This window comes from Meriones unguiculatus, chromosome X, assembly GCF_030254825.1.
Source record: "Meriones unguiculatus strain TT.TT164.6M chromosome X, Bangor_MerUng_6.1, whole genome shotgun sequence".
NCBI lineage: Eukaryota > Metazoa > Chordata > Mammalia > Rodentia > Muridae > Meriones > Meriones unguiculatus.
The window spans coordinates 34,003,498-34,075,586 of NC_083369.1; the positions used below are offsets into that span (position 1 = coordinate 34,003,498).

Here is a 72,089-nt window from a genome sequence, read left to right on the forward strand (position 1 = left end):
TGTACTTGAGCCTCTTTTGGATATATGCCCAGTAGTGGTATGGCTGGATCTTGAGGAAGCGCTATTCCTAGTTGTCTGAGAAAGCGCCAGATTGATTTCCAGATTGCTTGTACAAGTTTACATTCCCACCAGCAGTGGAGAAGGGTTCCCCTTTCTCCACAACCTCTCCAGCATGTGTTGTCACTTGAGTTTTTCATCTTGGCCATTCTGATGAGTGTAAGGTGAAATCTCAGGGTTGTTTTGATTTGCATTTCCCTAATGGCTAATGAAGTTGAGAATTTCTTTAAGTGCTTCTCTGCCATTTGATATTCCTCTATTGAGAATTCTCTGTTTAGCTTTTTTCCCCATTTTTTAAGTGGATTACTTGGTTTGCTGCTTTTCAGCTTCTTTAGTTCTTTATATATACTGGATATGAATCCTTTGTCAGATAAAGGGTTGGTGAAGATTCTTTCCCAATCTGTAGGCGGTTGCTTTGTTTTGATGACGGTGTCCTTTGCTTTGCAGAAGCTTTTCAGTTTCATGAGGTCCCATTTACTGATTGTTGCTCTTAGAGCCTGTGTTGTTGGTGTTCTGTTCAGGAAGTTTTCTCCTGTACCATTGAGTTCTAGGGTATTCCCCACTTTTTTTTTAGCCGATTTAATGTGTCTGGTTTTATATTGAGGTCTTTGATCCACTTGGACTTCAATTTTTTGACAAAATCCAACATCCATTCATGTTTAAAATATTGGAGAGATCAGGGATACAAGGCACATATCTAAACATAGTAAAGGCGATATACAGCAAACCTATAGCCAACATCAAACTGAACAGAGAGAAACTTAAAGCAATCCTACTAAAATCAGGGACAAGACAAGGCTGCCCACTCTCTCCCTATCTCTTCAACATAGTTCTGGAAGTCCTTGCTAGAGCAATAAGACAGTTGAAGGATATCAAGGGGATACAAATTGGAAAGGAAGAAGTCAAATTATCACTATTTGCAGATGATATGATAGTATACATGAGTGACCCCAACACCTCTACCAGGGAACTCCTACAGCTGATAAACACCATCAGCAAAGTGGCAGGATACAAAATTAACTCAAAAAAATCAGTAGCCTTCCTCTATACAAAGACAAAAGGGCTGAGAAAGAAATTAGGGAAACAACATCCTTCACAATAGCCACAAATGACATAAGGTACCTTGGAATAACCCTAACCAAGGAAGTCAAAGACTTGTATGAAAAAAATTTCAAGTCTCTGAAGAAAGAATTAGAAGAAGATATGAGAAGATGGAAAGATCTCCCATGCTCATGGCTTGGCAGGATTAACATAGTAAAAATGGCCATCTTACCAAAAGCAATATACAGATTCAATGCAATTCCCATCAAATTACCAACACAATTCTTTACAGACCTGGAAAGAAAAATTCTCAACTTCATATGGAATAACAAGAAACCCAGAATTGCTAAAACAATCCTCTACAATAAAAGATCTTCTGGAGGTATGTCCATCCCTGATCTTAAGTTGTACTATAGATCAACAGTTTTAAAAACTGCATGGTATTGGCATAGAAACAGAATGGTGGATCAATGGAACCGAACAGAGGACCCAGAAATAAACCCACAGACTTATGGACACCTGATCTTTGACAAAGATGCCAAAACCATACATTAGAAAAAAGATAACATCTTCAACAAATGGTGCTGGTCCAACTGGAAGTGTACATTTAGAAAAATGAAAATAGATCCATAGTTAAAATTACCTCTTTAAAAATGTTTTCTACCAGGGCTGGAGAGATGGTCCATAGGTTAAGAGCACAGGCTGTTCTTTGAGAGTCCTGAGTTCAATTCCCAGCAATCATATGGTGGCTTACAACCATCTATAATGAAATCTGATGTCCTCTTTTGGCATGCATGTATACATGTATAAATAATAAATAAATAAATCTTTAAAAAATGTTTTCTAGCCAGGTGTTGGTGGTGCTCACCTTTAATCCCAGCAGTTAGGATGTACGTGAGGATAGATCTTTGAGTTCAAGGCCAGCTTGTTTTGTCTACAGCGTGAGTCCCAAGACAGCCAAGGCTACACAGGTAAACCCTGTCTTGAAAAACTAAACCAAATCAAAACAAACAAAACAAGACATTACATTAAAGACTCTATTCTGATCAAAATTTCAGTGCTGTATCTTGCTACTTTAAATTCACCCCTAGACCACAAAATTTAAGAAGGTTGACTTTCTCACGTCGTCTGAGAGAACATTCATTTGGAGTTTGAAAATGTTGGCACATACTCATCTTCAATGCTATTGACAATCAATTACCCATAGTAACTTAACTTTTCTCTTACATTTTTATGTTCCCTAACTACTTTTGTAATTAGATTAAAATATTTTAATCATACATATATTTCTAAATGGCAAAATAATACTAGTCTTTGTCTGAATGAAGTTACAAGTGAAAATATCATGCCGTTTCATTTGATCAGGACTTTCCATTGTGTAAACCCCTACCATACGTAAAACTAGGATTTAAAAGATTCCATTGTTTTCATTGTGTGCTTCAGTGTGTGTGTGTGTGTGTGTGTGTGTGTGTGTGTATGCACAATTCAATATAATATGAATCACACACACTAGTTTTGAAATTACACTTTAACTCCATTTATTCTGGGTACAAACACCCAAAGATTGGGTTAACACTTCTCATACAAATTACAGAAAATATGTCAGTCTCTGATAAGAACAACATTCATGATGTTTTATGCCCTCAGAATTGATGTTTCTTCATTTTCTTTTTTTTTTTTTTTTTACCTTCACTCCAAACTGTTTTCTTGATTACTTAGTTTCTTGGTGGATTACTTAAATTAAAGTGGAACATCTGATTATAACATTTGTTATAATCAGATACACAGGATATAAGATAAAAATTGAGATCCAGATCATGATGGTTAAGAGTTTTGCTATGATCCAGGAGTTTCTTTCTTAATGGCCTTTACAGCTATGCCTCTTTTCTAAAGACTGTTATCATTCCTATTAGCCTCTACTACATCAGATTCTAACAATGAGCTTCCTGGCTATAGGAGACATTATAATATTATATAAATAATACCTATCTCCCCTCAAGCACAAACTATGATAATTAGAAAATTGAGAGAGCCTTCGTGTGGTGGTGCACTCCTTTAATCTTAGTACTCAGGGAGGCATAGGCACGCAGATCTCTTTGTTTTCAAGGTCAGCCTGATCTACAAAATGAGTCCAGGACAGATAAGGCTACAAAGAAACCCTGTTTTGAAAAACAAAACCAAAAATATTTGAGAGAACTGTGAACAAAAGCCCCTGAAAAGAAATTGTGTCTATAGAGACTGACTTACTGATTAGAGTATTAGTGCTGTGAAGAGACTGGACCTCCATTTCAGTGATGTGAAGACCCTGGAATGTTGCAGGTCTTCCCTCTACTTACCTTTTTGGGGGTTAGTTGTAGCCTTCCAAAGAAGCCATTCCTTGCCCACCTCTGTGTTTGAACTAACATCTTATAACTGATAGTGAAAACACTACTAGAGTCTATTAACTTAGCAGACTACTACCTTCTACCAACCCATAAGCTATGAATTTAATAAGATAACACTTAGGACTATTTTATTAAGACAAGCTTTTTGCATCTCACTATAACTGACTCTTTGATATACCCACCACTGTATTTTAAATTTGCTTTGATTAATAGCTTTTTTTTTTCTCTGTAATATTATAAAGCTTCATGAAACTGCTTTCACATTGTAACATGAAATTTGGGGGAAATCAAATCTGTGTTCCAAACCCATGGTCAGGATACTCAAAATGACTCCCATATAAACTATCTATGATTCCCTTTAAGGTGAGAGCTGCTTCTTTTGTATTGACATTAGTTGCTATGGTCTTGTTCATTTTGTTAGAACATCAGCCTACACCTTTAGGTCAAGTCCTATAGCTCAAATTGGGCCATTCCCCATTCTCTCTCTCTCTCTCTTTCTCTCTCTCTCTCTCTCAGAGAGTTAAGCAGGAGTCTATGATGTAATTGGAAAGCTCTCCATCTGCTGTGTTTCCTACATGCTCCTTGCTACATATGCTATGCTAAATCATGTGATATAAAATTTTGCACTGTCCCTAAAAGACTGTAAGAAGTATGGCCTTTTCAGTTTTCTATGGATCGGTCTGAGACTCCTCTGGGTGACTGCTTGGGGATTTGGTCCCAAGGTAGACAGGTCTTCTGGTTTTTCTCCACCATCACTTTCATGGCAGCATCTTCATTCTTGTTCTTTCTTTCTGTCATTCCCTTCTTTCCCACTTCTCTCCTTCTCACTCTTACTGAAGCTCTTTTCTAGGCTTTAAAGGGAAGCCTGTCTTCCCATTAGTGTCTAGTAATGGCCTTGGGACCCATTTAAAGATATTTTTTGGTATATGAATTGTTGTTCTCATTATTCAAGTCTTTTAAAAGCAGCTTGTTGAGACTTCATCAGTGTAGCTTCTCTGTCATGTATAGAAGGCAGACTCTCACAGCAGATTTCCTAGTCTTCTGGTTCTTACTTTTTTTTTTAATCTCATCTTCTGTGATGTTTCCTGAGCCTTAGGAAACTTGTTCTCTGCCTTTTCATTAATTATGGTTTCTGTTCAGGTTTCTATTGCTATGAAGAGACACAATGACCATGGCAACTCTTATAAAGGAAAACATTTAATTTTTATCTGACTTAGAGTTTCAGAGATTCAGTCCATTTTCATCCTGGCAGGAAGCACGGCAGTGTGCTTGCAAACTTGTTGCTGGAGGAGCCCAGATTGCTACATCTTTATCTGCAGACAGTAGACACGGACTGTGTACCTTATCTTGAGCATAGTAGACCTCAAAGACTGCTCGAGACCACTTCCTCCAACAAAGCTACACCTATTCCAAGGCAACACCTCCTAATAGTGTGACACCCTGAGTCTGTAGGGTCCAACTGCATTCAAATCACCACATATGGCTTTCTGTAATGATCTCCATCTGCTGGGAAAAAAAATAAAAGAAGGAAGGAAAGAGAAGAAAGAAAGAAAGAAAGAAAGAAAGAAAGAAAGAAAGAAAGAAAGAAAGAAAAGACAAAAAGAAATTACTTTGGAGAGATGGCTCAGAAGTTAAGAACACTGGCTATTCTTCCAAAGGTCCTGAGTTCAATTCCTAAGAACCACATGGTGGCTCATAACCATCTATGGTAAGATCTGGTTCTTGCTTCTGGTGCACAGGCAGAATGCTGTATAAATAATAAAAATAAATAAATACTTTACAAAAAGAAAGAAACTACTTTGAATAGATATGAGAAATAGCTACACTTATGTTTGGTCATAATGTCAAGTATCAAAAATGTAGTTAGAAATTTAAGAAAGCTGTCCCCTGTGCCAATGAGGTCAAGACTCTTCCCCACTTTTTCTTCTAATATGTTTAGTATGTCTGGTTTTATGTTGAGGTCTTTGGTCCACTTAGCTCTTTTCAGGGTGATAAATTTGGATCTATTTGCATTTTTCTACATGTAGACATCCATTTAGACCAGCACCAATTTTTGAGTATGCTATCTTTTTCCCACTGTGTTGTTTTGGCCTTTTTGTCAAAAATCAAGTATCCGTAGGTGTGTGGGTTTATTTCTGGTTCTTCTATTTGATTCCATTGATCCACTATTATATTTCTATGCCAGTCCCATATAGTTTTTATTATTGTTGCTGTATAGTACAGTTTGAGATCAGGGATGGAGAAAAATCTAGCAGATCTGGATATTAGCCATTAGTACAGTAAACATACAAAAATCTACAGTCCTAAAGAAGCGAAACAACAAGGAAGACCCTTAGGAAGATGCTCAATCTTCACTCAGAAGGACAAATGCAATAGACATTAGAAGCAGGAGAAGACAAGGAACAGGACAGGAGCCTACCATAGATGGCCTCTGAAAGACTCTACTGATTGAGGTATCAAAGCAGAGACTGAGAATTGTAGTCAAACTTTGGGCAGAGTGCAGGGAATCTTATGAAAGAAGGGGGAGATAGAAACACTGGTGGGGACAAGCAGCTGCGAAAAGAGACCAACAGAGACATCAAAACTGAGCCCTAGTGTCCCTGAAGAGAATGATACCTCAACTAAGAACAATACATGAAGAAGACATAAAACCCTGGCCCAGATGTAGCCCATAGATTCAGTCTCCAAGTAGGGTCCCTAGTAAAGGGAGCAGGGGCTTTCTCTGGCATGAACTCAGTGTGATCACCTCCCACTGGGGGTGCAGACTTGCCAGGTTACAGAGGAAGACAGTACAGCCAGCTCTGATAGGCAAGGGTCAAATAGAAGGGGAGGAGGACCTCCTTTACTAGTGGACTACAGGAGGGCCATAGGGGAAGAAGAGGGAGTGAGGGTGGGATTAGGAGGAAATGAGGTAAGGTGCCCCAGCCAGTATACAAATTTAATAAATTGTAATAAATGATAATAAAAATATATGTAAAGATAAAAAAGAAATTTAAGAAAACTACATTAGTAAGTTCTCCTCTAAGATCCAGAACCTCACTAGTCTTGGATGGTTTACTTTGTAGTAACAGCCATGATTTCTGTTTTGTAGAGCAGGTTCTAAGTGCAAATCCCACTACCTCACCTGAAGAAATATCTTGCCATGTTGATCATTGTTGTTTATAGGCATTACAGCTAAGTATAGGAATATTTAATGCTTTCCTTTGTTTGCAACTTATGTAATAACTTCAGATATTCTGAGAACTAGTCCTCAGGGAGGAGAGTTTTGGATCAGATCCAGCTTCATTACTCTACGTCTTCTGTCCAAAATGTGTAATATCTTCAGCAATAGGATACTTAGCGTCAAATTCTGGGTGGCAACCAATGTCAACAGCAATAGCTTATATTGTTTTGAGAATCCCTTGGACTTCCTGACCAACAATAAAAAAGGAGGTTTCTCATGCCTGATTCTAAGTTCCCTGACAATTATTTCTGTTGTTCAAAAATTGATAGGCGATAGTCAGTCCATTTTCTAATCTTCTCTGTTTTTTATACTGGTGTTGAGCCTGAACATATGCCCAGTCTCTCAGAGCTGTTTCAAATTTAGTAGCTTTCCTTCTTTTCATGCCAGAAACTTTTACTGATTGCAGTTGTAGACAGGGAAGTCCTCACATTTTTGTGAGAATTCCTAGATTGTACTCCCCTTTAATGGATAATATTATAGATGAAGATATGTCTCATGGGTGCATTTGGATTGGGGAAAATAGCATAGCATTGTAATCTTTTTTTAACTTTTTTATTTTTTATTAATTACACTTTATTCATTTTGTATCCCCCTATAAGCCCCTCCCTCCTCCCCTCCCGATCTCACCCTCCCTCCCCTTTCTGCATGCATGCCCCTCCCCAAGTCCACTGATAGGGGAGGTTCTTCTCTCCTTTCTGATCTTAGTCTATCAGTTCTCATCAAAAGTGGCTGCATTATCCTCTTCTATGGCCTGGTAAGGCTGCTCCCCCCTCAGGGGGAGGTGATCAAAAAGCAGGCCAATCAGATTATGTCAGAGGCAGTCCCACTTCTGAAAGCCAGAAGAAGAAAACAGGAAACAAACTAGGAACCTACCACAGAGGGCCTCTGAAAGCCTCTGCCCTGCAGACTATCAAAGCAGATGCTGAGCCTGATGGCCAACTCTCAGGCAGAGTGAATGGAATTTAATGTAAGAAGTGGGAAATAGTAAGAGCTGGAGAGGACAGGAACTCCACAAGGAGAGCAACAGAACAAGAAAATTTGAACACAGGGAACTTCCCAGAGACTCACACTCCAACCAAGGACTATTCACGGAGATAACCTCCTTTCACAGATGTAGCCCATGGCAGTTCAGTGTCCAAGTGGGTTACCTAACATTGTAATCTTTACAGGTAGAAGACTTGTGCACTTTTAAGAAGGACTAAATAAAGTCATCATCCTGCTAGGTGGGTGGATACATCTATGGATGTCATGCATTTCCCTGGAGTTTGAAAATTCTCTTATTCTACAGCAGCAACTGGTAGATAGTCACCTCTATAGGTTGATGTCTCATGGGATGGTTGCACAGATATATGACATATGAAGTCCTTCTACCAGAAAGCAGAATTTATTAGTGCCATCACTTTCAACAGCTTAATAGGTTTACATACAACAGCTGAGTCCTGAACTCAACAAACTTGAGCCTTCTATATTCTTAAACTCCCCCTTACATTTACATTTTAAATATGCTCTTCTCTCCCTTATGTAATATCTTACTATCTCATTTGGTAGTTTATGTTACAAGGTCATGGCAGAGTCGAGAATGCACACATAGATACTGATTATGCCAAAAAAAATTGCCTTCCCTTTGTTCTAGAAGGGCCCTTGTTATAGGCACACCTTCTGACATCATCCATAGAGCTATCAAACTCCGTGATTATTTTTAGTTGATAAAATGTGTTCCCAGCCACTAAAGATGTGCTGTCATTTCAATGTACATGTTTCTGCCTGATCTGGACTAATATTCCTGCTTACACTTTTTTGGCTTGGTCAGTATGTGGCTCTTTGGCTCTCCACAACTGCTTCTGAGGGCTTTCTCTAAACTTAGGGCTGTGGTACATAAAACTTGGGCTTTGGAATTGTGATTGTTCTCCATTCTTAGAACTTTGGGAAAACTCTTTTATACAGGAGGTACCCTATCAAGATTGGGCCCACTCACAGCCTTTCCATTCATATGAGCAGTGGTTTTCAACCTATGGATCACGACCCCTTTGGAGGTTCAAGCAAACCTTTCACTGGGGTCACACATCAGATTTTTGCTTATCAGATATTTACATTATGATTCATAACAGTAGCAAAATTACAGTTATGAAGTAGCAATGGAAATAATTTTATGGTTGGAGTTACCACGACATGAAGAACGACATTAGAAAGTTTGAGAAACACTGATAAAGAGTGATAAAATGGGAATTCCCCCATTTGTTGACCTCTCTTTGGCAGAAACATTGTTTCATCAAAATCTGTGGGCTTATCCTCAGGGTAGAAATACCAATGTCTTTTCATGAAGACTCCATGGCTTATCTTTTAAATGAGCCTTCTGCTTCCCATTTTAAAGGAATATCCAAACTGATACCTAAAACACAAAAACAGTAGTGTATACTATGTGTTGTTTCAGCACATATGTACACTATAAATCAGGATAAATATATCACATCACACCTATTAATTTTTTGTGATGAAAGCATTCAAAAAATCCTATTCCATTTTTAATTATTTTCCTTAGTGACCTTACTAAGCAATAATACCCCAAATCTTCTTACTCCCAAGTGTAACAGAACCAAATTGATCAACTTCATTCTATTTCTTCCTCACTTCTTGTATTAACTTTTCTTGAGGAGAGGTAAACAAATGCCTGTTCACCCAAGGTTAGCACCAGTGACAGACCAAAGAACAGTTTCACCAAAGTCCAACTTGATGAGACCTATGAGTTTGTTGGGCTTGCTTACAGGATGTAAGGTTTACTTATAGGAACCTGGTTGACTCCAAAAGTGTAATAATGGAAGCTACCAACCCCAGCATGAAAACTGCATCTTGGTGTCCCTGTTTTAACTAACCCTTTGGTCTCTGCAAAGTCTAATATCTTCTAAGATTACTTGCAGCTGAGGGAACACAGTACACAGAAACTATAGCTGGACTCTTTCTCTACTATGAGTGTCAGTAGCTCCATTGCCATTATAGATGTGGCTCTATCATTTATTGTTCTTCTCTGGTTGCCTTGGCCACCGGAGGCAAATTCCAACATGCCATCTTGTTATGTGAGGGAAAGCATTATTCGTTACTCTTACTCTCCACAACCTCTGCTGATGTAGCTAAGAAACAACCTAAGTGTTTATTAATGAATACATGTATAAAATATTCTCAGTGGAGTAATAATTGGCTTTAAAATGCACAAAATATGAAAGCCTGTTAGTTCTGGCAACATAGGTGAAACCATAGGTCATGTGATGTGAAATAAATCAGAAACAAAAAAGAACTAGATCACAATCTTATTCTTTTTTTACTGTAAGATTTATGAGTATTTAATGTGTGGCTGCACATTTACATCACCATGTTTTGCTTTATTTTTTAAATAAACAAAAAATGCATTTTTCCAAAAGTGAAATAAGATGTCCACTTTTTTTAAAAAAAAGCTTGCAAAAAAGTTCCATAGTTAAAAATGTTTTCATATGGTACAATGTGATCTCCAAAGTCCAAAATATTGGAGTGACATCCATGTATGCATCTCGTTTGCTTTTCAATGCAGCAGCAACTTTATTGAAGTGAAATCACAATTTTATTTCTTCATTCAACAAATGGACACAAATGTTTTTCTACACAGTAATTAAAAACACAAGAAGAAGCTGAATGTGTCAAAGTGATTTCTTCAGTCAGATGTCTTAGCATCTTGAAGAAAATTAGAGAAAGGATTTCCTTGGTTGGCTTACATAGCTTGATACACCAAAACCAAAAATGTCCTACAAGAACAAACAGCAACATTTTTGCAACACAATAAATTACCTTTATTTCAGTATGCATCCACATTTTTAACATTTAGTGGTCTTGAACAGAGTGGGGAAAGTGGCAATTAGCCAGGAGGCCAAGCCCACCAATCTGCAAACACAGAAATTCCCCAGGTCCCTGCTAAGGGTCTGAGGAGCAACACTGAAACTGAGTTCATAGGGCCAGGGCCTCTGTCAGGCTCCATATTCAGACCCGATGGCTGACCAGGATGATGAGAGCCCTGTTCAAACTTCTTCATTGTGTAAAAGCAAAGCAATTATGGGAAAAGGAACCACCTCAGAATGGTGTGCACCCAGGACTCTCTGCAAGGCCTTTCTCTAGGCAGAACCACCAATGATCCTGAGCACCAGCCAGTCTGAGTCACCCCATGACTGCTCTGTTCACCTTAAAACCTGAGCTCATGGGTTGATAGTAGCTGAATGGCTGAGGACCCTGCACTCCCTTTCCAGGGTGGTGGCAAGTGAGCATATGGTCCTGAGCTAATTGAAGGAAATCAGGTGCTTCCAACCACATCTGATGGCTTTTGGCTACAGAAAGTGTTGGATGGTGATGGATAACAAGGAAGTTGAAGAGGGGGAAAGCAGCACCCCTTGGCAAAGGTTGGGAGTTGGGAATCCCTGTATTCTTCAACCACAGTCAATTTCAGAGGGTGGGGAAGGTTACAATCTAACCTTTGACCAAGGATGGGAGTAGAGGAGAGGGGATGATGGCTTGGATGGGGTGTCACCTATGACTTAAGAAAACAGGGTGCAGCCAAAGTGCCCCCAAGCCCAGCAGTAGTCCCATGGCCACCACTTGAAGCCTTCCCATCTACTTTAAGGGCCACCATGCAGCTGTGGCGAGAGGGCAGAGGCAGACCCAGGCCATGTGCCAGCAGTAGGTGACTGTGACTTGTCTGTTCACAGTTGCTTTAGCTGTGCTCATTACTCCCAGAGGAAACCTATTTCAACTCACCTTCTTGATCCCAGAAGTTCAATGCAGCAGACAGCGGTTAAACTCAACAGAAGATGTTACACAGTACAACTTAAGTCTTTCAAACGGACATGAAATTAGTATCACAACAGTGTCTCAGGATGAAATCTGAGTGGAGTTTCCTCCCAGTACTTTGAGGTCTATAGATGTATCTAGAAAATTTACTACTGTGGAAAATGAAGACTTAGGTTGGATGGGGAGGGAGGTCAGGGCTTTGGTGACTAATTGCTGTAACACTGTTATTCTGACGGCTGTGGTAGCTTCATGTTCTCTTTTGACGTCATCATGAGTCAAAGTTCCTGCAGGAGAACTTTCATGCTGAGGGAAATCTGCCACTTGGCCAGCACTGCCATAGCTCATGGATCCACCACTCCATTTGAACTATTTACACCACTCATTGACTTTTGTTACAAATCATACAGACAGGGGTGCTTCTGGGTATTTAGGTCCACATTCCATTTTAAGGCTGTATATTTTGTTTTCATAAATTGCTTTTGGAGGCCTAATTATAATTGTTGTCCATCTTGTGAGTGTCATGTCTTCATCCTCCTCTAGACCCCAGCTAGCTGTGCTATCGCCTACTCTTTTCTGGCCATCTTCCAGCTCTTCCAATAGTCGGAAATTTGAAGGGACTTTTACTTCCGAGCCTATCGTGACTGCTATCTTGCCTAGCAGTCCCTGGAAGCAAACAGCAACATTTTAATCTACATGGGAACATAGAGTCCCTTCTTTGTCTCTTCCAACTTGGCTTCTGCCAAGGGCACACACTTAGAATGTATTTAGATGAGAATGATTCTTCCATCCTGAAGTCACTGGGCTCTTGCGGCCAGCCTGCAGCCCCTTTGATTGGTCTGCAGCAACTAGCACTAATTCTTATTGGTGTAGATGCTTATTGGGGATTTCCTTAAGAACATCTCTTTATACTCTTCTTTCCTCTGTTTTTTCTCCTACTTCAGCACTCATCAACGGTGTCTTTGGTGTTCTTTTCATTTTTGTCTGAAATTTTATTCTGAGTGGCAGAATAGATGATGAATGTTTGAAATTTCCAGTCAACCTACTGACAACTAAGGATTTGTTGCTTGAAACCTTTATAGTTTCAGCTATGGGAGTAATCACCTCAACATCTAAATGAAAATGTTGTGAAGTTTTCACCCTTATTCTTGGAGTTCTTCTTGACATTCTTGTAGACTCCCTAGTTAATGCCTACAGGTTTGCCTTTTGAAGATCCACTTGTCCATTCAATCTCAGTTACTCCGGCTTCTGGGTAGCTCTGGCCATGCTCAATTCTTCCATGCTTGAGTGTTACTGGAATGTTTGCTCTGTGCTTTACTGGCTCTCTTTTCTCAAGCTTATGCTCTATTTTAGTGTCTTCGTCATTATCACTGTGTCTGTCAGTCCTTACTTCCATTCTGTCTTGTATTACCTGAAGGAGAAACTATTGGAAGAGGAGTAGAAGATCTTGATTCTGTTCCCTGATCCCTCACTTTCAACAGCTGTTCCCTCATACAGCTTCTGGTTGTTCCCACAATGGATTACGATTCATCACGTATTTCACAAGCTAATCCAGAAGGTCTTCATTAGAGAACTCCGTCACATCTAGATCATTCTTATCTTCTAGTATGAGTTTAACAGTTTTCTCTGTGGCTTTTTATGTTCTTCAACTGGGCCTTTCCAGGCAATTATTGGAGTCTTTCCTCTTGTCTCATGGTTTTTGTTTTGTTTTGTTTTTCTCGATGCAAACTCATCGTGGCATCTTTCTTCCTCTTCTCTTTCAACCCTTCTGCTCACATTCTTATTCTTATGTTGTACATAAAAAAACCCTGATCTCAGAAATTAAGAGTTGTAGTTATTTTAATTTTTTTTGTCCAAATTCCCTTATTTGTTTCATATTGGAGAATGAATGTTTTTAATGCTTGAATTGTCTGTTCAGATTGTGGGTTTTATTGCTTTTTGGTATGGTGTGTGTGTGTGTGTGTGTATTTATGTGTATGTGTGTTCCTGTACTTGTGTCTGTAAGGGAGACATAGTATATTTAGTTTAAGTAATAACTGTGATAATTAGTCTTTTAGTGTTAATATTATGTGTATTTAGCTAAGAGTTGATTAGATTCAACATTTTTTGTTGAAAAGTAGTTGGAAAGGTTTCCATTCCCCCCCAGTATAATTGATTTTCCCTCTTCTTAACTTATGATAATGTTTAAAAGTAATGTGTGTCTTATTGTTAGTCCTTTCAGTATAATTCAATACTTCAAAGTGTTTATTATATTTAAATGTATTCATAGTGTAAGTACATGTGAGTTCTTTCCTGTGTGTGTGTTTGCTTGCTCTCTGCTGTGCATGTGTGCTTGTGTGCATGCTTGTGTGTGTGTGTCTGTGCATGCATATGCATGTATGTATGTATGTATGTATGTATGTATGTATGTACATACTTTCACATGCCATGGAATGAGAGTGAAGGTCTGAAGACAACTTACAGCTTGTGGAAGTTGGTTATCATCTTTACCATGTGAGTCCCAGGGGTAACAGTCAGGTCATCAGACTAGGTGCCTTAAAACTGTAGGAATTTTATCATCAAGAATTCAATTTATCTTGGTGAACATTCTAAGAATTCTTAAAAACTGGTGTGCGTTCTTATGTTCTGGGTAAAATATCCTATAAATTTCAATTACATGTCTTTGGTCTATAGTGTTCCATTGCTCTATAACATTGTTGATTTGTTTCCAGTTAGTAAGTCTAGTTGTTGAAAATGATACTGAAGTTTCCCCACTATGTTTATGAATTAATAATTAGTCCTTCTAGTTCTATCAATTTATTTTCTTCATGTTTTTGAAGTTCTATCCTTTGTGCATATATGCATAGGATTATTTTTTTTTTAGTTCTAAAATAACTTTAATGTTAAAATTTAGGCCTGGAATTGTTGATGGTTCTTGCAAATTCTTGTGAGTGAGTGAGTGAGTGAGTGAAAAGCAGTTCAAAGCTCCTGTATAGTAATTTGGCCAAATATATATATATATATATATATATATATATATATATATATATATATATATATTTTTTTTTTCAATGCAGTTTATTCAGGAACCTTGAACAATCCTCGGACCCTGGGGAAAGCCAGCCCACAGCTTAAATAGCCTCTGGGTAGCCAACCCAGGCGTGCCACGGGGGCAATGCAGATAGGTCCACATACATGGAAGCAAGCCAGATCCTCAGCCTTAGCCAAATGTGGAATTGTTCGTGACAGAGAGCACTCACCATCGGGAAGGTGGAAGGCGGAAACCAGCTCCATTTTTAAGGCACAGCATTTCGCAGCTCTCTACAGTTCCCCCTTTTTGTTTTAGACGCATCAGGCAAGAGTAGAGGTCTGATCTCTGATATTAGAAATAAATTGGGACTTTGTACCGATGTTCATTTAGGTGTCATCCACTCAAAGAGCATCAGACCCGTCCGATACCTTTTTCTCAGAGGCGGGACCTGGGGTATCAACCCGCATGCAATCAGACATGCTCTTCTCTGGGGCCAAAGCGGCTGACCCTGAGTGCAGTGCTTAGCCTCGCATCCTGAGCATAACATTTTAGCTTTTTATGATATCCAACCATGCTTGGGGCGAATGTCCTGCTTCAATGGCTGTAAAGGCCTGAATGATCATGGCTGCATCACACTGTTGTGAGACTCTAATCTTGCATATATACCACAGGCAAACCAAGGAGACCAACACCAGAAGGCCTGCTAACGCTCCCATGCCCGCCCATTCCTTCAGATGATTCAGGGCTGCAGCAATCCATGATGATAATCCTGTGGCTAGTCCTGCGTCCACTCTGGTAGAATTTACTGTGACAATGGCCACTCTCAGCTGCTCCATTGTAGTATCGAATTCTCCAGTCCAATTACCTAAAATATAGCTAGACAATTGTTTAGACAGATTTGCAGCACAGGAAAAATTCTCATGTTATATGCTAGTGACTCAAAGTCCAGCATATTTTCATTGACAGCCAAGTTGAGCGATTTGCCATAAGGTATCAATTTGCTCCTGCACGAGTTCAATCCTCTGATTGAACACCATCAAGCTTCCTTTATTATACCTCATTAATGGGTTTTCCTTCCTTACTTCTAGTAACTTTTACAATGATTTTTTTTTTTTACTATGTAGGAGCCAAGCCACTCCATTTTTTCTTTTGATTGATACATTCATGCTATATGTTTTTATCCTGTTACCTACTCCCTACCTTATTCTTTAAATATCAAATGTGTTTCTCACACACAGCACATAATGTGGTCACTTTAAAATCAATTCTGCTGGCTCTTTCCATTGATCTATTTATAGCATTTTATTAAAAGAAATGATTAATGTGTTATTACTGAAGTTGACATGTTAAAATGTTATTTGGAACTAGACTCATTAGAGAAGTAATAAATGTTGAAGGAGATCTAAGGTTGAGCCTTAATTTGAGAGGATTAGAGTCTTAATGAGAGAATACTGTCTGTCTCCTGTTTCCATCCCGAGGGAGATGTGTGAGAGATCATAGCAACAAAGTGACTGTCTATAAGATAGTGTGGTGGGTTTGAATAAAGATGGCCCCCATAGACCCTTAGGGAATGGCACTATTAGAAGGAAAGCCTTACTGAAGTAGGTGTGGCCTTGTTTGAGGAGTATGGGCAAGCTAAGGTCTAAGACGTTCAAGGTATGCTTAGAGTGGCACAAAGTCTTCTGCTCCTGCCTGTGGATCACAATGTAGAACTCTCTACTCCTTCTTTAGCACCATGTCTGTCTAAACACTTCCATGCTTCCCAAAATGACAATAATGCACCAAACATCTGAAACTGTAAGCCAGCCCCAGTTAAATGTTCTTTACGAGAATTGCAGTGGTCGTGGTGTCCCTTAACAGCAATAGAAACCCTAAGACAAATAGGAAGACAGGGAATTTCATCTTTGAATTAGATCTTCCAGAATGTAAGAATATAATTATCTGTTTCTTAAGACATCCAGTGTATGATAGGTTTATGGAATGTTAAGCCAAGCAATACCATTTGGTATGATTGGTTCTTCCATTTTATTATTTGGTGGTTTTATTGTTCTGGTTTGTACATATTTATGGGACTCAGCATGATAATTTAATCCCTGCATATGTGTAATGATCAAATTGGAATAGTTAACATTTCTATTTTTTTTTATACATTTGAAGTACTTTTTCCATGGTGCTGGTTATGGCACCTAAGGTCTTGTGCTTGCTTGGTAAGGGTTTATCCCTAAGCTATAGTGAGAGCCTCTAAATTTTTAACACATACTAAATATAAATATACAAATGCATTGTATAGTGTGATATTTCAGTATTTCAGTATCTGTATTGTTGATATCTGGCTATGCCCTATTCTAAGTTACTCCATCATGGCTTTTCAGACCTGATCCAGGAAATTTTATTTTACAAGTGACTTTTTACTCCATTTTGAAGGAGAAAGATAACTGCAGACTCTGGGCGGACCCAGAAACTATATCACTGGTCAGACAACCACCCATCCAGAACAGACTGGAAAATAACTTGTGCCTGGGAATAGAAAGGGAGGAACCCATAAAGTTTATTGTGTAGAATTAAGATCAAAAGGGCACATACATATTATTATCAAGGAAGTTGGGACCAAGAACTAATAAGACATGCCAGACCAAGAAATTGTAATTCCCTCATGCAGACTTCATAAAGTGATGGATACCCAATATTGCAATGACATGGATACATACCAACCTATCTCCTGAGACCTACTGTGTATATCAAGGACCATGGATGCCCTAAGTCTTTCTGGACCGTCTTCTTGGCTTTGTCCCCTGCTATTGACACTGACTATTGGACTGCCTGCTTGTTTACCTCTTTGAACCTGGCTCATTTACTGCTCCTGACAAGTTTCCTGTTTCAGGCCAGGTTTGAACTTTTCACTTGAAGCTGAAGTCTGCAGTTTGTGCTCATACTAACTGCTCAGTTGCGCCCTCCTTGCACCTGTCTGGTTCATTATCTTATCAATGCATACTATTCTTCAGTTCACTCTGATGCAGCCTCGTTAATGTCTATTTATTCTTTAACTCATCTGTATGCACACTCACTCACATGCAAGTGCATGCACACACACACACACACACACACTCACTACTGTGTGATGTGTAATATGAGGGCTACTATTAATAGAATCTGCCTCTCACCTTGGTCACACTGCTAAGATAGGCAGATTACATCCAGATTATATAATAAATTGTTGTCATCGAAACTGTTCAACTTTGTGAATTTATTGTTGTTGTTAAACCCTGACTGTGTGTGGAAAGACACAAACATGCTAGTCTATGCTTCTGACATAGCAAGCTCATAATATTTTTGCTTTCTGAAGCTTTACAATGAGGGGGTTCAATGTTGCGTTCTTAGTTCACTCAATCCACATTGCACATGTCTATGTTTTGGGCTATGGTTGTATTTTTTAATTTGTTATTTATTCAGACACTTTAGCTTCCTACTCTTTGAAAACTTCATAAAATACAAGACAGGATGAGAAGAGGGCAGGGAATGAAACTAGTGCTGCTTTCCACCATCATATTCTTTATCCTTGCTGCTGACTTTGATGTTGTTTTCTGCTAGGCCTTGCTGACATTCATATGCATGTGTCAGCACCAGTTCATGTTTTCTGACTCTTCGGAACTGCCACTGTTATCAGTAGAAATTACACTTGTAACAGTTGAGTTTCAAACCAGTGAGGTGCCTATTTAACATCTCAAAGAAGACCTGGCCACTAGGTTCTTCCAGCATTCCTCACTGCCTACCCTTTACAGGGTATGGCTGGCAACAAACAGCCCAGGGGCTGCCCTTCCCCCAGAGTCTCTTCCCTATGTAATCCAGACATTTTGGTTACCCTCCTATTTTTGAACCTTTGGCCTCCTGCTGCTACACCTAGTTCCTTTTTCTCCCTCCTTCACTTTTACTCCCTTCCACCTCACCACCTGATTCAGGGTCATGACTGCCTTGGACTCTCCCAGATGTGCCTGCCTCTGGCTATGCCTCTTCCTTTTATATACAATAAACATTCTCCTCCACCACATCTAGGAGCAGTCGTGTCCTTTCCTTTCCTCTTATTTCTCTTTTTCATTCATTAGTGACCACTACTGAAAGGGGGTAAAGAGGGTGAATGCATATACAATAGCACTATCCCTTCTAATAGTTGTCAGGAGTAGGAAGAAATTCTACTTCAAACTGGGTTTTGCTGACATCACAATTTGGGGGTGGGAGGTATTATAGAAATGGAGTGTCAACCAGCACTGTCTTTAACCACTTATTTTGCCTTATTGTTAGCAAATGTGGGTGGAACTTCAGCTATACAGTGGGCTCCATTGACACTGTGCCAGAGTAGAAAGCAGAATGGAAACTATCAGCAGCTCTCACTGTTTCACTATACTTTTTCAGTGCAGGATCCATATTGCAGAAGTTGAACCCAAGGTTCAGGGAGTTTCTGAAAGATGTCTATGATCTATTTTCAGTGCTACATATCTACTTTATCTGAATGATGTTCTACCTCAAAGTTTCCTTTTCTTTCCTAAGTCCTGCATTCCTCCTCTAGTTAATACTGGTTTTTAGAGACCATTTGTCTTAGGACCTAAAAAGGAAACCCTGAACCTATTTTCTTACATTTATCTTTTTGGCATAACATCACAGTTTTGCCAGAATCTTTATCCTACTGATCTCACAGGATTCTGGGCTTTGTAGTCTAGATTGTTTTGAATCTTGTTCAAAGAAGAACTAGTGTGCTGTCTAGAATATATGGTCCAAACTCTTCTTGCAGCCCAGTTATTTCGTAACAATAATGCTTATGATCCAGATGCTAAGAATGCCATAATTAACAGCAATGCACAGCCACTTTTCTCTCGAAATTAGCATCCTTTCATTCTATGCAGGAAATAAATTAACAAAAGCATGAAATGTATAATGTATGTGTTCACAATTAGCACCAAAAATGAAAGATAAAGGGAAGGTTAATTGATAAAGAATTGAATACGGTAGTGAAAGCCTGTGGCTTTAAGGATCTTGGGAGATTTAGTAGGACTGGGTAAGGGTTTTGGTATGGCAGAGAGCTATTAGGAAGTAATAAAGTGGAATCTATTTACACAAGCAGACTAAGAAGTCTATCAATCTGACAGTGCACCATTTGTATTCCTAGCTGCCTCTGCAGCTGCAGCAACTTTATCAGCAGTGTTACTTCTCTTTCTACACGAACTAAAAAAAAATAGCATTTTGAATGACATTTTCCTTAAAACTTTAAGACAAATCAATAATGTGAAAATAGTGATTCACTACTGAGACAGCCCTCAAAATCAGAAGACAGTCATCTAACGATGCTCTTCAATGTTGGTAGGTAACATATGAGCAAAAAATGGACATGAGCTATACATCAGTTGGTTGTGACTCTGCCTTTTTTCCCAATTTTATTTTTTTCTTTATTAATTACACTTTATTCACTTTGTATCCCCCCGTGGTTCTCTCCCTCCTCCCATCCCTTCCCAATCCCTCCCTTCCTCCACCCTCTGCATGCATGCCCCTCCCCAAGTCCACTGATAGGGGAGGACTTCTTTTCCTTCCTTCGGATCCTAGTCAATTAGGTCTCATCAGGAGTGGCTGCTTTGTCTTCTTCTGTGGCCTGGTAATGCTGCTTCTGCCTTATTTTTTTTTAACATGGTGCACGCTCTTGTTCACTGAGGCTCGGCTGTGAATGAGATGAAAGTATGTGTTATGAAAGTGTACTCATAAATTTTTTTTGGTAGTTTACCTACTAACTTGCAATTCATTACAAAGGGACTCAAAGTATAGAGGCAATTTAAAACCCAATATAGAATAACGTAATGCATATATATTTCTAAGTCTGTTCTATATTTTAGAGACTCGTCAGTGTGTATCTAGAGACCTAAGAAGTCAGGAAAAAATGTACTAAGAAATGAATAAAAACATCGGGAAGCCATATTTTTTAAAACAGGAAAGAAAACAGGCAAATGGTGGAGCATAATTACTGTTACTCTGTAACAAAATAGCTTTGACTGGGGAAAAATACCCTATATGGGTCTTAAGTTTGTTATTTATAAATTAGGATAACACTCTTTACTTTGAAGTCTTCCCTGAGAACTGAAAGAAAGAACACATATGAAGTACTTCATGAACAATTGGGTATAGCTTCTTTCTACCTGTGTGTCTTACCTCTTTTTTTCTCAGAACCTTTCATCTGCAAGAAATAAGATATCATGTCCATGTTAAAGACAAGTTTACTTTCTTATCACCTGGCTCTTTGGAGAGTTGTGTCTTCATGTGGACCAATGCGTGTCTTGTGTTCACAGATTCTTCTGCCTTTTGAATCCATTAAAGCCCCACTTTGATATTTTTAAAAGCCAAATAAGTAATAAAAAGTCTTCATTATATGAATCATGCTAAGTCCCTAAGCTTTCTTCTCTCTCGTAAGCATTCTTTTCCTACTCCTGTGTGTATATACAAAATAGCATCTTAGGGAACATTTTGTCTTAGAACCTTGAAAGGAATCCTGCACCTCTCTTCTGATATATATTCTTTTGTTATATAACAAATACTCCTGTATTTGTTAATGCCTGATTGAGAAGTTTCTCTGGGGAAGGTGTGCCTGAATAGAGGGAGTTGAGAATTTGGCAGGTTCTCTTCAGTGGTATTTTGATACGGAGCTGTCCCTTTCAATAGGAGGAGCTATTTGGTTATTTCCCTCGAGAGATGCTGAATGTGTCTGCTGTCAAATAATCAAGCCAAAATTAGCTGATTTTTTTATTTTGTTTGTTTCATCAGACTGACTGAGGTAGGAGAAATGCAAAGTACTTACTTGTTCAGGAACTAGTTTTATCTGGTTTATTGGATGATCCTAGATCCAGAACATTTTTATCCCTGAATGAGGTCCAATGACTTGGAATACCAATCCTAGACCTGGTATGTGATACCTTGAACTATTCTGAGAAATGGGGATGTTTTCTATGAAAGGATTCTGGGGCTGGGAATAGCTATATTAACATTAGAAACATTAACATTTTAATTTGTGTTTAATTAATATTATTTAACTTCCAAAAAATTTGATTTTAAGGATACCGTGATTTACTTTTTAAAGTGTTAAGTATAGGTCACCTGTAGATGAAGCAAAAGCCACAGGGATGATGCAGTTCACTAAAGTGGTAGAAATGCTGCTTAACATTTTAGTGTATACTGAGAAGAACTGGCATAGTTACTGAGGGACTAGACAAAGAAAAATGAGTTCAATTTTTAGTCACCAGATACTCCACAGTTGCATAATAGAATTTTCATAACACTTGACACACTAATATCACAAGACACAGAGAAAAATAAATTTATAGCAACTTGATTGAAGAATGACTTTTCCTGTCAGTGTCAATGGAAATATTAATTTAAATTTGACAGATAAGCCTACCGCATTTCATTCAGTATAAGGGCAACTCTATTTGAAAAAACCAAGGAAATGAAGCTCTTCCATTGGATGATCTCACAATCTAGTGAGGAGGAAATCACTAACCAAAATGCACAAAGAACTATTTGTGCTGAATTTGAACTTTATACAAACTGAAGTGGCAAAAGAGAAAGGAGACAGCAAAACACATTGAGAATGAGTAGTTAAATCAAAAAAGGAAAGGAAATACAGCCAATTATGAATGGAGAACTGAGCCAGGAATAGTGGTGCATGCCTTTAATCCCAGTACTTGGGAGGCAGAGGCAGGTGGATCTCCTCTATGAGTTTGAGGCTAGCCTGGTCTACAAAGACAGTCCAAGACAGCCAAGGCTACACATAGAAAACCTGTCACAAAAAAAGAATCAACCAAACAAAATGCACCCAAAATAGAGAACTGTGTAAATAGTTTGCACCTGTAAGTAAAGATACACATGTGCATGTGTGGAGGGATCCATGGAGGTTGGAGTAAAACTACTTCAAGTGTCACCCTCAGAAATGCTCCAACATCCTTTGACAGAAGACCTTTAATATATAGGCTTGGAGCTCATCAATTAGACTAGACTGGCTGGTCAGTGTACCCCAGGAATTTTCCTATCTTCACGTCCCTAGTGCTGGGAATACAAGTGTGGGTCACTAGATCAGGAATGGGTTCTAGGGATTTAGCTCAGATCCTCATGCTCTTTTTTTTCCAGCATTTTTTCTTTTTTTATAGTTATTGCAGTTTATTTACTTTGTATCCCAGCTGTAGCCCCTCCCTCATCTTTCCCTTCAAATCCTGCCTCCCTCTCTCTTTTCTTTCCCTGCCCCTGCCCCAGTCCACTGATAGGGGAAGTACTTCTCCCCTTCCATCTGACCCTAGCCTATCAGAACTACCTCATCTCATCAGAACTGGCTGCATTGTCCTCCTCTGTGGCCTAGTAAGGCTGCTCCCCACTCAGGGGGAGGTGATCAAAAAACCAGCCACTGAGTTCATGTCAGAGAAAGTCCCAGTTCTCCTGACCAGGGAACCCACTTGGACACTGAGCTGCCATGGGATACATCTGTGCAGGAGTTCTAGCTTATCTCCATGAGTGGTCCTTGGTTGGAGTATCAGTCTCAGAAAAATCCCACCAGCCCAGATTTTTTGGTTCGGTTGCTCTCCTTGTGGAGCTTCTATCCCCACCCCCCAAATTTTTCTGTCTGCACATCTTTTGTAAGATTTTTGTACTCTGCCCAAAGTTTAGGTATGAGTCTCAGAATCTGCTTTGATACCCTGCAGGGTAAAGTATTTCAGAGTCACTCTGTGGTAGGTTCCTGCCTGTTCCCTTTTTCTCCCTCTTCTGATGTCCATCCCCTTTGCCTTTCTGAATGAGGACTGAGCGTCTTACCCAGGGTCCTTCTTGATTAGCTTCTTTAGGCGTATAGATTTGAGTATGTTTATCTTATTTTATATGTCTAATATCTACTTATAAGTGAGAATAGACCATGTGTGTCTTTCTGCTTCTGGGATACCTGACTCAGGAAGATCTTTTCTAGTTCCCACCATTTGCCTGCAAATTTCATGATTTCTTTGTTTTTAATTGCCGAGTAGAATTCCATTGTGTAAATGTACCACAATTTCTGTATCCATTCCTCAACTGAGGGACATCTGGGTTGTTTTCAGCTTCTAACAATTACAAATAAAGCTGTTATGTTCATGGTTGAACAAATGTCCTTGTTGTGTACTTGAGCATCTTTTGGATATATGCCTAGGAGTGATGTAGCTTGATCTTGAGGTAGCACTATTCCTAATTGTCTGAGAAAGGGTCAGATTGATTTCTAGAGTGGTTGTACAAGTTTACATTCCCACCAGCAATGGAGGATGGTTCTCCTTTCTCCACATCTTCTCCAGCATGTGCTGTCACTTCAGTTTTTGATCTTAGCCATTACAATAGTGTAAGGTGAAATCTCAGGGTTGTTTTGATTTACAATTCCCTGATGATTAAAGATGTTGAGCATTTAAGTGTTTCTCTGCCATTCTATATTCCTCTACAGAGAATTCTCTGTGTAGCTCTGTACCCCATTATTTTAGAACTTACAGTAACTTTATTAAAGAATAAAAGGGTGTTGGCTCTCAGACCAATGGGCAGATCAAGAATAAATAAGGCTAAGAGGAGGGGTGAGTGCAGCAGAGCAGAAGCCTGGTGGAGGCCACAATCATGATGGAGAGTCCTGTGGGAGCATGGAACCAACTGGAACGAAACACAGGGCATCCTGCCATTCAAGTGTCGTGGCCACAGGGCTGGTGCAGACCCAGGTGGGCCCCGAAGGTCGAATTCGGCTAGTGTAGAAGCAAGACATGCTTTGAGGTGCTGCCTCAGAGCCAGGGATCGAGGGGCCAGACTACTGGGGCCTGAATGGCTTGTTGGGGACCTCAAAGCCTGCAGTGAGCAAGAGGGGGACTGGCACAGAGTGGACTTTGTGACGAGAAGGTCAAGCTGGTGGTTTCTGGAGGCCCCTGACTGCAGCAGGCTTGTGGGCTAGACCCTGGGTTCCTAGCTTTCACAGCACAGGCTGCCAATGCTCCCAGCTCTACCCTAGGGCAGTTCTCAGGGGCCCAGACTGTCCCTGGCAACTAGGCAGAAGGGGTCCAGGCAGTGCTGGAAGGCAAGGCTCTGGCGGCTGTGGCCCAGCTCTCCCGCATGGTCCTGGGGTCTTCGGTTCTGTGGAGGAGCAGTCCTGAGCTACCTGAGCCTCTTCCCCAGGGCAGGCCTGCGGCTCTGTATGCTCTTCTGCAAGGAGGAGCTCTGTCACACCAGAGGGTTTTGACAACCCAAGAAGAGACGTTCCAGAGTTGTGTCCTGGAGCACTCAGAGTTCTAAAATTTTCAGCCATCAGGGGCTGAAATTCAGTCAGATCTGGAGCAGAGCAGCCATTCAGAGGGGCACATTTGTCTACTGGTAGCCCCTCTACCTCCTGTCACAAGAGCTGCTTTAGAATGTTGATTCGCTGTATCTTTAGCTCCTTGCTGGTCGGGGATCCTGTTGGGGTGAGGTCCAGAGGTGCTTTCCCAGATCCCTTCTGCAGTGCGATGCAGCTCTTCTGGTCAAACAACCTTATAGCAATCTGCTCCCAGGGCAGGGCAGGCTCTTCAGGAGAAGGCTGAGGGGAGAGGCTACTGAGACGCTGGGTCTGTTGAACTCTGGGTACCGATTGGAGGGGTGTGACCTGGTTTTGGGTTTTTGATCGAAGTGTGAAAACGTTTCAAGGATGAATATGAGGTCCTGGCGTGCGTCAGACTCTGCCTTAATGGTACTCTTTGAGCCAGACCCCGGACGCCTCTTCCTTTTTCATTTGAGTGAGGGACAGCCTCGTGTTCTCCTTCGAGGGGTATGGGAACAGGCTCAACTGGGGTCTCTGGGAGCAGTCCTGAGGCCTGGCTTGCTGGAGTCCTGCTGCCACCCTCCCCCCGCCAACATGTCTCTCTTCTCAACTTCTGTAAACTGGAGCGAGGGGAGGGGTGGAAGGAGGAGCCTGAAGGTGGATTCGAAGACTCGAAACTCTGTGGGCAAAAAGTGCTGTCGCAGGGTTCTGGTCCCTCCAGCCTTGAGAAGCTAGAAGCCCTAGCAGAATCCAGCTGATGGAGGGGGTCCTGGGAGCCATGTAGGCAAAACACAGAGCACTCTGGTCCCTCTGGGTGGTGCCTCCCTTGCTCCCTGGAACTAGTATTCTCTGAGCCAGACTGGACCAGAACCCCAGGGGACAGCTCTTCACCCCCTTATCTGATAGGATAGTGGCCATGGCTTCAAGGTCAGCAACAAACTCTATAGCCCCTGTGGCCTTTGTCTCGGAATGGTTCACAAGCCCCACATTTGATCCCCCAAAGCTAACCTTGAGTTCCTCCAAAGTGTTCCGGGGCTGAGTGATCCCCAGTCTTTGTGATTTTTTTTTTTGTCTGGTGCAAGGTTTTCGGTTTGAAGCCTGCTGTGTCAATGAGCAGATATTGAGTACCTAGTGGTGGCTTCCTTGGATCTTGGTTCTCCTGGTCCAGAAAGGATGCCTTGACCAAGGAAAAATCTGAGCATCTTTGAGAAGAATACTGGAATCTTGCTAGGGGTGGGAGTTATTCCTCGGGGTGGGGATCCTTCCAGGTTTGGAGGGTAGTCAGGACGGCTTTCCAGGAGCCCCTCGGGGTCACCTCTATTTTCTTAGCTTTTTCACCAATTTTCTGGATTTCTGCTGCTGCTGCTTCCTCAGTTTTGTACCCCATTTTTAATTGGATTAATTGATTTGTTGATGTTCATTTTCTTGAGTTCATTATGTATTCTGGATACTAACCCTCTCTCAGATATAAGGCTGGTGAAGATCCTTTCCCAGTCTGTAGCCTGTCGTTTTGTCCTGATGACAGTGTCTTTTGCTTTTCCAAAAGCTGTTCAGTTTCATGAGGTCTAATTTATTGACTGCTGATCTTAGAGCCTGCGCTTTTGGTGTTCTGTTCAGAAAACTGTCTCCTGTGCCAATGAGTTCAAGGCTCTTCCCCACTTTTTCTTCTTACAGGTTTAGTGTGTCTGGTTTTAGTTAAGGTCTTTGATCCACTCAGATGTTAGTTTTGTGCAGGGTGATAAATATGGATCTATTTGCATATTTCTACATGTAGACATCCAGTTAGAAAAGCACCATTTGTTGAATATGCTATCTTTTTTCCATTGTACGGTTTTGGCATCTTTGTAAAATTCAGTTGTCCATAGGTGTGTGAGTTTATTTCTGGGTCTTCTATTTCATTCCATTGATCCACCATTCTGTTTCTATGCCCGTACCATGCAGTTTTTATCACTGTTGCTTCATAGTACAGCTTGAGATCAGGAATAGAGAAACCTCCAGAAGATCTTTTATTGCAGAGGATTGTTTTAGCTCTTCTGGGTTTATTCTTATTCCAGATGAAGGTGAGATTTTTTCTTGAAAATCCTGTAAAAAATTGTCTTGGTAATTTTATGGGAATTGCATTGAATCTGTAAATTGCTTTTGGCATGGCCATTTTCACTACGTTAACCCTACTGATCCATGAGCATGGGACATCTTTCCATCTTCTGATATCTTCTTCAATTTCTTTCTTCAGAGACTTGAAGTTTCTTTTCTTTTCTTTTCTTTTCTTTTCTTTTCTTTTCTTTTCTTTTTCTTTTCTTTTTTTTTTTCAAAAAGGTTTTTCACTTGCTTGGTTAGAATCACACCAAGGTACTTTATGCTCTTTGTGGCTATTATGGAGGGTGTAGTTTCCCTAATTTCTTTCTCAGATGATTTGTCATTTATATACAAAAGGGCTACTGATATTTGAGTTAATTTTGTATCCGGCCACTTTGCTGAAGGTGTTTATCAGCTGTAGGAGTTCCCTGGTACAATTTTTGAGGTCACTCACATGTACTGTCATATCATCTGCAAATAGTGATACATTGACTTCTTCCTTTCTGAAATAAATTCCTGTGGTCTCCTTTAATTGTCTTATTGTTCTAACAAGGACTTTAAGAACTATGTTAAAAAGATATGGAGAGAGTGGGCAGTCTTGCCTTATGCCCGACTTCAGTGGGATTGATTTAAGTTTCTTGCCGTTATAGGCCTTTCCTTTAAATTGGGAAATTTTCTTCTATGATTTTGTTTAAAGTATTTTTTGGGCCTTAGAGGAGGAAATGTTTTTCCTCCATTCATATCATTCTTAGGTTTTTTTTCTTTTCATGTTATCTTAGATTTCTTGGATGGTTTGTGACAGGAATTTTTTCGTATTTACCATTCTTTTTGATAGATACATTGATTTCTTCCATTGTATCTTCCACACATGAGATTGTTTTTTTCCATCTCTTGTAGTTTTTTGGTTATGCTTACCTCCGTAGTTCTTGTATTCTTCTCTAAATTCTTCATCTCCATGATTCTCTCCATTTGTGTTTTCTTTAATTATTCCAATTCTATCTTCAGATCTTGAAATGTTTTGTTGATTTCCTTCACCTGTCTGACTGTATTTTCTTGTTTTTCCTTCAGCTCCTTCACCTGTTTGTTTGAACATTCCTCTGTTTCTTTTATTTCTTTCAGTGATTAATCATTTCCTCTCTGAAGGCCACAAACTGGCTGTATCTTCCTGTATTTCTTTACCGATGGCCAGTCAGTTTGAGTTTATCTTCCTGTATTTCTTTATGGATGGCCCTAATCTGTTCAACTTTATCTTTCTCCATTTCTTTAAGCATTTTATTTGCTTCCTCCATTATCCTCTTAAACACAGATGTAAGGTCATCTTCTTGAATTTCACTTATGTAAGGATGTCCAGGGCTAATTGCCCTTAGATAACTGGGTTATGGAGATGCCATATTGCTTTGGCTTTTGTCAGTTGTGGTTTGATGCTGGCTTCTACCCATCTGGCTGTCTCAGGTGATGGCTGTTAGTTTTTAGTGCCTGCTGGAATCCTGGGGTGGGGAGAATCCCATTGACAGGAAGATGGTTTTTCCTGAAGAAGGCATCCTCAGCTTTTTGGGTATGGTTACCAGATACCTGCTGCTTCTCAGGGAATTGACACAGCTCACCTCTGCTATATGGGCCTGTGGGATAACTGTGGTTGTTGGTAGTCGTGGGGTGGGCTCTCCTTTTACCAAGAGAAGTCCTGTAGACACTGGATTTCTTGTTCTGAATTTAGTGAGCTGCTGCTGCTGCTGCTGCTCTTACACTGTGTTTGCCTGGTGCAGTTCTTCTTGAAGAACCAGAGGGCCCCATGGTTTGGTCAGTTTAGCGAAGGGACCAGGTTGCTCCTTGCAGCAGTGTCTGGGGGCTGATCCCTTGGGTCCCAGGCTTCTGTAAGTCTGAAGTTAGAGCTCTATGGCCCAGTACCCAAGTGGTAATCAGTGGCAGGTCAGCACAGCACGGATGTATGTGGCTGAAGGTTAGAGCCCTGAGCTTGTGGAAACCCAGGCATTTTTTCTGGAGTAGCAGGGTGTCCTGAGGTTAGACCAGATGTTTTCCCCACCATGTGCTTTCCTCCAGACATGGAAGCCCAGTCTTTGGTGTTTGGAGGTTCATAGGTTAGTCTGTGATGGTGAGTAGAGCATGCAGGTACAGGTAAGTGGCTCAGCGCTGGTGACTGGACACCTGCATGAACCCAGGAATTTTTCCTGGGAATTCTTCCTGGTTGGGGGGGGGAATGTAAGTTTGGCTGGTTGCCCTGAAGTCAGACCTGATGTTTCCTTCACTGAGGAGTTTCCTCCCAACAGGGAATCCAAGCCTCTGTTGTCTGGGGGCCCACAGTTCTGTCTGGGATGGTGAGTTGGGCATGTAGGTCTGTGGCTCTGGGCTGGTGAATGAGAGCCTGCTAGAGCCCAGGACCTTTTCCAAGTGTTCTCTGAGTGACCTGAGATCCATAGGTCCCTATTACTTCCTTCACTGTGGGGTTTTCACTCGACTGGAAAACCCAATCTCTGGTGTTGTGAGGCCTACATTTCAGTCTAGGATGGTTATCAGAGCATGCAGGAGTGTGGCTCTGGGATGGTGACCTAGTACCTGTTGGGACCCAGAAACTTTTCTGGGTTTAGCTGAATGATCTGAGAACTCAGTTTCTTCCCACACTTTGGGGTTTCCTCTCATCTGGGAAACAAAATTGCTGGTATTTTAAGGCCCACAGTTCGGTCTGTTGGTCACTGTGCAGTCACTACTGTCCTGCTCCTCAGACACAGTGTCCACTCAGTGCTGCCATCTTGGATCCTCGATCCTCATGCTCTTAATGCAAGCACTTAACAAGTGAGCCAGCCCCAAGCCTGCCCTCTTACCTGTAGGGGAATGGATCTTTCATACCTCTGTGTGTTCCCACATAGGCTAAGAGCTGAATCAAACCTAATCAGAGTTTTAGAAGAAGATATTATGATCTAAACACAAGACAGTATGAGACCTAACCTATTTCTTCTGGAAGGCTCTCATCAAAAGAGTTTTCAGAGCTCTGTCCTGATCTATAGAAGGTTTCAATGAGATCTTCAATTCTCACCATCTCAGGATAAAACTGTGATGTTTGAGATCACAGAGCTGACATCTACACTTGACTTCTCAGTGACAAATTACCTCATAATGTTGTCTTCTCCTCCTGGTACCTTTGTTCTGGTGTCATCTCTCTCTCTCTCTCTCTCTCTCTGTGTGTGTGTGTGTGTGTGTGTGTGTGTGTGTGTGTGTGTGTAAAATAAAGATCACAGTGGAGCTATCAGCTTTGGCGTAAAATTGTCATTTTACTGTCTGTGATGGCTATTCTTGGTTGTCAACTTAACTACATCTGGACTGAAGTACCATCGAGAAATGGAGGGCATACGTGTATACGTGTAAGGGATTTTTTTATTTTTTAGCTTGTATAGAAGTGGTTAAGTCCACTTCTAATCTGGACCTTTGAGGTAGGAAAATACACATCTTTGACCAGATCTTGAGGCGGGAAGACACATATTGACTCTAGTCCATACCTTCTGTTGGAAGTCTATATAAAGACATAGAAGGAAGATTTTGTTACTTGCCTCCTTGATCTCACTTTGCCAGCATATCAATTCTATCACTGGCATTAGAGCACATTTCTTCAGGATTCTAGTACCTACCCAAGACCATCTGATAACCCCAGCCTTGTAAAACTAAGAAATTAATAGATTCTTGAACTTCCTATTCACAACCAGCCATTGCTGAATTAGTTGGACTATAGCCTGTAAATTATTCCAATAAATCCCATATACATATATACATACATGCAAGCATACATACAGAGAGGGATATATAGAGAGATTAATTCTAAAAGTTCTGTTACTCTAGAGAATCCTGTTCATTTAAATACACCATCTCTATTTAAAAGCAGCTCATTGTATGTTTACCAGCTTTACCAGCCCTTGTCTTTGCGTTGTTATTTGTGTCTCTATTTTGTCAAGATGAAGTCAGAAAATATGCAATGATTGTGGTAGTTTGGTTAATAATGGCCTCTGTAGGTTCATATGCTTGAATGCTTAGTTCTCAGTTTGTGGAATTAATTGTTTGGGAAGAATTAGGAGGTGTGGCCTTGTTGAGGGAGGTATATCATTGGGAGTAGGCTTTGAGTTTTCAAAAAACATACCAGGCTTAGTCCCTTTCAGTCAACCAGTGCCTCTCCTCTATCTCTCCCTACCCCACACCCCACCTCTTTCTGCTTCCTGCTTGTGGACCAGATGTAAGTTTTCAGATAATGCTCTAGCACCAAGCCTGAATGCCTTATGGGAAAATGACACAGTTAACAACAGTGATTTTGCCAGGCATATTGACTCATGCTTGCAAATCCAGCATTTATAAGGATGAAATAGGAGGACTGTTATAGACCAGCTTAGCCTGCATATAGATCCAGGACAACCTGGGCTAAAGAATTAGACTCTGTATCAGGAAAAGAATGTGGTAGTGGTGTAAGTATACAGGCATTCCTGATGAATCCTCAACATTTTTGAAGATGAACATTATCCATAATTTCTGTGACCCATAGAAAACACCTATGAAGAAAGGATGCTTTAATGATGAGTATCAGTGTCATGACAAGCTGGTCAAATTAGATGTCTTAGAAAGGTAAAGTGTTTGCTATACTATCAATTATGTGGCTAGGGGTAAAACAGCTCTAGATGGTCTGGAGAAAACATCCTTTGCCAAAATGATTAACTGCCTTTCCCCTTCCATTCTGTAGCTGAGGTCTGTCATCCACATGGATTCATTTACCTTACCACAACTCAAAGTTATGATGATTCTAGTCTTACGTAAGCAACAGAACAGATGTGATATAAGCTCAGCAGTACAATTAAATTGAGGTATCTGATGGGGAGGCTCACAAATAATCTAATCATATTTTTATTAATTTTGACTGCTCCCAGGCATTTCTTGGTGTTGCTGCTCTGTTTTGTTAGTCTGCATGTCTTGAGTGTTACTATGTAGCTCTGGATGGCCTCCTCCTCCTCCTTGAGTCTCCTTAGTACTGTGATTACAGGTGCATGCTACCGTAGCCATCTCTGCTGTAAATTTTTAAACCTCACTTCTCTCCTTTCATCTGCTCATATCTAGACAAGCTGATAAGAAACCTGATGATACATACCCTCTTTTGATGTTTCAACTCACTGAGTAATAAATCAAAATTAAATTAAAACTTTCACATTTATACAATGGGTTTAAGAAATGGGAGTCCACAAATAACTTCATTCTTTACTAGATAATTATTATGCTCCAATGTATGTTAAAATAGGACCTTTAATGATTGAAACCATCATACAAGACCTATTTAGGGAAAGAAGTAATTGTTTCAACTGTTTTTCCATTTAAATGTTCAATTTACACAGCTCTTAAAACTTGGAATGAATGAATGAATGAGTGAATGAGTCTTCTTGGTTATCACAGCCTTAATGGTGTCACCCACTAAGACCACTAGGAGTAATATTATAATATTTAAATTAATGTCTCAATCTAATCGGCAATTAATATAAATTTGGTTGTTACATGTTGTTCATTGTCTACATCAACAACAGCCTCTTGGCCGTAGTTTTCTCTTTTTTCCCAAAGGGAGATATCCTGATAGTAGTATATCAGCTATTCTATCACAAGCAACCTTTGTGGGTAAGACCTAATTGTATCTGTTTTTTTTTTTTTCCTAAGAGCACAGACATAGCATCATATCAATGGCACCCTTTTTTTAAATGATCCTCTGAAAATACTTAAGGCATATATTTATCCCTCAGTATCAATGGGGAATTGGTTCCAAGATAGCTGACCTTTCCTTTGAGGTATCACAGTTCTCACATGCTCAAATTCCTTATGTAAAACGACATGCTATTTGTATATAATCTATAAACATCATCTTAATTTAAATAATTTCTAAATGTCATGTAAAATAGTTGTTATGTTTGCTGTTTAGGGAATTATGACAAGAAAAAAATTCCTGTACATATTTGGTACAGGTGCAGTTTTTAAAAATACTTTTGACCTGCTGTTGCAAAAACCATGGAAACAGAACCTCCAGAAATGAACAACAGACTACAAAAATTCTCAAAAAGGCAACTCATAAGAAAAGGAGGGACCCTTGCTGCACATGTAATACAATGCCTTAGATGTCTTAATTATTTGGTAATCTGACAGCTGCTTGCTTCTCAGCACTGTCAAAAATACCTACTGATGTTTTTAGCACCAACCACATTAAAACTAACATCTTTTAGGCCTTTTTAAGTTTCGTAGGCAATATGTAATTCACTTGTAAGTTCTACTCTCTCATTTATGTGATTATTGCAAAAGAGTTCATCATCTCATCTCAACAAAGGCTCTAAAAAATTTCTAATACAATACTCCAGGCACTCTTATTAATACCAAGTTTGCTAGAGACTCCATCACTGGAGAAGTGTGAACAATTTTTTATGTCTGCTTTGGTCCTTGATGGCCATTTGTTGTCAACTGTCTTATGCTTAAGACACAGAACTCATGATGTCTGTCTTTCTTTACAGGAGCGATTTCTGGCTTCATGTTGGTGTCTCCTGAAAAGAGGTTTTCACAATCCTTAGCATGTAGTCCTCTCTTTACAGCCTGAGCTAGGTCTTAGAAGTAGTATCCTCAAGTCACTGTTTTTTGATACAGGACTGAGCAAAGATGCTGTGGCCTGTGACTTATCAGACTTGCAGGTAAGAATGGAATACCCCTGTCCCCAGTTCTTTGTCAGATTCTGTGCTAGATGAAGTCACCCCTTTCCCAAATTAATTGTCTACCCCTTTAGTTTCAACCAAATGAAGAAAAATCAGAGTTGGGATGAATTATGAACACACACATTCCCAGATGAGCTTGTCATCTCCTAACCAGGATGACTATGAAAAATAAAAAAAAACACTAAGCCTAAGGATCAGAACAGTTAAATCTTATGCTGTAGGTAATGCAGTAGGTGTCCTGAATGTAAATCAAGGCTGGATCAAGACACTCATTTTTGTCTTAGGAGTTCCAGAGATCAAGGAATTCATTTTCCTTTTCTTGAAAGTGCAATACTGGGCTCTAGAACAAAAAACAAGACTTTATTTTTTTGTAATGTTAATAATGGAATGCAAGGCTTTAGGACACATGCTGGGTAAGAACACTCTACCCTGAGCTACATCCCTCAGCTATCGAAGTCATCTGAGGAAACATTCACTATCCTAACAGGCCTACAATACCAAATTTAATTAAGGAAGCATGCTTTTCAGATATTTAACTTACCAAGAGAAAGTATAATAAAATCTTTTCCATGCTTGTTCACTGACAGCATTCAAACCTCATGTCTCTTCTACTTCAAGGTTCCAAGTTAAGAAAAAAAAAAAGACTTTCTGTCTCCCCCTTCTTTCAAAAGATTACCTGAACTATACCTAAAGTTTGGCTATGAGTTTCAGCTTCTGCTTCAATACCTCAATCAGTAGTCTTTCAGAGGCCATTTGTGGTAGGCTCCTGTCCTGTTCCTTGTCTTCTCCTGCTTCTGATGTCTATCGCATTTGTCCTTCTGAATGAGAATTGAGCATCTTCCCTTGGGTCTTCCTTGTTGTTTAGTTTCCTTAGGAGTGTAGATTTTAGTCCAAAAGGAGACCAACAGAGCCAAAAATCTGAGCCCTGGGGATCCTAAAGAGAATGATACCCCAACCAAGGACAATGCATGGAGAAGACCTAAAATCCAGGCTCAGTGTCCAAGTGAGGTCCCTAGTAAGGGGAGCAGGGGCTTTTCCTGGCATGAATTCAGTGTCAGGCTCTCTGATCAACTTCCCCTGGAGGCTGCAGCCTTGCCAGACCACAGAGGAAGACAATGCAACCAGTCCTAGTGAGTCCTGATAGGCTAGAGTCAAATAGAAGGGGGGGAGTACCTCCCCTATCAATGGACTAGGGGAGGGGCACAGGGTGAGAAGAGCCAGGGAGGGTGGGATTGGGAGGAGATGAGGGAGGGGGCCACAGTAGGGATACAAATTGAATAAATTGTAATGAATGTTAATAATAATAAAAACAGATGCTAGCAATTATCACACCTAGATCACTACATGAGACAATGGATATCGAAATTAGATCAATAATATTAAAACAAAAGAAAAAAAGAGTGATCTTTTCTTTGGTGAACAACAGAGTTGCACACCATACAAACTGCCAGTTCAGCATTGAAACCCTTATTCTTGTCTATATCACAAGACCAATAAAAACTCCAAGTATCTACTTTCCTTCTCTTAGAAATGTCAGGCCAGCTTTAAAGATTTCTGAGCCCCTATTCGACCCTGGATGTGATATCATCAGGTTTTTGTTTTTTTGTTTTTTTTAATGATCTCAAATCGTGTTTAAAAATATCCAAAACAAAGCACAAAAAAAAAAAAATTTGAAGAGAATATTATACTCTTTTTTTTTTCAACCTGGAGAATATTGTGGGAATTTTAAATGTTCCCAGTATGATGGGGTGAAAGGTCCACTGTGGATTTAGCACATTATTATTACCTTGTTATTTATCCGAGTTTATCAAAACAGCTTGGGCTTGCACTGTCTGATACAGCAAACATTGGCTACATGTTGCTGCCGGGCAACTTTAATATGGCTAAGTCTATTGCTGGACCAATAGAATCCATGGGAAATCCTTTCTTTCTGTTTCATTAATACTGATGTCTTAAAGTGATGATATCTTCATTCCATTGGGTTACATAACCGTTAGTATTGATGTATCTGTCTATTCTACTTTTTTTTTATCAATTACACTTTATTCATTCTGCATCCCCCCATAAGCCCCTCCCTCCTCCCCTCCCGATCCCACCCTCCTTCCTCCCTCTGCATGCATGCCACTCCCCAAGTCCACTGATAGGGGAGGTTCTCCTCTCCTTTCTGATCTTAGTCTATCAGTTCACATCAAAAGTGGTTGCATTGTCCTCTACTATGGCCTGGTAAGGCTGCTCCCCCCCAGGGGGAGGTGATCAAAGAGCAGGCCAATCAGATTATGTCAGAGGCAGTCCCTCTTCACATTACTATGTAACCCAATTGGACTCTGAACTGCCCTGGGCTACATCTGTGCAGGGGTTCTGGGTTATCTCCATGAATAGTCCTTGGTTGGAGTATGAGTCTCTGGGAAGTTCCCTGTGTTCAAATTTTCATGTTCTGTTGCTCTCCTTGTGGAGACCCTGTCCTCTCCAGCTCTTACTATTTCCCACTTCTTACATAAAATTCTATTCACTTTGCCCAGCAGTTGTCCATCAGGCTCAGCATCTGCTTTGATAGGGCAGAGGCTTTCAGAGACCCTCTGTGGTAGGTTCCTAGGTTGTTTCCTGTTTTCTTCTTCTTCTGATGTCCATCCTCTTTGGCTTTCCGGATGAGGATTGGACATTTTAGTTAGGGACCTCTCTCTTGCTTAGTTTCTTTAGATGCACAGGTTTTAGTGGGTTTGTCCTATGTTGTATGTCTATATGAGTGAGTAGATACTATGTGTGTCTTTTTGCTTCTGGGACAACTCACTCAGTATCATCAGGTTTTTTGATTGGAAGCCAATTTTGTGTTGGATTTCATTCTGTATCTTCAATGTGGCCACATCAGGTGACCTGTCTTTGTCATTGCAATTAATCTGAGTCTTAAACATCTAGTAACCATCCCAGGATAGAAGATGGAAAGCTGTAAGTGACTCCCCTGGAAGGCTGTCATGATCCATTTTCTCATCCGCTAAGTTTCTGAGGCGACCTCAGAGCTGTGGAAAGCAAAACCACTCTACTGTGGTTCCTCTACAACAGAGTACTGTACAATTTATACTACAGCCATCACTTTTGGTCTTTGTATTTTAGGATACATAAAGACAGGAACCAAGAAAGTGGTAAACCCTGTAGCTCATTCTTTGTAGTGTTAATTTAAGTCCTAAACCAATTACATAGGAAAGTGACTCGTGCATCCAATCAGTCAGGCCTTGGCATTGTGTCTATGGTGAGCTGTTGCTACATTTTCTGATTGCTAAATCACTTATTATAAATTAACCTAATATAACTAGCATGCTTGTATCTATTCAGCAGCTGTTAAGCTGACTAAATACCGAGTGTATTTACTGAATACCATGTCCTCCAGTCATTTCTATCTGGGAAGTCTTCACTGAGTTAGCTTACGCAGCTGCGTGGAGCTAATTTTTTTCTTTTCTTTTTTTTATCTACTGAAAAATCACTAGGAAAGCTAAGAAGTTAGGAAAATATATTAGAAATGAAAAACCCCAAGAAAATAAAATCATGAATATATAAAGTAGTTTTCTGAATAAAGAGAAATGTGATCACAGACCATAGTGTCATATGGTGTCTCAGCTTTCTTATATTCTAGAAAGCAAATCTCTGTTACAGTTACAGTGTTTTTTGGATCTTTTGGAGCTTTATTTTTTGACAAGTATTAGATGAAACATTAATTTATATAATAAGCATTTTATGGGCACCATGAGAACCATGTTCCCTACTCTGGGAACAAGAGAGAACTCAGTTTGAGTCTCAGAGCCAGGAGACCTTACAGTTCAGTTGAATAAGGTTAATATGAGTGGGATAAGAACTGTGATACAACAGAGCAGTTGCAGACTGCGGATGGGGAATATGCCACTATGATGTACTCAAAGAGATACAGAAGAGTTTCTCAGAAGCAGTGATTTGCAAAGGTAAAGACTATAAATACCTTGTACATGTTACAGGTAGGAAAACTGGAGATAAGAGAAACAAAGTGGCCTAACAGAAGCCATTACAATCTGTGGTCAAGTCAGCTTTGAGCCACAGCCTACTGGGCTCCAAAGCACTACTTTATCACTAGCACTACCTAAACTTTCCCACGGGTCTGCTTGCCTCCAAATTTTAAATCTCCTCAAATCAGGTGACCCAAATTGGAAAACAACTTCCAGGGCACTTTTTTTTTTTTTTTTTTTTTTAGGTAGGCCATGATGCCTTTTCACTGGGTACTGTTGTTACTGAAAGCATGAATTGCTTACATGAGAAAGGTCTCCCCTTTTCTTCCAGATAACAGTTTATTCAAGGCAATGCTTGCTCCTGGGATTAGAAACATTAAACTATAAGGACAAAAGCTGCAGCTTTGCATTTCTTTATACCTAGGGAGGAAAGTATCATCCTTGACAGGAGCCTAGAGCTCTGCTTGAACTGCCGTCATGCTTCTTAACCCACAAATGTCAGGACTCGCCCTAGTTGGACCTGTCTTCATTTCTGCAGAGTCTGAAACACCACAGAACGCAACGTCTATCTGCAGCCTGTGATCCCTGATGTCAGGAATCCTAACTGCTTATCTTATTGTTTGGCCTGCCTTCAAATAAGATAGTAGAAATAATGTGCAGCACACACATCTACAACTATGTGTACAATGGATTTTGTTCCCCCAAGAAACTATTAAAATTCCATAAAGTGGGTTTTTATAAAATGATCTCCCAGAGATCCAGCCCTTGATTTCACATTGGTATGATCTACAATGCAAATGGTATGAAAACCTTTCTTCAGCATAGTAGATCCAACCACCATAGTCAAATAGCTATAAATAATGATTTAACTGATAGGACAAAGTAAAAACAAACAAACAAATAAATAGATAAATTGATAAATAAATTAAAAAAAAGAACTCCAAGTAGTGTACCAAGGGTGTAACTAGCCATTCTAAGGTATGTCTCCTTTTATTTCTGTGAATTTGACATCTTAGACCAGAAGCAGTATCTTGGAGGCAACATTTAAAAACCAATATCTATAAACTTTCCCTCCTCACTTTTTTTCTCTTTACATTATATACTAGACTCAATAAGAAGAATGCCAACATTTCCAATGGTTTTGACTAACCTTTTATTATGGAAAATGTCAAACATACAAAAGCAGAGATGAACATATATAATGAACATCATTTAATCATCAGTCAGCTTCAACAATCTTAAAGGCCAATCTTGTTTGAGTATGTCCAGTGTATTTATCATCTAGACGTATTTTTGAAGTAAATCCCAGACATTATATCACTTCAACTATAAATATTTGAATGCAGATAAGAATTCTTGATTCCAATATAACAACCGTATTATAATAATCAATGTGAAAATATCCAGCTAATGTTCAACATATTCTAATTTGTCTGATACATTCACTTATCTTATACTTTGATCAAATCACGATCCCAAAAAGAGCCATAAAATTACAAACACTCTCTGAAACCTTTCTCAAACCACAGGTTCAGCCTCTACCCTTTCCTTTCATCCTTGTGACTTACATAATGAAGAAACTGGATCATCTGTCCTGTGTTTTCTTGAAGTCAGGATTCTATGACTCTCATCTGTTTGATATACAGTAAACTGTTTCTCTGTCTCCTGTATTTTCTATAGAGGAGAAGTTATGTCTAGAGGCACAGTTAAATTTAGGTTCAAAAATTTGGCAAATGTAAGAGGTACATAATGTCTGGGATAACACAGACATATGAATAAGAATTTTTGCTACTATCTCACAGCTGCCTTGAAATAGTTGTGTGATACCTGATATACAAAAGCCACATATATGCTAGAGAGATTAGAAGAGGGATGTTTCACCATTCGTTATCATTACAAAATATTAAACAAATATTCAGTGACACCTACCATATACCAAGTAATGTATGCTAGATATAAAAAGACTAAGAAAGCAAGTTCTTTGCATTCACAGTCATATCTGATGGGAAGTACAGACAAAAAGCACAAAAAGGCCACAGGTGCCAAATAGAATTCTGTACAGATACAGTGGTAGTGCAACAACCTGAAGAATAGCCATTGTTAACAGGAAAAGTGTCCAAAAGCATAGGATGAGCTGTGTTCTTGTGGATGTGAAAGAGCTCACCTGTGCTTCACAATTCCATTCATCATTGGGTTCACATACTTGATTCTTTCAAAGTAAATCTGAACAACATTTATTCCATTCACCTAAAAAAAGATAATCTTATTAATAAGGTTTTACTGGTTTGTCCATTCCTGTATAGTCTAGACAACACATATTTACTGAGAATTTAGTATGGTTTATCAATCCTTTATACTGAAAAAGCCAGCAGTAAATTATCAAATGTAGTCCCACTGTAAGCACAGGTGAGAGCCTAAAGAAATAAATTCTTCCAGGTATGTTATGAAGCTTAAAAAAGAAAATCAGTAATTCACTGATAGTAGAGACTTCTAATGTGTGAGACAATGACAAAGGTCTCTGAATTTTAGCCAGTGTTTTGAGCCCCTGGAGTTATGCATGATTCAAGCTGGATCCTGGTCCTCAAGGATTTCATATTTTATTAGGAAACAGTTAGGAACATAACTACAATAAGTGCTTTCACATAAAGAAATCTAAGGGGGAAAAAGTTTGGCTAGCTGTTAATATTATATAGGTTCTAAGCATTTTCACCTCCCTTCCCCAGCTACAGAGGGAGAGATTGTTCTTTTGAACTCCATTAAACTGGAGGTGAGGAAAGAAGTAAATGCAGGTCTAGAGCCTGTTAAACCATGTGTCCCAGAAGTGCTGCTGCTTATACTGCTGCTTTACAAGCTGCCTGTTCTTGTTCTTACACTCTTCAGAGTTTCCTGGTGCTTCTAAATAAAGCTTTAGAACAACTCTTTCAAATGAAACCATAGCAAAGAATTATTTGTAGCCATGTTTCAGCCCTGGCTTCTTGCAAAAAATAAAAAAATATGATTGGCAAAACATAGGTTTCTAACATATCTTATGCCTGCTTCAAGCATATCAAAATAACTTTGACTTCAGCATGACTTCTCCAAGTTTTTAAGCATAGGCACTTGTCCAGTGGAGGGAAAATCAGCCCTTTAAGACAACATGCTGAAAGCAAATTTCTGTTTTCTTATGTAAAAGTCTTAATTATCTTTCAGCAGTACACTGGATTTGGGGGGACTTGGATGAGCTAAAAAAATTAAGCTGTACATATTCACTGCACTCACACATAAAATGCATAGGCACTAAGTATCCACTCCAAAGAGATAATCACACCTGTGCGTCAAACTTTTGGAAAATATAAGATGGAGACATGATTTGGTTTATTCCTGTGTCAGCTGTTTTATCTGAATTTCCTGAAATTGTTAAAAATGCAAGATTATTTGGAGGTTTTCATTTGTCACTTTTCTAGAATGAACCTCAGAAAGGATATTTAACTGTTTATATAAATTTGACTTTAAAGTGTGATAACTTTTTGTTTGCAGTATGGAAACAGAAAGCACTGGAAGGTTGGAAATGGCATAAACAATCTCTGTGGATCCCCCCCCCCAAAAAAAAATCTCAGCTATAAAATGAAACAACATAGGTTTACAGGATGAGACTAAAATTTAAAAGTCTCCTTAGATTAGTCAAACAGAATTCAAGGTCAAAATATAATACTGTGTGTTATTATCTCTAGAATACGACATAATAGTTAAACCTCCAACATATTTGTGGCATTTTTGGATAAAAGGTATTTCTCTGTATACAGTACAGAAATAAAGCAACAGTCCAGTTTCTCCAGGACTGGAGTATACTCTAAAGACCAAAATTACTGAGAATTTCTATTCATTGATTTAGAATACTGAATAATTTGTGAAGACTATATTCAGTAGTTCGGTATTATTTATAAAATGAAATTACATGCTTGGTTTAAAAAAGCTATCATTTTGGTAAGCAGGTTTCTACTCATTTCTTTGACAATATCACCTATGTTGACTACACATATTTTACATAGATGGATTTACGTAACAGAGAACCAATGGGATAAAATTGATAATTCAATTATATGTGAACCAAGTTATTTTTGGAAGATAACCTATAGAATAAAATGCGTAAATTAGTGTCATCATCCATGTATATATATTACAGTTCTGTAGAATACATTTAGAAGGTTGGTAGAAGGATACCCTCCAGTCATATCCACTGTGAAGGCTGTGAATGAGAAAACAGGATAAAAGCAAAAAAGAATGTTCCCACCCCAGGCCCTCACCAGTTTGTAAGACTCTAAAGGTTCCTCCACTAAGAAACCCAGAAGCCTGACATCAAGAGCGCGCACGCACACTCACGCACAAACACATGTAAGGGCTGTTTAAAGAAAAAAGAAAACACACAAACAAAAACATCACAGAGCAGACAGACAGGCAGGCACGCACGCACGGACACGGGATCACTCACAGACACACGCACACCCTCCATGAAGAGCAGGGCAAGCAGTTAAGGCACCTTTCACGAAATCCCATGCAGCTCCCGCTGAGCGCAAGATTTTTACAGTGTCACCAAGAAGTGATTGAATTGGAAAAGCATCTGAAAAACGTGCAAAGTGTCTGCAAACAGCACCTGGCAACCTAGACAGTTTGCAAGCGTGATTCAGAGGTCTGCCTGCCAAGGAAACAAAAGAAGCCTCCCTCCTGCCCTTGCAGGCGCACAGGGCAGGAGAGGTGCTCTCCTGGTAGGCAAGAGTCCTGGCGGGAGCCTCAGCGGGAGCAGGAGCTATACATACTAGGACTCGCTCTCCGGCAGGGACGGGGTGGCTGAGTTCCCGTTGGTAGGGGAGCCGCCCAGCTTCAGTCTCTCCAGGTACTCGGCATGCACGGGCTTGTGGCACTGCAGGACCTTGATGGCATCCTCGATCTTGAACCACTCTCGCTTCCTGCCGATGCTGACCGAGTCTTCCCAATCCTCCAGCAGCTCGGTGACGGTGAGCACGAACACATAGGTCCGGTGCTTGCGATCCTGGTTCTGCTCAAAGACGCCCAAGAGGCGGCCCAACTTCCCCTTGACTCCTGCCTCCTCAAACACCTCGCGCACCGCCGCGCCGTCCGGCTCCTCCTCGGGCTCCATGCCCCCTCCCGGCACGATCCAGCGGTCGGGGTAGCGGCTGCTGCTCACCAGCAACACCTCCTCCTCGCGCTCGCTGCGGAAGCACAGGCACGCAGCGCGCTTCTTGAAGCCTTCGGGGTCGTAGGTCCGTGTCTGGTTAGGCTTGCACTTCATCCTTGGCGCTGCCTTGGAGATCACTAACTGCTGCCTAGCGAGCTAGACCGCCGCAGGAACTGCCGCGGGCAGGGAAAGGGCTGGTAAGGGCTGCAGCCAAGCGCAGCAGAGCCTGAGCCGAGCCCGGGTAGACTAGGCGGAGACAGGGGCGGGGGCGGAGGCGAGTTGGCGCGTCAGTCAGTCCGCGGGGCGGGCAGTGCTGGCTGATCGCGGGGAGGGTCGCAAGCCCGCTGCCTGATTGGAGGCGTCGCTTCCGCCGTCTGGAGCTTGGAGCACAGAGCCAGCAGCCCTTGCCTCCGCACAGCCCACGAGTGGACCTCGTGCGGTCCCCGCCCTCCTGGCCGCCTGCGCTCGCTCACGCTCCCTGGCTAGCTTGGCAGCACAGACAGGGGTTGAGCTAGGTGAATCCCATGCGAGTGCGTGGCTGGGCTCGCGTGAACGCGCTCGGGGGAGGTCCAGGGGCGGAGGGGCAGAGGGGAGGAGGCAGGGGTCTGCCTCGGGCCCACTGCGCAGGCGCTCCACACTGCTGTGAATGGGAAGCTTCTAGCTCCCAATGCACTGGAGAAGTGCGCCCATTTGTGCAGGGTCATCACCACTTGTGTGTCTCAGCTAGACTTGGCAGCAGAGGTGTAAAGGGCCTCCTTGAGAAACAGTGGAGGGGTCTAGGCCCCTGTCATAGACACCCCTCATCATGGACTGCGTTGTCTTATTTATAGGCAGAAGTCCTGGTGTTGCCAGAATGACCAATGAGTCTTGCCAGAATAATCTTTGCTGAGTCACATGCAGCTCCCTGTCTTCAACAGGTTCTCTTCTGCAGCTGGTCAACCATAATGGCTCAGCCCTTCCTTAAAACACTTTCACGCAACCCCTGTTCATGGTTTGCATAGTTGTCTGTTACTCTGTTTCCCTATTAGGGAACCCTGGGGAACTTGTTACAACCCTTGTTTCAAACCCTTGGCCAGGTGTTTCTGGAGCAGCACCCCATGAAGGCTTGGATTCCATGCCAACAGCCTCCATATTCACAGGCTTGAACCCCATGCTGGCCTGCTCAATAAGAGAGCATCTAGGGAGCTGGGATTTTAGTTATACTTGAAAATGAACATGAGTCTCCCTGTGTGTGTGTGTGTGTGTGTGTGTGTGTGTTCCTCTGAACAGGTGATGAATGTGTGTGTGCTCGAGTGTGCATGCCTGTGTGTCTACATGGACCTCTGAACAGATGTAGCCCCGAGGTGGGCAAATGCACCTTCTTCCACTGCTTCCATTGCTCTCCAACCATTATGACTTTTGAGAACAGTTTTCCACAATGTGGCTGTACTGGACTAGAAAGCACCAGGAATTCAGTCGCAAGTTCTAGAGTCTCCCTAACATTGGGATTGCAGCCTGACTTTTAAGTGTGGAGATCAGAACTAAGGTCCTCATTGCTTTGCCCGGGGAGCCATTGCCCTGGCCCAGAGGTTTTCACCTGGAGATTAACAAAGTTCCCTGAACTTTGATCCCACTGACCTCTTGCTAGAGAAGCAGCACTCCTGAATCCAGGGAACTTTGACCACACCTTTTCTTTTCTCTGAGGTTTCTCTCATTCCTTCCTTTGACTTGTACACCTTTGAGGGGCTCGAGGGGCTCCTCCTCACACCTTAGGCAAAGCTGCGCTGACTTGAAATCACCTCACCCTTGCTACAGTACTTTTGATTTTCTTACAGAGCAGCAGTCTGCTGTGGTTTAGCTTGATGATGCTCATCGCTGTCTTTTGGTGGAGATGAGTTCACTTAGGGAAGGATTCCTGACTTCACTGAAAGGTCTTTTCCATTTTCCCTTATCCCCATGTCACCTGTTCTCTTTTTGAAAGCCTCTGAGTGCCTTCATGGTTCCCAACAATCATTCCTATGGCTCCGTGCCATGTGACTTCACAATTTGAAGGGCCAGTTGCCCTTGCAGGATAAAGTAGAATAAAACAATACCCCAAACGATGTCTGATTCTATCATCAGCCTAGAACAGGATTTTGATTAATGGGTGGTCTTCTTCCTCACGAAAGCTCAGAGCCCTTGCCTTTAATAGTTGCCATCCATGAAATGGAGCAAATCCCTTATGAAGCATAACTCTTCCAAAGTGGCTTTTGGGACCTTGTCCACACTCCCACTTTGCATTGAGATTGGACCTCTGGCTTTGGATTTGAACCTTCCCTTTGGCATCTTTTCTATAGTAGCTCCAGGGAATGGTCCTGCTGTACTCCATCTGCATGAAGGTAGGAAGTGTAAAGCTTGGTGCTTGCTCTTTTTCATATGAGCCAACATGGGTCTCTGAGATCTACTGTCTACCAAGAACTCAAAACACATTGACTGAATGAACGAAGTTCCATGGATGCCAAAGGATCAATGTGATCTTTCCTCTTGAGTCTGTGAGTTGCCTAAATCGAACTCCCTTAAATCTGAGGCAGCTCCCCACCTGTTTTGTTTTGTTTTGTTTTGTTTTTCACTAGGGAAGACAGGATTGTGCTCCTTTGAAATCAACATCCATACTCCCTGCCCCTTTTCCCTGAGGGACAGCAGTAGCTTTATAGTGGCTCTCCAGTAGGTAATTCAGCAGATGTTCCCCCAGGGATGCAATTACTGGGAGACAAAAGACCCCAGCATCCTGATGTGGTTTTTGTTTGAATCACAGTGTGTTTTCAGAGACTCTCCTGTGTCTTTTGTGAATAATGCAGTATCTTGCAGACTGGAAAACAGTTTGTAATAGTAGACGAACAGAAAAGAAAAGCCACTTTATTTCAGACAGCATAAACCTGAGGCTAATATTTAGAGACAGTACTTGTCTTGTATGCTGCAATTGGCATTGCATTCATCTTCATGTATACATCTTTTTAAATCCCTTTGAAGAAGCAGCATCCTTTGCATATGAGGGGGGATAACATTAAGATTTGCAGCCTATGCAGCATGTTGGTGTCTAGCTGTTCTTAGATAGGTGCATGAGATCATATTTGGGGTTCACAGAATGGACTACCCTGTAAGCCTCCAGCTCAGCAAGTTCCCCCCAGCTTCCCCACCATCTCCTATGTCAGCCCTGTGCCCTGTTGTGGATGTCCTAGCTCCTTAGGCTGTGCAGGAATTCTTGAGCTCAGCCTCTCAGAATCTCCTTGTATTGGACACTCTTTGCCCCCCTTGCCCCAAGCCTGCCAAAGTCTACACTGGTTTCCACTGAGTTACAAAACAGGGACAGTTCTCTGGAAGGTTAAAAAGATGGACTGCAGTATAAGTACCTAGTGCTAACCAATTGAAAAGGATGGGAGCTCCACAAGGAGAGCAACAGAACCAAAAAATTTGAACACATGGATCTTTTCTGAGACTGATACTCCAAAAAAAGGACCATTCATGGAGAAAACCTAGAACCCCTGCACAGAATAGCCCATGGCAGCTCAGTGCCCAACTGGGTTCCATAGTAAAGGGAACAAGGACTGTCTCTGACAGGAACTGATTGGCCTGCTCTTTGATCACCTCCCCCTGATGGGGGAGCAGCCTTACCAGGGCACAGAGGAAGACAATGCAGCCTGTCCTGATGAGGCCTGCTCAGCTAGAGTGAGAAGTAAGGGGAGAAAGTCCTCCCCTATCAGTGGACTTGGGGAGGGGCATGCATAGAGAAGGAAGGGGCGGGTGGGATAGGGAGGGGAAGAGGGAGGCATCTACAAGGGGTATACAAATCGAATAAAGTGTAATTAATAAAAATAATAAATATTTTTAAAGGATGGAATGCTTGCTCTATCCATGTCTGTATTGAGCAAGAAGGTAGATAATCATAGTCTCACAAAAGCTATGTTTTATTATGCTGAGGGTCATTCCACAAGGTTCACTCTCTATATTCCTATTATGATACTAAGCCCATCTCCCCAAAGCTGCTCATCAGTGTAGTGTATCTTAGCTGAAGGACAAGTCCAGTCTCTGACAGTCAGGATCCTGGGAGAAACTCTCCAGCAATGGGACAGATCAAAGTGACATTTATCTGGCTGTGCAGAGCAGAACATTGTTCCTAGTCTCTGCTGATATACTTGCAGTGGGCATCATTGAGTTCTAGGACTGTGTTTGGTTATCTTTAGTAAGTGATGTCACTGGATTCTGGTTACCAGGTGCAGCCTTGGGTATATTGGGGTTCCTGACTAAGCTATTTTTCCATGTCAAAAGGGCCTTTTTTTTTTTTTTTTTTTTTTTTTACTATGCTCATCAAAATCTTCTACCTGCATTTTTTTTTCAATGCAGTTTATTCAGAAACCTTGAACAATCCTCGGACCCTGGGGAAAGCCAGCCCACAGCTTAAATAGCCTCTGGGTAGCCAACCCAGGCGTGCCACGTGGGCAATGCAGATAGGTCCACATACATGGAAGCAAGCCAGATCCTCAGCCTTAGCCAAATGTGGAATTGTTCGTGACAGAGAGCACTCACCATCGGGAAGGTGGAAGGCGGAAACCAGCTCCATCTTTAAGGCATAGCATTCCGCAGCTCTCTACAGTTCCCCCTTTTTGTTTTAGACGCATCAGGCAAGAGTAGAGGTCTGATCTCTGATATTAGAAATAAATTGGGACTTTGTACTGATGTTCGTTTAGGTGTCATCCACCCAAAGAGCATCAGACCCGACTGATACCTTTTTCTCAGAGGCAGGACCTGGGGCATCAACCCGCATGCAACCAGACATGCTCTTCTCTGGGTCCAAAGCGGCTGACCCTGAGTGCAGTGCTTAGCCTCGCATCCTGAGCGTAACATTTTAGCTTTTTATAGTATCCAACCATGCTTGGGGAGAATGTCCTGCTTCAATGGCTGTAAAGGCCTGAATGATCAAGGCTGCATCACACTGTTGTGAGACTCTAATCTTGCATATATACCACAGGCAAACCAAGGAGACCAACACCAGAAGGCCTGCTAACGCTCCCATGCCCGCCCATTCCTTCAGATGATTCATGGCTGCAGCAAGCCATGATGATAATCCTGTGGCTAGTCCTGCGTCCACTCTGGTAGAATTTACTGTGACAATGGCCACTCTCAGCTGCTCCATCGTAGTATCGAATTCTCCAGTCCAATTACCTAAAATATAGCTCGACAATTGTTTAGACAGATTTGCAGCACAGGAAAAATTCTCATGTTATATGCTAGTGACTCAAAGTCCAGCATATTTTCATTGACAGCCAAGTTGAGCGATTTGCCATAGGGTATCAATTTGCTCCTGCACGAGGTCAATCCTCTGAACACCATCAAGCTTCCTTTTAGTTGAGCATTAATTCCTTTATGTACAACTAAGGCATGAGCTACATTGGCTAAATGATTGTTCAGGGTCTGAGCAGTCTGCCCAGTATGACTCATGGCTAATGCCCCGGTGGTAGCTCCAACAGCCGCCAATGAGATGGTAGTAACAATGGTGGCTGTAGTTCCAAGATCCCTTTTCTGTCTGAAGAGAGTCATAGCGTGAGGGGCATCAACGGGCACAGGCACGCAGTGAGGCATGCAAGTAACCAGGGCATACCTAAATTTACTAGCATTCCAGCATTGGGCAAAAAAGCAAGTATCATTACCACAATTACTTGGCTCTATCTGGCTAATAATGAATAAAAATGGGGGATATAGACAAACAGGTGTGGGCTTATAGGAAATATTATGAGAAGCCTTAACCCCCTCGTTGGAACATCCTGCGTCAGTTCTAGAACTAGCAGTGGTGGTGTCCGAGGTCTGAGTAGGTTCAGGAGACCATTGCCCCCAGGGGCGAGACGTGCTCCATGCCAATTGACTAACTCCATGTTTTCCTCCACTTTTGAAAGTCATTTAAGGTTCTTAAATTATTTTTTTCCCTTTTTTTTAAAATTTTTCATCAATTACACTTTATTCATTCTGCATCCCCCCATAAGCCCCTCCCTCCTCCCCTCCCAATCCTACCCTCCCTCCTCCCTCTGCTTGCATGCCACTCCCCAAGTCCACTAATAGGGGAGGTTCTCCTCTCCTTTCTGATCTTAGTCTGTCAGTCACATCAAAAGTGGCTGCATTGTCCTCTACTATGGCCTGGTAAGGCTGCTCCCCCCAGAGGGAGGTGATCAAAGAGCAGGCCAATCAGATTATGTCAGAGGCAATCCCTCTTCACATTACTATGTAACCCAATTGGACTCTGAACTGCCCTGGGCTACATCTGTGCAGGGGTTCTGGGTTATCTCCATGAATAGTCCTTGGTTGGAGTATGAGTCTCGGGGAAGTTCCCTGTGTTCAAATTTTCCTGTTCTGTTGCTCTCCTTGTGGAGACCCTGTCCTCCCCAGCTCTTACTATTTCCCAGTTCTTACCTAAAATTCCATTCACTCTGCCCAACAGTTGCACATCAGGCTCAGCATCTGCTTTGATAGTCTGAAGGGCAGAGGCTTTCAGAGGCCCTCTGTGGTAGGTTCCTAGGTTGTTTCCTGTTTTCTTCTTCTTCTTCTGATGTCCATCCTCTTTGCCTTTCCGGATGGGGATTGGACATTTTAGTTAGGGTCCTCTCTCTTGCTTAGTTTCTTTAGATGCACAGGTTTTAGTGGGTTTCTCCTATGTTGTATGTCTATATGAGTGAGTATATACCATGTGTGCCTTTTTGCTTCTGGGACAACTCACTCAGGATGATCCTTTCCAGATCCCACCATTTACCTGCGAATTTCATGATTTCCTTATTTTTCATTGCTGAGTAATATTCCATTGTGTAGATGTACCACAATTTCTGCATCCATTCTTCAGTTGAGGGGCATCTGGGTTGTTTCCAGCTTCTGGCTATTACAAATAAAGCTGCTACAAACATGTTTGAGCAAATGTCCTTTTTGTGTACTTGAGCCTCTTTTGGATATATGCCCAGTAGTGGTATGGCTGAATCTTGAGGAAGCGCTATTCCTAGTTGTCTGAGAAAGCGCCAGATTGATTTCCAGAGTGGTTGTACAAGTTTACATTCCCACCAGCAGTGGAGAAGGGTTCCCCTTTCTCCACAACCTCTCCAGCATGTGTTGTCACTTGAGTTTTTGATCTTGGCCGTTCTCATGGGTGTAAGGTGAAATCTCAGGGTTGTTTTGATTTGCATTTCCCTAATGGCTAGTGAGGTTGAGCATTTCTTTAAGTGCTTCTCTGCCATTCGGTATTCCTCTCCAGAGAATTCTCTGTTTAGCTCTGTTCCCCATTTTTTAAGTGGATTACTTGGTTTGCTGCTTTTCAGCTTCTTTAGTTCTTTATATATACTGCATATGAGTCCTCTGTCAGATAAAGGGTTGGTGAAGATTCTTTCCCAATCTGTAGGTGGTCGCTTTGTTTTGATGACGGTGTCCTTTGCTTTGCAGAAGCTTTTCATGAAACTGAAAAGCTTCTACTTGCATTTTTAAGAGCACAGGCCCTTTGTCACAGAATTGGTGTCTGTGTCTGATATAAGGTCAACAAAGTACCTTCTCTTCCCCAAAGCCCAAAATACCTCTAGCAGAATATAGTCTATTTATCCATCAGCCTGCTACCCCTAGCCTCACTTACAGTGAACCATCCAGCACACTTGGAGGCCACCCAGATTGTGGTGGTCAACAGCTGTTTCAAAAAGGTGCATGTTCATGTGGTGAACATAAGGATAGACTAGATAATGTCTGAGGTTAAAATAGATGATGAAATAGTAGCTCTCCTGGTTCCTCAGAAATGTTTCATGTGGCACCCACAACAGTAGCCTGCTCTGGAGAGCTCTGCCTTATGTTCAGATGGGTAGTGAGCTCTGAGCCAGCATTGTCTTCTGGACATTTGAGACTAGATGGACAAAGGCACTTTACTGTCCTGTTCTAACTTTCAGGTTATTGAAAACATTAGAAAAGACATCACAGCCTTTATTCTCAGTTTTCTAAAATACCAGAACTTCCAGGGAGAGAAATCATAAACCTTCCTATACTTCCACCGGAAGGATTTTTTTTTGATGGCTCGCATCCCAGAAGGACACAATGATTTCTGAACTTCAAGAAACATTGTATTCTTTACAAGACCCTAAGTCCTCATAAAACTATCTTTGTTTCATTTCCTCATTTTAATTTGTTTAACTTTGTGATTTCAGGGATGGGTGCATATGCTCTAGGTTATGAGGGGAAGTCAAATGATAACTTTTGGATAGATCACAGTGATCAAACTCAGGTCATCAGGCTTGGTGGTCTTTACCTACTGATCCACCTCACCAGCCCTTTTTCCTTTTAATTGTGCTGTCAGATGCTCCACAATTCTTTATTTAAGGACTGACCATAGGTCAGATGTTTTTCACATTTCACTGCCAACTATCATAGAATCCCAGTAATCTCCATTTCGTTTTCCTAGATTATTAAATAAAAGCTGGGGAGGTTAGAGAGCCTATCCTTCTTACCACAGAGCTTGAAGTCCCAGGGCTGGTACTAAAATGAGGGCTCTCAAAATCCACTATGTATACTTTTCATCAAATCCTTAAATTCCTTTCTTCTTTCTTTTGTGCATGCATCATGTTTGGGGGTGCGGCATATGTATATCTTTTTGTATCAAGGACAGAAGACAACCTCAGGTTTATCCCTTGGATACTTTTCTTTTCTTTTTCTTATTTTTGTCCCTGAGTCTCTCATTGGTCTGGAACTTTCTATGTGAACTTGAATGTTTCCAAGGATCCTTCTCCCCAGCATTCAGATAACAACTATGTATCCCTATACATGACTTTTTAAAAAAAAACATGACTTGCGGAATTGAACTCAGGTCCTCATACTTCTATGCCAAGCACTTTATTAAATTACATGTAATCCCAGCTACACAAAATTCTAATTTAATCTTATGTAATAACCCTCCTGTGTTTGCATATCCCTCCTGTGTTTGCATGCCAGGAATGTAAACTTAATTTTAATATATTTTATATAATATAAATTTAATATATTTTATATAATATAAATTTAATATATTTTATATATATATATATAGAGAGAGAAACCCTGCTACTTATTTTTGTATTTTTAGTTTTTTAAAAATAGATTTATTTATTACTAATTACAGTTTATTTCACCTTGTATCCCAGTTGCAGCCCCCTCCATCGTCCCCTCACAATCCCATCCTCCCTCCCTCATCTCCTCCCATGTCCTTCCCCAAGTCCACTGATTGGGTAGGTCCTCCTCCCCTTCCCTCTGACCCTAGCCTATCAGGTCTTATCAAGATTTGCTGCATTGTCTTCCTCTTTTGCCTGGTAAGGCTGCTCATACATCAGGGGGAGGGGAACAAAGAGCCAGACACTGAGTTCATATCAGAACCCGTCCCTGTTCACCTTACTAGGGAACCTACTTGGAAACTGAGCAACCATGGGCTACATCTGTACAGGGGTTCTAGGTTATCTCTATGCATGGATCTTGGGTGGAATATCAGTCTCAGGAAAGACCCCTGTGCCCCAATTTGGTGATTCTGTTGCTCTCCTTGTGACACACCAATTCCCTTCCGGTCTTTCTATCTCCCTCTTTTTTCATAAGATTCCCTGCACTCTGTCCAAATTTTGACTATGAGTCTCAGCACTTGCTTCGATACCCTCCTGGGTAGTCTTTCAGAGGCCCTCTGTGGTAGGCTCCTGTCCTGTTCCCTGTTGTCTCCCTGTTCCAATTTCCATCCCCTTTGCCTTTAAGTTTCTCTCCCTTCAGTTTGTTGTTGGCTATAGGCTTGCTGTATATTGCCTTTACTTTGTTTAGGTATATGCCTTGTATCCCTGATCTCTCCAGGACTTTAAACATGAATGAATGTTGGATTTTTTTCAAATGCGTTTTCAGCATCTAAGGAGATGATCATGTGGTTTTTCTCCTTCAGTTTGTTTCTATTATGGATTACATTCATGGATTTCTGTATATTGAAATCTCCTCGATGCCTAGGATGAACCTTGTTTGGTCATGGTGGATGATATCTTTTATGTGTTCCTCGATTCATTGTGCAAGTATTTTATTGAGTATCTTTGCTTCTATGTTAATAAGAGAGATAGGTTCTCTTTTGTTGTTGTTGTTGGATCTTTGTGTGGTTTAGTTAACAATGTGGCAGTGGCTTCATAGAATGAGTTTGGTAATGTTCCTTCCGTTTCTATGTTGTAGAATATTTTGAAGAGAATTGGATTTAGCTCTTCTTTGAAAAACTGGTAGAATTCTATATTGAAACTGTCCAGCCCTGGGCTTTTTTTGGAAGGGAGACTTTTGATGACTGCTTCTATTTCCTTGGGGGATATAGGATTACTCAATCTATTTCCCTGATTTTGATTTAATTTTCAAAAATGGAATCAATCAAGAAAATGTCCATTCCTCTTAGATTTTTCCATTTTTTGGCATATTGGCTTTTGTATTAAGATCTAATGATTGATTGGATTTCCTCAGTGTCTGTTGTTATGCCCCCCTTTTTGTTTCTGATTTTGCTGATTTGGATAGTTTCTCTCTGCCTTTTAGTTAATTTGGCTAAGGGTTAGTCTATCTTGTTGATTTTTTCAAAGAAACAGCTCTTAGTCTCATTGATTCTTTGAATTGTTTTCTTTGTCTCTAATTCATTGATGTCAGCTCTGAGTTTGATTATTTCCAGTCATCTACTCCTCTTGGGTGTGTCTGATTTTTTTATTTTAGGTTGTTTGTATGAGATGTCTCCAACTTCTTTCTGGAGGCACTTAGTGCTATGAACTTTACTCTTAGCACTGCTTTCATTGTGTACCATTTGGGTAAGTTGTATCTTCATTTTCATTGAATTTTTGAAAGTCTCTAATTTCTTTTTTCATTTATTCCCTGACCAAACTGTCATTGAGTAGAGAGTTGTTTAGTTTCCATGTGCATGTAAGCTTTTTGTTATGTCTGTTGTAGTTGAGGTGTAGTTTTAGGTCATGGTGGTCTGATGGGATACAGGGATTATTTTGATCTTCTTATGTCTGTTGAGGCTTGCTATGTTCCCAACTATATGGTCAGTTCTTGAGAAGGTTTATGAGGTGCTGAAAAGAAGGTATACTCCTGATTATTGGTGAAAAGTTGTGTAGATGTCTATTGGTCCATTTGATTTAGGACCTCTGTGTTATTATTTTCCTATTTAGCTTCTGTTAGGGCCATTTGCCACCCCACTGCCACAACTGCAGACATGTGAGGCTGGTACAGCTCCTTGCTGTGAGCCCTGGAGACCTGTACAGCTGCCTGCCACTGTTGCAGACCTGGTAGGCCAGTACTGTAACCTGCTGGGAGGCCCTGAGAAGCCTTTACAACTTCCTGGAGACGTGAGAGGCCTGTACAAACGCTTGCTGTTGCTGAACTGAGAGGCCTGCCTCTGCTGTCTTAGATACCAAGAGGGAGGTTCATTCTTGTAGCAGTGGGCACTGTGTGATGCCTCAGCCGAGGAGTTAGTTCTGTCAAGGGAAAGTGCAGGGGGGTTGAATATTCACCACTCTCAGCCCCCCAGATGTCCACGGGTGACCTGGATCCAAGTGGTCTCTGCTCATGGTTGTCCCCTTTCACCCAGGAAACTACAATGTTGATGTTCTGGCTTAAGCTGCCCTTCCACTCAAGAATTTTAGTTTCCAATCCTGTGCCCCTCAGATACAGTGTGTGCTGATCACTGCCAGCTTGGAACCCCCTGAGTAGTATTCCATTGTGTAACTCTACCACAATTTCTGTATCCATTCCTCAGCTGAAGGACATCTGGGTTGTTTCCACATTCTGGCTACTACGAATAAATCTTCTATGATCATGGTTGAGGAACTCTCCTTATTGAGTACATGAGCATATTTTGGATATATGCCAAAGAGTGGTAGAGCTGGATTTTGAGAAAGCACTATTCCTAAATGTCTGGGAAAGCACAAGATTGACTTCAAAAGTAGATGTACAAGTTTACATTCCCATCAACAGTGGAGGAAGGTTCCCCTTTCCCCACATTGTCTCTAGCATGTATTGTCACTTGAGTTTTTTATCTTAGACATTCTGATGGTTGTAGGGTGAAATCTCAGGGTTAATTTGATTTGTATTTCTCTATTGACTAAGGACTTTGAACATTTCTTTAAGTGTTTCTCTGCCATTCGATATTCCTCCATTGAGAATTCTCTGTTTAACTCTGTACCCCATTTTTTAATTGAATTACTTGATTTGTTGCTGTTTAACTTCTTGAGGTCTTTATATATTCTGGATATTAGCCCTATGTAAGACATAAGGTTGGTGAACGTCCTTTACCAGTTTCTAAGCTGTGTTTTTGTGTTTTTTGTTTGTTTGTTTGTTTGTATTTTCTGATTACAGTGTCCTTTGCTTGACAGAAGCTTTTCAGTTTCATGAGGTCCCATTTATTGATTGTTGCTCTTAGAGCCTATGCTATTGGTGTTCTCTTCAAGAAGTTGTCTCCTGTGCCAATGAGTTCAAGGCACTTTCCCAATCTTTGTTGTAACAGATTTATTGTCACTGGTTTTATGTTGAGGTCTTTGATCCATTTGGGCTTTAGGTTTGTACAAATATGCATCTATTTGCATTTTTCTGCGTGGAGACATCCAGTTAAACCAGCACTATTTGTTGAAGATGCTATCTTTTTATTTATATTGTGTTTTGGGTTTTTTTTTGTCAAAAATCATGTATTCGTAAGCATGTGGGTTTATTTCTGTGTTTGCTATTTGAGTCCATTGATCCACCAGTCTGTTTCTATGCCAGTACCATGTAGTTTTTATGACTGTTGCCCTGTACTACAGCTTGAGATCTGGGATGGAGATACTTCCAGAAGAGCTGTTGTTGCACAGGATTGTTTTAACATTTCTGGGTTTTGTTTTACCATCTGAATTTGAGAATTATTCTTTCAAGATCTATAAAGAATTTTGTTAGTAATTTGATGGGAAATGCATTGACTCTATAGATTGCTTTTGGCAGGATGGCCTTTGTTAATCCTACCAAAGGATAAGCATGGGAGATTTTTCCATCTTCTGATATCTTCTTCAATTTTGTTCTTCAGAGACTTGATTATTTTTTCAAGCAAGTCTTTCACTTGCTTCGTTACACCAAGTACTTTATGTTATAGTGTCTATTGTGAAGAGTGTAGTTTCCCTATTTTCTTTCTCTGCCCTTTTATCTTTCTTACAAGAAGGCTACTGATTTTTTTTAGTTAATTTTGTTTCCTTCCATATTTATGAAGGTATTTATCTGCTGAAGAAGTTCTCTGTTTGAAATTTTTGGGATCACTCTTGTGTGCTATCATATTGTTTGCAAATAGTGATACTTTGATTTCTTCCTTTCCGATTTCTATCCCCTTGATCTCCTTTAGTTGCCTTATTGCTCTACCTAGGACTTCAAGTACTATGTTGAAGAGATAGGGAGAGAGTGGGCAGCCTTGCCTTGTCCCTGATTTTGGTGAGATTGATTTAAGTTTCTCTCCATTAAGACTGATGTTGGCTATATGTTGTCTGTATATTGTCTTTATTGTGTTTAGGTAGGTGCCTTAAATCCCTGATCGCTGTAACACTTTAAACATGAATGGATGTTGGATTTTTTTTCGGCATCTAAGGAGATGAACATGTGGTTTTTCTCCTTCAGTTTTTTTCCCCCCTATGGTGGATTATGTTGATGGATTTCCATATATTGAACCACTCCTCCGTGCCTGGGATGAAACCTAATTAGTCACGGTGAATGATATGTTTTATGGATTCATTGTGCAAGTATTTTGTTGAGTATTTTTTCATCACTGTTCATAAGAGAGATAGGTCTGAAGTTTCTTTTTTGTTGTTGTTGGGTCTTTGTGTGGTTTAGATATAAAGGTTACTGTAGCTTTACAGAACGTGTTTGGTAATTTTCCTTCTTTTTCTATTTTTTGGAATAGTTTGAAGAGTATTGAGATTAGCGCTTCTTTGTAGGTCTAGTAGAATTCTGAGCTGAAACCATCTGACCCAGGGCTTTTCTTGGCAGTGTAACTTTTGATGACTGCTTCTATTCCCTTGGGGGATATAGGACTATTTAAGCTATTTACCTGATCTTGATTTAATTTTTGTAAATGGAATTTATCAAGAAAATTGTCCATTTCATTTAGATTTTCATATTTTGTGGCATATAGGCTTTTGTAGCAAAAGCTAATGTCTGTTTGGATTTCATCAGTGTCTGTTGTTATGTCCCCCTTTTCATTTCTGATTTTTCTGATTTGGGTAGTTTCTCTCTGCCTTTTAGTTAGTTTGGCTAAGGGTATGTCTATCTTGTTGATTTTCTCAGAGAAACAGCTCTTGGTTTTATTGACTCTTTGAATTGTATTCTTTGTTTCTAATTCATTTATTTCATCTCTGAATTTGATTATTTCCAATCATCTACTATTCTTGCATATGTCTGATTCTTTTTTTTTTCTAGGGCTTTTAGGTGTGCTGTTAAGTTTCTTGTATGAGATGTCTTCAACTTCTTTCTGAAGGCACTTACTGCTATGAAGTTTTCTCTTGGCACTGCTTTCATTGTGTCCCATAAGTTTGTTAAGTTGTGCTTTCGTTTTCATTGAATTTTAGGAATTCTCTAATTTCTTTTTTTCATTTCTATCCTGACCCAGCTTTCATTGAATAGAGAGTTGTTCATTTTCCATGTGTATGTAGGCTTTTTTTATTTTTTCTGTTGTTGTTGAGGTCTAATTTTAGGTCATTTTGGTCTGATAGGATACAGGTATTATTTTGATCTATTTGTGTTTGTTGAGGCTTGCTTTGTTCCCAACTATATAGTCAGTTTTTGAGAAGGTTCCATAAGGTGCTGAAAAGAAAGTATACTCTTTTGAATATTGGTGAAAAGTTTGTAGGCTTCTATTAGGTCCATTTGATTTGATACCTCTGTAAGTATCATTATTTCCCTATTTTGCTTTTGTCTGTCCCTTGGTGAGAGTGGAGTGTTAAAGTCTCCCACTATTAATGTGGTGATTTAAGCTTTAACAATGTTTCCTTTGCAAATGCAAGGGATCTTGTATTTGGGGCTTCAATGTTCAGGATTCTGAGGTCCTCATGGTAGATTTTTCCTATGATGACAATGAACTGTCCCTCCTCATCTTTTTTAATTAAATTGTTTAGAAGTCTATTTTATTAAATATTAGGAAAGATACCTCAGCTTGTTTTTTCGGTCTGTTTTCTTGAAAAACATTTTCCAGGCCTTTACTCTGAGGTAGTGTTTATCTTTGTTGCATACGTGTGTTTCTTGGATGCAGCAGAATGCTGGACCCCGTTTCTGCAAACATTCACCTAGTCTGTGTCTTTTCATTGGATATTTGAGTCTGTTGACTCAAATAATAAAAAGAACTAACATTCATTGATCATTATTGTCTAATAATGATTATTGTCTTATAATGATTATTATTGTCTAATAATGATCAATGAATGTTAGTTCCTTTTATTATGGAGTTAATGGTGTTACTGTGTTTCATTGCTTGTTTTCTTTTAATTTTTTGTTGTGAAATTTTCTGTATCCTGTGTTTTCTTGGGTGTACTTGATTTCTTTAGATTGGCATTTTCTCTCTAGTATTTCTGTATGGCTGGATTGCTGTGTAGATATTGTTTAAGTTTAATTTTGTCATGGGACATTTTGTTTTCTCCATCTCTATTGATTGAAAGCATTGATGGATTTAGCATTCTTGGTTTTCCACTATGGTCTCTTAGAATCTGCATGATATCTGCCCAGGCCTTTGGCTTTCATGGTTTCTGTTGATAAGTCTGGTGTGATTTTGAAAGATCTGTGTTGGTATAATGTTCTTTTGGAATGTATACACTTTACCCTTGCTCATTCAAATGCTGATTTCTCTTCCCACACTCACTGGTTTCAATCCAGACATTGCATTGTGATACTTATTCTAAGCATCACCTGTCTCAACTTTGTGTAAACATGCCAAAATAAAGCATCCAGCCACAATGTTGAGCAATGGAAAGGAAACAGGAGGAGAGGGAAGAGCCAGAGGACAGGAAGGTGTGGGAGGCAGAGGAGGAGAGAAGGGCAGGAGAGAGGTAGGAGAGCGGAGGCTGGAGGGGAGGTTTGGAACAACATGGAAAATGAACCTGACCTAATGTATCACAAAAAGCAAGTATAATGGGTGAATCTAAATGTTATGACACTATGAGGGCTTGGAGGTTTAAGATGGAGTAACTATTGCCCAGCATTGTGTTGTTGGTTAACTAAATAAATCATAGTCTCTGTGTGGTGATTTGGTTACACAGCTGTTTAAGATTAACAGAAGCTTTACTAAAAGAAATATCAATAACAAATATTAATGATCTAAATACAACAGATCTGCCTTTATATGTTACCTGGCCTTTTTCTCTTGCTGCTCTTAATATTTTACTTTGTTATGTAGATTTAGTGTTTTGACTATTATGTGAGGTGAGGAGTTTCTTTTCTAGTCTATTTGGTGTTCTGTAGGCCTCTTGTATGTTTATGGACATCTCTTCCTGTAAGTTGGTTAATTTTCTTCTAGGATTTTCTTAATATTTTCTGGACCTTGGAGACTGAATCTTTGTTTTCATTTATTCCTATTATTTTAAGATTTCATCTTTTCATGGCCTCTTTGATTTCTTGGATGTTTTGTGTTTGGAAGTTTTTCAATTTCATTTTTTTTTTCTTTGAGAGATGTATCAATTTCTGCAATTGTATCTTTACCAACTGAGATTCTCTTTTCCATCTTGTATTCTGTTGGTGATGCTGACTGACCTTTGTGGTTCAACATCCTTTGTCTTAGTTCTCCAGCTCCAGGGTTTTCTCTCTGTGTGTATGTGTGTGTGTGTGTGTTTGTGTTGATTCTAATTCTGTTTTCATGTCTTGCACCATTTCCTCCATTTCTTTTAATGTATTCCTGACTTTCCATGATGGCCTCTATGTTTGTTTGTTTGTTTGTTTTCCTCTCTATTTGCCTCTACTTGTGACTCTACATGTTCCTCTATTTGTTTGGCTGTATTTGCCTGTATTTTTGGAAAGCTTTGTTAGTTTACTTTCTATGTGCCACTAATAACTGGATATATATAGATTTGAGATCATTTTCTTGAGTTTCCAATGAATTAGAATATCCCTTGATTTAGGGGGTTGCTGGTGAAGCCATTATGTCTGTATTTTTGTTTGATTTGTTCTTATGCCAACGTCTTACCATCTGATGTTCTGTAATCTTTGCTGTTTGTTCCTTGAGTGTATACTTCATACTGGGTCCATCTGTATCTGGTGTCTAGAGTATTCTTCAGAAAGATGAGTGAGGTCCATTGGTTCGAGAGTGGATGTCGGTGTTTCAACTGTAGCTAAGGGAGGAAGTTCGCTGGTGCATGTGTGCAAGCACAGGTGTGTATGTGGAATTGTGCCTTGAAGGACAGGGTGCTAGAGCATGTAGATGCCTGGGAGAGTGGAACTTAAGCACAAGATTGGTTGCTGGCCCTGTGTATAGGTGCAATGAACTGTGCAGGTGCCCTGAATGCCTCAGTTGCCTACAGGCCTGTCATAATATCCTTCTGGTATCCAGATCTGCCTAGGCTCCAGGAATATTTTGACTCCTCTGGTAGACCCACAAAATGGAGGCTTCAGTGTTAAGAAAGCTGTCTCAAGGATCCCTTCTCAGAAATTTATAGCACTAAGTGCCTGCAAGAAGAAATTCGTAACATCACATACAAACAACTTAATGGCCCAACTGAAAACCCTAGAAAAAAAAGAAGCAGATACACCCAAGAGGAGCAGACAGCTGGAAATAATCAAACTAAGGGCTGAAATCAATCAACTAGAAACAAATAAAACTATCCAAAGAATCAATGAAACAAAAAGCTAGTTCTTTGAGAAAATCAACAAGGTAGACAAACCCTTAGCCAAACTAACTAAAAAGCAGAGAGAAACTATCCAGATCAGCAAAATCAGAAATGAAAATGGGGACAAAACCACAGACACTGAGGAAATCCAAACGATTATTAGGTCATACTACAAAAGCCTATATGCCACAAAATTTGAAAATCTAAATGAAATGGGTAATTTTCTTGAAAGATTCCATCTACCAAAACTAAGTCAAGATCAGGTAGAAAGACTGAATAGCCCTATATCTCCCAAGGAAATCGAAGCAGTCATTAACAGTCTCCCCTCCAAAAAAAGCCCTGGACCAGATGGCTTCAGCGCAGAATTCTACAAGACCTTCAAAGAAGTGCTAACTCCAATTCTCCTCAAGCTATTCCACAAAATAGAAACAGAAGGAACACTACCAAACTCATTCTATGAAGCCACAGTCACCTTGATACCTAAACCACACAAGGATCCAACAAAAAAAGAGAACTTCAGGCCTATCTCTCTTATGAATATTGACACAAAAATACTCAATAAAATACTTGCAAACCGAATCCAAGAACATATCAAAGATATCATCCACCATAACCAAGTAGGCTTCATCCCAGGCATGCAAGGGTGGTTTAACATACGGAAATCCATCAATGTAATCCACCACATAAAAAAACTGAAGGAGAAAAACCACATGATCATCTCCTTAGATGCCGAAAAAGCATTTGACAAAGTCCAACACCCATTCATGTTTAAAGCCTTGGAGAGATCAGGGATACAAGGCACATACCTAAACATAGTAAAGACAATATATAGCAAGCCTATAGCTAACATCAAACTCAATGGAGAGAAACTTAAATCAATCCCACTGAAATCAGGGACAAGACAAGGCTGCCCATTGTCTCCATATCTCTTCAACATAGTACTTGAAGTCCTAGTCAGAGCAATAAGAAAACTAAAGGAGATCAAGGGGATACAAATCGGAAAGGAAGAGGTCAAAGTGTCACTATTTGCAGATGATATGATAGTATACATGAGCGACCCCAAAAATTCAACCAGAGAACTCCTTCAGCTGATAAACACTTTCAGCAAAGTAGCAGGATACAAAATCAACTCAAAAAAATCAGAAGCCCTCCTATATACCAAAGACAAAAAGGCTGAGAAAGAAATTAGGGAAACAACACCCTTCACTATAGCCACTAATAACATAAAGTACCTTGGTGTGACTCTAACCAAGCAAGTGAAAGACCTGTTTGAGAAAAACTTCAAGTCTCTGAAGAAAGAAATTGAAGAAGATATCAGAAGATGGAAAGATCTCCCGTGCTCATGGATTGGTAGGATTAACATTGTGAAAATGGCCATACTGCCAAAAGCAATCTACAGATTCAATGCAATTCCCATCAAAATACCAACTCAATTCTTTACAGACCTTGAAAAAAAGATTCTCAGCTCCATACAGAGAAACAAAAAACCCAGAATCTACAAAACGATCCTGTACAACAACAGATCATCTGGAGGTATCTCCATCCCTGATCTCAAGCTGTACTACAGGGCAACAGTAATAAAAACTGCATGGTATTGGCATAGAAACAGAAAGGAGGATCAATGGAACCGCATAGAAGGCCCAGAAATAAATCCACATGATCATCTCCTTAGAGATCTAGAAAAGATCATTCTGAGTGAAATATCCCAGAAGGAAAAAGAAAAACACGGTATATACTCACTTATATAGACCTATAAGATATGATAAACATAATGAAATATATACACCTAAAAAAGATAATCAATAGAGCGGACATGGAGTAAGATGATCAATTCTTATTTAGAAAGACAGATGGGATGTGCATTGAACGTATGACAGGAGTCTACGGAGCGCTAACTAGCAGTGTTTTCAAAGCAAAGACTCATGACCAAACCTTTGGCAGAGTACAGGGAATCATAAGAAAGAAGGGGAGTTAGTCTGATGGGGAAAGGATAGGAGCTCCACAAGGACCAAATATATCTGGGCACAGGGTCTTTTCTGAGACTGACATTCAACCACGGACCATGTATGGATATAACCTAGAACCTCCACTCAGATGTAGCCTGTGGTAGCGCAGTAACCAATTGGTTTCCCAAAGTGAGGGGAACAAGGACTATTTCTAACAGGAACTCAATGACTGGCTCTTTGGTCTCCCCACCCCCGAAGGGAGGAGCAGTCCTGTTAGGCCACAGAGGAGGGCTTTGCAGCCAGCCCTGAAGATACCTGATAAAACAGGATCAGATGAATGGGGAGGAGGTCCCCCCTATCAGTGGACTTGGAAAGGGGCACGGTGGAGATGAGGGAGGGAGGGAGGGACTGGGAGGGAATGAGGGATCGGGACACGGCTGGGATACAGAGTTAATAAAATGTAACTGATAAAAAAATAATAATAAAATAAAAAAAAGGATCCCTTCTCAGTGGGCATGTGGGTGGGAGGGTACTGATGTCTGCCTGCTAGAGTAGAGGGACCCTGTTTTTAGGGCTCTGCACTTCCTCACTTGAAGGCACACTCACTCCTTTGCTGGCCTAATCAGAAAGCACAGGGGTTTCCTCTGTTCTCTACCCCCAGATTTGGTCCAGAAGGGACAAATCAGTGTGTAGGAGTTCCATCAGCTTAGTGGTGTCTACTGTTTGGCTGTTGGGCAGGGAGAGCCATACTTGAGGCAACAGCCTCTGCTGTCTCAATCAGCGAGTTTCCGTGCTCTTTCTTGGGCTAGCTTCTGCCAGCTTCAAACACAGGCCTTGGAGGCCAGTACTGCTGTTGCCTCTGCTGTCTCAGTCACCAAGCACAGAGGTTTGCACATGAGTAACCATTGCTGCCTCCGCTGAGCAAGGAGGCCCATGCTTGGGGCACGCGGAAGTGTAGGGGGGTTGAATATTCACCACTCGCTGTCGCTGGAGACTTCCACTGGTGACCTGAATCCAAGTTGTCCCAGCTCATGGGTTGTCTCCTCTTGCCCAGGAAGCTTCAATGTCCATGTTTTGGATTCAGCTGTCCCTCCACTCACCAATTTTGGGTTTTGGATCCTGTGCCCCTCAGATATGGTGCATGCTGGTCGCCTCCTTCTTAGACTACTTTATTTGTGCAATTTAATTCACACAAGATATATTTTTCCATTATCCTGCTAAATTCATAACAACATGAGACTGACACATTGTGAAGAACCATATGAGTACATATGGTGACTAAAGCATGGAAAATTAGACTCCAGGATATCGTGTCCTGAAGGCTGCATGTATAGTAGATGTTTGGGCCCATGGAACCAGACTTGTAAATCCTCCAACTCCTATTAACTTCTTCTTGATTTTATATGGCAAATAATGTCACCTATAATTTGTAGACCATGTTCCATACTCATGTTTCAGTATGAAATATGTTGATTGCCCAAACCTCCTGGGAAGCCCACTGTGTTTTATGTAGAGTACTTGATATAAAATATGCTGAGGCCCTCATCCATAACTACTTTGTACTAAAATGAGCAAAGGGAAGGGAAAGCCTGGTTAATAAATGTGCACCAAGATCCTGGGTTATGCCAAGAGGAGGAAAGAAGAGAAAACAAAGAAAATGAGGAACTAGGGGCAGAAGGAGGAGTAGCAGTGTGCCTCTGCAAATGTGAATCAACATGCCTGGAGTAGACAGTCCTATCATTTTGGTAGTCACAGGCTTGATGCCACACTACTAGACATCATTACAATAATTAATGTAATTTAAATCAGAATTTTGTACATGAATTCTGTATGGATATCATGTACATCATTTCCTGCTGCACTGACTCCAACTCATCATATATTGACCCTCTCAAATGCATGGCCTCCTCCTCTTCTTTAATTGTTATTATTATCTCATACATACATACATACATACATACATACATATTTTATATAAATACAGACTGATGAGTCTATTTGGCATTGCTCATAGGTGTATATAGCTAGGGTAGACCACTAGGGGTTGTATAACCGGTCAGGGGTCCTCATATCTGCAGATTTATTATTCATCTCTCAGCAACTATTATGCTGTTGTAGTTCTTTCCAGTAGCTCTTCATCTAGGGGTAGCACCCTGTGAGAGTTCTCCAAGCTATGTTGGCAAGTCAACTGATAGGGTCATTGTGCTGGTCTTTCTCAGGTACCCTTATTGTTAAGGTTATGTTGGTGCAGCTCCCCTGTGACATTGACTCCCAGAACACATGCTAGTCCTCTGGCTCCTACAGTCTTCTCTCACTTGTTTCTGCAATGTGCCCTGAGCCTTCAGTGAGAGCTGTATTCTAGATGGATCAATTATGGTTGCAGATCCCGTAGTCATTTGTCTCTGCATTTTTCCTGGTTGTGGATTCCTGTATGGTTCCCCTCTGTTGTAAAAGAAGTTTCTTTGAGGAGGGGAAAGAATGACACTTATACCTACAGAGTTTTAAGGACAAACATTTCTAATGCATTTTAGGGAACTGGTAGTGGTAGGTTCCTACTCTAGTTTCCATGACCACCAGTCAAAGGTACTGGGACAAGATGGGCATTAATTCCTTCCTATTGAGCTTGTCTTTAAGTCCAATTAGAGAGCTCTTGTTTACTTCAAGAATATAAGTCTACTATTGCACCTTTTGGGATATCTTGCTCTTTTGGCTATAGCTGTCATCCATAAGTGTTACAGCCAGAGAAGAGTATTGATTGCTTTTTTTCCCTTGGCAGCTTGAATAGCTCTTTTCAGCTCTATGACAGCTAGTCCTGAAAGAGGAGGCTTTCTGGTTAGACCCAGTTCTGTGTCTGAAACGTGTGGTGTCTTCAACAATTACATTTTAGTTTCAAGTCCTGTGGGACAGATAAAGATGATGGCAAATAACCTTTATTATTTTGGCTGTCATTACAACTCCCCTCATCATCAATTAGAAGAGAGATTTCCCGTGCCAGAAACTGGTGTTTTTGATAGATATCCTGCTGGTCTTGGTGGGACCATTATCATTCAAATAAGAAAGGTACCTTCTCTGTCACCTCCAGAGGAGGTAGGTCTGATTAAGACACCTTCTGTTTGGATACATAGAAGAGGTTGGACATGGCTGCTGATCTAGTGTCTGGGATCCATGTGAGATGCCATTGGATCCTTCTGTCTGCTCAGGTGTGTGGATGGTACTTTTTACTGTGTGTGTGTGTGTGTGTGTGTGTGTGTTTATGTCAGTTTTGTTTAGCTGTATTGACCAGTAAAGCCCACCGCTATAGACTGCCTAGCTTAAGACCTGTGCCCCTCTTGTTGGGGACCCAAATTCCTTTCATCATCCTGTGAAACTGCAAAAAACTCCACGTGGCCCACTCTAGAAGCAGGAGTGCTTGTTTGTTTTGTTGTTTGACTCCTTCATCATCAAGGTTGGCTCCTATATGGAGATGTGGGGGAGCCTCGTCTGTCATCCAGGCTCCCTTCCGTGTAAGAGGCGTGCACATAGGGAGAAGGAATTAGATCCCACCCTCACCATGAGTATTCCCTCTTTGCCACTCTATGCCTTCTCTAAGCAGCTCCAGGGCAGGGGAAAATTCGAAGGAAAAAGGGAAAGTTCTACTCCCTTTTCATGACTTATGTCACCTTTTAAACAAAGATACATAAAAGTTACCATTTTCTTAAAAATGTTAAACAAAACAAAATGAAACAAAACTGGCCCTGGGCTGTCAGGGGGCAGATCACAGCCATACAACACAGCCTGGACAGAACTCTGTCCAACACTGACCAAGAAGACTTCAAACAATTTTCGCTAGGACCATTTTAAAGGAGTAAAAAGAGCTCCTAAAAAGATTTTCTTAATCACTTTGTTGGCCCCAGATATTATAAAAAAACATTACAAAAATTTAAAAATTGAAAGGTAAAAGTAATTCTGAGTTGCTGGAGATAGATTAAAAGGTAGTCAACAACATTGAACTGATAAAGACAAGACCTTTTATTTAAACTGAAAGTCAACAGAGTTAAACACACAGATACCCAGCAAAATTTTAGTGTCTCATCCTCTGTCAGAAGAAACCAACAGGACTGGACCAACACAAAACTTCTATACTTGTTCAGCTAACCTGTTCAGCTACCTCCATAAAAATGAAACAATATCCAATGACCCTGGAAACAAAATGGGAAATTGCAGTACATATTGCCTGGCGTGAAGAGACAGACATTCTGGTCACCTGCCAGTCACCCTAGAATACACCTCAACTGCCTGTGAAGACACCTGAAACCTCTGATTCTCATGAGACTGATTCTCCCAGAAAAACAAGTGTTCACTATCTTGAACCTGAAACATGAATTCTTCAGCCTCCCTTTGGCAGAGGTGACTCAACCCATCTTGGCATTTAAATGAACAGTCCCAGAGGGAGGTTGCAACAGGCAACTTACCTGGACCAGGTTGCATAAGATTTAAAGACACTAAATATTCTGTCCTTGTGTCAAAAAATAGATCATAAAAGATCCAGTGACAGATGGCCGCAAGAGTTAAAGATGTTGAGATATAGCATGTCAGCTAAGAAGGCGCAACTTTATAGAAGGCTAACTGTCTTGCTAGCACTTGAAGGGTGGCAAAAGGAGCCTGTCTCAGATTAGGATTGCTGCTATCCTTCAGATTCCAACTCCAAAGGCTATAGACAGGTTCAAGGGTTTCTAGGTGCAGAAGGATATTTCTGCCTCTAGCAAGGCTACTACAGACCAGCACAAAGTAGGGCACTAGCCCCTGTACTGGACTGAGACTAAACAAAAGACAAAAGGAGTGTTAGCCCAAACTACTCAAATAGCTAAAAAAAGCCTCTCCAGGAACTGGTTTTAGCCCAGCTTTTATAGCCAAAATCTCTCAATTAATACGTAAAGCATTAAACATAGATTGAAAACTTCATTGTGCATCTAGACCTCAGAGTTCTGGCCAGCTAAAAAGAATAAATAGGACATTTAAACAAATTCTAACACAACTTTCATTAGAGTCCAGCAAGAGTGAATGGACTGCCTTCCTTTGCTTAGCATTCAGTCTGCTACACCTCATATATGGAGGGATTTACCCCCATGAGTTTATGTTTGGAAGACCACCACACTGCCTCCCAGCTCAGAAACCAGCAGTTGAAGGAATGTTCTAGCCATTCCTTTTTCAAGTCACTACAGACCCTCCAATTCTCCATACGAGTTATTCATTAAACTATCTGAGAGATGTAGCTGACTTGTGAGCCTACCATCAATTTCCTCTTGTTCGAGTCCAGTGAGAATGTCTGGGTCAAGCAAATAGCCAAAGGGCCGCTGGAACTAACCTGGAAAGGACCCTACAAGGCAATTCTTTCCAGTTTATGGCAATGATGGTACCCGGCATTACACCATGGATCTGCTACACCCAGTGGACACCACAGATGCTGCTAACAAATGGCCCCATTGAAATTAAGGTTTTCAATGCACATCCCATCTGTCTTTCTAAATGAGGATTGATCATCTTACCCCATGTCCGCTCAATTGATTATCTTTTTTAGGTGTATAGATTTCATTATGTTTATCATATCTTATAGGTCTATATAAGTGAGTATATCCCATGTTTGTCTTTCTCCTTCTGGAGACAGGAGTCTACTGAGCGCATCTGAAAGACTCTAACTAGCAGTGTTTTCAAAGCAAAGACTCATGACCAAACCTTTGGCAGAGTACAGGGAATCATAAGAAAGAAGGGGAGTTAGTCTGATGGGGAAAGGATAGGAGCTCCACAAGGACCAAATATATCTGGGCACAGGGTCTTTTCTGAGACTGACATTCAACCACGGACCATGTATGGATATAACCTAGAACCTCCACTCAGATGTAGCCTGTGGTAGCGCAGTAACCAATTGGTTTCCCAAAGTGAGGGGAACAAGGACTATTTCTAACAGGAACTCAATGACTGGCTCTTTGGTCTCCCCACCCCCGAAGGGAGGAGCAGTCCTGTTAGGCCACAGAGGAGGGCTTTGCAGCCAGCCCTGAAGATACCTGATAAAACAGGATCAGATGAATGGGAAGGAGGTCCCCCCTATCAGTGGACTTGGAAAGGGGCACAGTGGAGATGAGGGAGGGAGGGAGGGACTGGGAGGGAATGAGGGATCGGGACACGGCTGGGATACAGAGTTAATAAAATGTAACTGATAAAAAAAATAAAAAATAAAAAAAAGAAATTAAGGTTTTCATTTGACCCTCCCTGCCCCTCCTCCTGAGTCTTGTGTTTTGCAGAATAGATATGAACACAGGGCCATAGTTCAACCCTACTGCCCTCCACAGGCCTAGAATGGAAACTGAGGAAGACAAATACAGGGAATGTATTAGTTAGTGTGACTACAAACCATCATCCCATATTCCTTATTGACCTTTTCTTCCTGACACCCACTATGAGTGTCTGGTTGTATACAGAAAAAAAATAGGAAAATTTATCTTTTGAGACAGGAATACAAAGTTTACAATTCTATGCATATTCTATGTATTCCTTGCTTCTGAGCCCCCTGGTTTCTAGAAAAAAAAGTGAGTTTCCATTGGAAAAAATATGGGGTTGTAAAACTGAGGCTTCCTAAAAATTTCCTTTAAAAGATTCTGGCCTTTGTGAAACAGAGAAAACCCTGGGGAATCACACTCTATGCCACAGGAAAGGACTCTGGGGATAGAATTAATCCTTCCTAGCCAGAAATCAGCCAGGAATACTGGTTATTCTTAGACAGCCAGTACCAGTACAACACAGGGATAAGAACAAACCAGACTGTCAGCCTATTGACTGACCAAACTCACTGTGACTGGGGCAGCCCCAATTAATCTTAGAGGACATACAAAGGGCTAAAACTTGTCTATTATCCAACATTTTTAGGCTAAGCACTTCCTCTTATTTTGATGCCAGCTATTCTACTTTGTGGGTTAATTCATCTGGGTAACAACATTATTACTGGGTCTCTGAGACTACTTGGTAGGCAGGCACTAAATGTGGGTTTGACTAAATATGCCTCTTCTGACACCTTCCAAACAAAGTACATAGGCTGATTAGAACCTAGAGGTATTAAAAGTTTCTGTTTATAAATTGAAACAACAGTTAGATTCCTTTGCAAAAATGATCCTATCAAATTAGAGGCTTAGACTTCTCATTAGATAAAGGAAACTGTGTATGGCTTTTGGAGAAACCTATTGTTTCTATGAAAACTGATCAGAAGTAAGGAGAGAAAATCTTGAGGTGGTTGGGAAAATAAATGGTACCAGTCTCTGTTCTCTTGGTCCCCCTAGCTAACTACTCTGCTATCAGCACTGACTGGGCCTTTAATTCTCATTCTGACTGGATTAACAGAAGGACCCTGCATCTTAACCTAAAACATGGTGAGCCCAGAATTTGACTTATTTGCTGAGACCAGTAGGGAATATAACAGGCACCAGACCTTAGTAAGCCCCCAGACCTTACCACAACTATCTCCATGGTGTAAATGCCATTCAGATTGTAAAGCCCAACAATTAGACACCACTGCCTGCCATAAATGAAAAGAAAGACCTAATCTGTCAAAGTCCACAGCAATGGGAAATTCTGTAAAAGCCTTGCTTTTTGGCTTCCATAATTCTGCTCTGGCTAACCGTTCTTATGATCTGAAGTATGTCAACTCAGGGCATGGTTTTTGTGATTAAAAGCTTGGCAAATACCTTTACTCCCAGTGCTCAGGAGGGAGAGGTAGACATACTTCTGTGTTCCAGGCATGCTTAGTCTACAGAGAAAGTTCCAGCACAGCAAGGCTATGGAGAGAACAGAGAAAAACCTTGTCTTAAAAAATCAACTAACCAACCAAAAAATAAATAATTATAGAAAAATAAGCAGCTCATTTTGAGAAAGGTTTGAGGCCACATTGTAATCCTCAGCACCCAGTGTTAATATGCTGGCTAATAAAGACTTTGTATTGGTTTAAACCCATGTCTGAGCAGTCTTTTCTGGTGAATACCCCACAACTGGCAGCAGAAGATGTTGAAATATTGGAATTATACAAAATTGGAAATTCCCCTTGTCCTATGGGCTCTGTTACAGTCTCCATAGTTGAACTGATGTGCTATGGCCAATCAAGCTATATGCAACCATCATAATGCAGACTTTAATCCACTTGATTTTAAAGCTCTGTAAATTGTTTGATTGACCCAACATTTATTAATGTGATAGTACACACACACACACACACACACACACACACACACACACACACATTTTGTGAGTCTGGAATGCTGAGCCTTTGGTTTGGCTGCTATAAAAGCCTATATCTAGACTCTCAGGGAATGTCTCTCATACTAGATCCTTCTTCATAATAAGTCCCCTTTAATTCAGAGCCCTTCCCTGCAGTTTCTATTCCTCTGGCATTCCTCCACAGGAGGCCATGGAACTTCCAGATCCACCTGCCTTAAAGGATAGGGCTCAAGAGTCATCTCTATCATCCCACTCCTTCCCACTGACCAGGGGCCCATCTTCATGCTGCCTGGTCAGTCCTATAAATTGAAATTAATCTTCACACACAATATTGAGAATTCCACACACTGCTTCTGGCTGCGCTCATGTGAGTTTACACCTTAGAGAGTTGAACATGGTCATGCCAAAGCCAAAAATTAAATCTTCATTGCCTTCAACAGATAGGGTTAAAATAATCAGAATGATTTTAATCATTGCATCTTCAATTTAGCAATATGACCAAGCCTTACTTTTCTGAAACTACATGAAAAACCAATACCAATTTAGAGGTTTAAATTGCTCACATTTCCTTTCTGGGTTCCACATGTCCAATGTCTGCCATGGATTATTTGTGTTCTTAGTATAGGGTCTCCCAAAGGTGAAGCTGAGTTGTCAGCTGTGTTGGGATCTTATCTGAGACTGTGCAGAAGCATCTGCTTCCAGCCCTTTCATGTGATGGGCAGAAATCAGTGCCTTCTTCATACATCCATTATGAAATCCTTAGTGTTTGCCATCTCTAAGACCAGTCTGCACCCGAATTTTTGCCACTTTCAGTTATCTGTACATAAAACAAGTATATGGAGATAAATAATGAATTATAGTTCAATAAAATGTATGCAAGCATAACCTGAAGCTGTGAAATCAAATCCTCTCAAACCCACAGTATCGAACTTAGGGTCATTATTCATATGATGGAACACCAGGATCAAAAAAGAACTTGGGGAGGAAAAGGCACTGCTCATCATCGAAGGAAGTTAAGACAAGAACTCAAACAGATCAGGAATGTGCAGGCTGGAGCTAATGCAGATGTCATGGAGGGGTGCTGATTACTGGCTTGCTCAGCATTCTTCCTCATAGAAACCAGAACATCCAGAGCAGGAGTGTCCCATCCTCATCAATCACAAGTGACTTTGTCAGTCTCTCATCCACTAATTAAGAACATGACCTATAGGCTTGCTTAGTGTCCAATCCTGAGGAGATGATTACTCAATTGAAACTTCCTACACTCCAGTGACTTAGGCTTGTGTCAAATTGACATAAAACTAGCCATCACAGTGTCCATTATGCCCCCAAGTCTATGTTTCA

The 72,089-nt window shown here is 40.7% G+C and overlaps 1 protein-coding gene and 3 pseudogenes across 1 annotated transcript; all 4 read right to left on the reverse strand.

Moving 5' to 3' along the window:
* Positions 1-10,384: 10,384 nt before the first annotated feature.
* LOC110540665 (lamina-associated polypeptide 2, isoforms beta/delta/epsilon/gamma-like) lies at positions 10,385-20,753 on the reverse strand (annotated as a pseudogene).
* On the reverse strand, positions 11,715-12,156 carry LOC110540662 (ubiquitin-conjugating enzyme E2 variant 1-like; annotated as a pseudogene).
* Positions 20,754-24,152: 3,399 nt separating the features above from the next.
* Positions 24,153-26,308, reverse strand: LOC110540663 (tastin-like; annotated as a pseudogene).
* A 12,405-nt stretch (positions 26,309-38,713) lies between these two features.
* Positions 38,714-43,217, reverse strand: LOC132649863 (diphosphoinositol polyphosphate phosphohydrolase 3-alpha). The gene is made up of 2 exons (XM_060374554.1): positions 42,378-43,217; positions 38,714-39,831 (listed from the first exon to the last, which is right to left on the reverse strand). Coding segments are annotated over exons 1-2 (495 nt in total). The 5' UTR covers positions 42,872-43,217; the 3' UTR covers positions 38,714-39,830.
* Between the last annotated feature and the right edge of the window lie 28,872 nt (positions 43,218-72,089).

Coding starts and splice junctions, on each gene's coding strand:
- LOC132649863 (XM_060374554.1), bottom strand. CDS start 42,871: ATGAAGTGCAAGCCTAACCAGACACGGACCTACGACCCCGAAGGCTTC.